This window comes from Mastigoproctus giganteus, chromosome 1, assembly GCF_048544385.1.
Source record: "Mastigoproctus giganteus isolate SK-2022 chromosome 1, ASM4854438v1, whole genome shotgun sequence".
NCBI lineage: Eukaryota > Metazoa > Arthropoda > Arachnida > Uropygi > Thelyphonidae > Mastigoproctus > Mastigoproctus giganteus.
Genome location: NC_143575.1, coordinates 264,229,704 through 264,301,792, shown reverse-complemented (window position 1 = coordinate 264,301,792; position 72,089 = coordinate 264,229,704). Strand labels below are relative to the sequence as shown.

The 72,089-nt window shown below is 39.1% G+C and overlaps 2 protein-coding genes and 1 pseudogene across 3 annotated transcripts in view; 1 reads left to right on the top strand and 2 right to left on the bottom strand.

The window, feature by feature from the left end:
- Positions 1-15,441, bottom strand: part of LOC150091885 (acetylcholinesterase pseudogene) — a 17,963-nt pseudogene extending 2,522 nt beyond the window's left edge. Inside the window, exons 1-2 of the transcript XR_016546755.1 lie at positions 15,381-15,441; positions 394-1,868 (exon numbers count right to left, since the gene is read on the bottom strand). The product of XR_016546755.1 is annotated as an acetylcholinesterase pseudogene (transcript). The remainder of the gene's footprint in view (positions 1-393; positions 1,869-15,380) is intronic.
- A 24,974-nt stretch (positions 15,442-40,415) lies between these two features.
- On the bottom strand, positions 40,416-48,868 carry LOC150091884 (acetylcholinesterase-like). Its single transcript, XM_090386073.1, has 4 exons — positions 48,754-48,868; positions 44,516-46,006; positions 41,293-41,468; positions 40,416-40,530 (listed from the first exon to the last, which is right to left on the bottom strand). The coding sequence occupies exons 2-4, from the start codon at positions 45,979-45,981 to the stop codon at positions 40,499-40,501; spliced, it is 1,674 nt and encodes a 557-aa protein (XP_090242199.1). The 5' UTR covers positions 45,982-46,006; positions 48,754-48,868; the 3' UTR covers positions 40,416-40,498.
- A 728-nt stretch (positions 48,869-49,596) lies between these two features.
- On the top strand, positions 49,597-61,848 carry LOC150091883 (uncharacterized). Its single transcript, XM_090386064.1, has 3 exons — positions 49,597-49,687; positions 60,489-60,906; positions 61,738-61,848. The coding sequence occupies exons 2-3, from the start codon at positions 60,499-60,501 to the stop codon at positions 61,744-61,746; spliced, it is 417 nt and encodes a 138-aa protein (XP_090242190.1). The 5' UTR covers positions 49,597-49,687; positions 60,489-60,498; the 3' UTR covers positions 61,747-61,848.
- Positions 61,849-72,089: the final 10,241 nt, after the last annotated feature.

Sequence of the window (72,089 nt, the reverse complement as noted above, 5' to 3'; positions counted from 1 at the left end):
AAAGAGCATAAATTTAAACTTAGATGGAAGAACTGTAAGAAGAAGGATGGATCGGAAGGAGTTTTCCTTTATCCAGCGTTGTTATTTTGGTATTAATCATTAGAACAAGTTTTCTCCACATGGAGTTGGTGGAAGGCTTGAGGAAGTTCAAACGGCTGTTGAAGAGGTAACTATGAAAAGATAGAACTATAGGTGGTGGGCACCAGCTGAAGCGCGGTTAGGGAGTTGAATAACAGTCACGGGACTGCCATCGGTGGCAGATTGCAATACCAAAAGGTTTGTGTGAAATGGATTCCCAAATTTTCGAAAGATCAACAGATTGGTTTGAGTTGTAAAGAGGAAGGATGCAACTTCTCTGACCTACTTATAAATTTTCATAAATCATTTACTTACCCTGTTTTCGCGAAGTTCGACCAATATTTCATTATACGACGGGAGAGATTAATTTCTGCTTCTTGGTATCCACCATCCAGTAAAGGGAATCCAAACACATATGGGATTTCTTGCTTCTCCGATTTTCCTTCGCATCCTATGTAACGATTGAAGTATGTTATATAAGAATATACGTATTTGTAAACATGGTTACCAGATGCTGCGTAATCTTCAGCAAATCGGTTGTTTTTACACACTGTGTATGCATCTCCCATGATGTCTCGAAGCAAATATTTATTCCTGGTACCATCATTTCGATCCAAGCAATTAGTGTAAAACATGATGATTGCGTTTTTCGATAGAGTTCTTTGGTAAGGATCTATTTTTCCAACGGTGTCTTCGAAGTCATCCTTACTCACTTGAAAGTCATCATCACACCGGAATACATCGGGGAAATAAAGGTATAGAAAATATGCCCCAGGATTCATATTTGTCCCTAAAAGTACATTAGTTTGCTTGTAATCTTGACTTTCACTATTATCAGGATTTTTCACAATTACATCTCCATCAATTATTAGAGTATATCCTGGACCGATTTTTGAATTAAATAACTGAGCTTTATTTACAAGTTCATTTGAACTTGTTTGACGCAGACATTGTGTCAAATCCTCAATTACATCGACCCAAGTGCAGCCAACAGATGCAGAAAGCTGTATTCCTTTTTGTACCGCAACATCATTTCTCAAGAGAGGCCACGACTGTGTTAGTCTCCAGCTTTCCATGATTGCTTGGTCGAATTGGTTTCGACTCACTGGAGATAGCAGATGAAAGTTAACACTGGCTGCTCCTGCACCTTCACCAAACAAAGTTATTTTCTTTCGATTTCCTCCGAAGAATTTAATATTTTTTCGGACCCACTTCATTGCCAGTAACTGATCGTAGAATCCAACATTTCCAGGAACATCTGGGTTGTCTAAATATAAAAACCCTAAAGGGGCTAAACGGTAATTAATACCAATTACTATTATCCCTGTTTCTGATGCCAAAATCTGACCATCGTACCTATCCCTTACTATGTATCCTCCTCCATGTATCCAGATCATTACAGCTACCTTTCTTGGTCGAGGTGTGGGTACCCATATGGTGAGTGTCAAGCAGTTCTCGCCAGTTGGGAGTTTTTCATTCGTTTGATTATCAGGTATCTGAACACAAGTTATTGGTGTTTTGGTAGCATAGAAAACATCGGTCCATGGTTTGACTGGCAGAGATTTAAGGAAACGATTTTCCCCAACTGGTGGCTGTGCGTACGGTATCCCCAAGAATGCGTCGACTAATTTGCCTGTGGGTGTAGTGATCGTAATGCCTCTTACGGGGCCACTCTTTGTTTGTACGGTTAAGTCATCTGGCTGTGGAGTAGTCGTTCGATTGAAAAGACACAATCCTAAGAGTTGACAAAGAATGGTTAGGTTCATGGTTAAATCTTCGAGGATTCAGACCTATAAAAAAACGGAAGACAATTCTATCATAATATTAAAAATGAGTAGTTGTAATTATCATGGACATACACTGTGCTGCAACTTTATTAGGTACACCCCTGCTGTGCACACAAATGGTTTGTCCCACAACGTTGCAATTCACATGACCACAGTTGTGGATATAAATGCAGCAGAACAACCTTTCTAGTATCATTTGAGCGTTCTAACTGTAGGCAAGAATGGGAAAAAGCAGTGATCAAACGGACTTCGAACGTGGCATGGTAATAGGTGCAAGACGGGCTGGACAAAGAATCTCTGAAACGGCAGTTCTCGTGAACTTTTCACGCACCACAGTTTCAAGGGTGTATCGAGAATTGTGCAACGAACAGGAAACATCCCCTCAACGGCACTCCTGTGGAAGAAAATCGCTTGTTGATGAGAGAGAGGTCAGAGGAGGATGGCTAGAATTGTGCAAGCAAACAGACGGGCCACAATGTCGCACATCACGTCAGAATACAATCTTGGTGCTCAGAACAAAATATCCCAACGGACCACTAGTCGCACTTTGTCGCGAATGGGCTACAACAGCCAACGACCTCATCGCATACCTTTGTTATCAATGAAGAACAAGAGAGCACGCCTCCTGTGGGCACAGCAACACCAGCACTCGACTATCGAGGATTGGAAAACAGTTGCTTGTTCTGACGAGTCGAAGTTCCTCGTGCATCATGTTGATGGAAGGCTGAGAATTTGGCGGAAACAACATGAATCCATGGACCCATCACATCTGACGAATACTGTTCAAGGTGGTGGGGTACAGTGTTTTGGTTTGGACAATGTTTTCTTGGCACACGTTTGGTCCATTCATACCCATAGTTTCACGTTTGGATGCCACATCGTACCTACACATCGTTGCTGATCAAGTGCATCCATTCATGTTGACAGTTTATCCTCAGATAAACTCTCAACATGAATGGATGCACTTGATCAGCAACGGTTCCAGGAACATGACAATGACTTTTGTTTGCTGCAGTGGCCCGCTCAGTTCTCCGCATATCAATCCTATTGAACATCTTTGGGATGAGCTGGAAAGGGCTGTTCGCTGCAGGCCTACACCTCCATCGAATCTTAAGGAACTGCGTGACACACTCATGTCTGCATGGTACTCCATTTCGGCACGACGTTTTCAGCAACTTGTTCAATCTATGCCTAGACGAATTCAGGCTGTTTTGGAGGCTAAAGGAGACTCAACACGCTACTAGGTAGGTGTACCTAATAAAGCGGCATCACAGTGTATGTTACAAACACTTTGTTGCAAGGATATTCTGTGTTGTTACTTAAGGTAAAACCCCATTACTTCATTGTAAAGTGTAAAGTGTGTTTAGGGTCAAACGGCACCACGGGTTCCCCCCATCTCCGCGTAGTTTACATTGTGGGTGAACCAGTTGACTGGAAAAGCCAGAGATTTAAAAGTGTATGGACTTTGTACATGTGTGATGCCTTGTACCGTTGTTCTTCTGGTCATTTAGCCGCCAGGCCTCTAGTGAGGCCCGACGTTGCCACACTTTCGCCCCGTGGAGGCAGACCAGGTACCCCCTAATATATAGTTCACTCTGGCAGATCCTGCCACCTAATTTCCTGGGATTTCAGTGGCTAGGACCTTAAAAAAAATGTGATCGCGTTGAGGAGGAAGCGCTTGGAGAAGGTCAAAAGAATGGTGGACGAAATTGATTTTGAATTGTGGAATTTAGATAGAAGTCTGGAGCTGATAGGGCTCCATACTCCTATCTTCAGTTTACAGGGATATTAAGGGATATTCATGTGTTGTTGTGGCGGATCCCAGGGTTTCCCCCATAAGCCGCTATTGTACTTCTTGTGTTGAAGCTTATGCCAAAACTGGCCAATTGTATATAGTGTGTTGGACTTGTAAGTGTTATGATGTGTTCTGTTGTTATGTTATCGTCCGGTGCCTGGCTCTTAGCAGGTAAGAAGCAGTAACACCTGGTCACTACGTCTCATCCCCCCCATCCCCGCCACGTGGAGGCGGCCAGGATCAATTATCTCCTGCTGGGCAAGCCCAGGGCATAACACCTGAGAGTGCCCGAAAAAGAGAATGAAGTGGAAAAAGAGGAATACAGAGGGAAAAGTTTGGGATCTGGGGAGGTGAATGGATAGAAGAGAGGAGAATCAACAGAGGGACTCTCCAATAGTTAGAAGTGAGAAGAAGTAAAGCAAGAATAAAGTAGGAAGAAGTGGAGAAGTGGACTAACTTCTCTAACCATGGAGACCTATCTCATGGAAAATCCCATCCTAGGAACTAGGATCAGCAAAACATCTTAATTTACAGTTTGCCTAACCCCTTGTAGGCAGAATGTCTTCAGTTGTTGAAGAAATAATTGATCTTCTAACAAAAAACACAGTGAAAGCAAATTCCACGAATTCTGAAAAGCTCCACAGAAAGACACTATGTACAATATCCTCTTCTTCAGGAACACAGCAGAATATACACTATGTACAGATTCGTCCAATGTAATGCCAGGGTAATGCCATAACCTGGCCCAATAAATAAAATGTTTCAGGGTTAACGCAAAAGTAATATACATGTCCAAATCCTAGATGAGATCACATCAGGCAGGGTTCAAAATTATGTTTTAAAAAGTTCTTGCCTAAATACAAGCTCTAAGAGAGCCCGAAAAGTCTAAGATAATCATCCAAGACAGTTAATAACAGAGTTACTAGGAAAAGTCTGTAATATGAAATGTCACAGTAGTATTCACTCACAAAGAAATATTAATTCCAAAAACTATGAAACGCTAAAGGCCAAATAGTATCTCGATGAGTAGAGCAAAATTCCTTATACAGTAAATACCTATTCTGCTGAAAACAGTTCCACATCAGGAACAAGTCTATTATAAAATCCAGGAAAGTATAGTGTAGCACTTAATGATACTAATCAGTTGCAAATATAGAATCCAATCAAAAATGAGAGATATTTCTTTCCTAATCCAATAAAGGATCCAAGAAATCGCAGGAACAGTAAAACTAGGACCTAATTTCGGTTCTTCTTTTAAATGCACGAGAAGCAAACACATTCAAAGCATTAAAAGCTGTCTGAGATTCAACCAGAATTTTATTGTTGCTGGAGTCCAAGTTAGGAACTACACTAAGTAGGTCACGTCGAAGATCGTTATAATAATGGCATTGATGAAGAATATGGTTAACAGTTTCTTCCTGGCCACACAAACAAGATGTTGTTGGTGAAAGTCCCAGTTTGTGAAGTTTAGTATTTATACTTCCGTGGCCAGTTAATATAAACATACCATATAAGCCCGGCGAAACCCACTTTAACTCCTCCTTTTTAATTTCCCTTGCTACAGGCAGAAAGTCCCTTGTGACTGCACCAATATCAGATGAAGACCACTCCTGCTGCCATTTTGCAATAAAAATTTGCCTTAATCTTGTCTTCTCAGTCTTAATGGGAGCACTTAGATCTAATTGGATGTTATCATAGGTCAATGGTATTTTCTTCAAAAGGTGATACTTAAGGTAGCGGTACTGAACTTCAAAATGGACAGGTAGTTTCCCAAGCAAAACCTGAAGAGCCATGGTGGAGGTAGTTCGACAAGCTCTTGACATGGTCAGGAGGGCAGCCCTCTGTGCTTGTAACAGTTGCTTTACTACAGCAACTTTATTGGCTCTAAAGCCCCATGCACCAGCTCCATAAGAAATTATCGACAAAAACACACAATTATAGTGAAGTCCTAAGGTTTGACCTCTAAGACCCCAGTCTTGTCTTGTTATCTGTTTAATTCGGCTCAGGAACAATTTAGCCTTTTCTTTCACATACTGAACATGTGGAAGGAAACTGAGAGCATCATCAATATAAATGCCTAGGTATTTGGTCTTCGATAAGTACTTAATGGTTAATTAATTAAGTACTTAATTAAGTACTTAATTGTTACCTATATTTAATAACTGGAGGTCTTCCATGGTCAAGCTTTCCCTTAAGCAACATCTGAGACGTTTTTGCAATAGACACCTGCAATCTTCAGTTTACAAGTGCAAAGTGCAAAGTGCAAAGTGTGTTAAGTGTCTAACGGCACCAGGGGTTCCCCCCATCTCCGCGTTGCTTTCATTGTGAGTGTACCAGTTCACTGGGAAGGCCAGAGATTTAAAAGTGTATGGATCATGTGAGTGTGTTGTGTTATGTACCGTTGTTCTTCTGGCCATTTAGCCGCTGGACCCCAGCTGAGGCCCAACGTTGCCCGCACTTCGCCCCGTGGAGGCAGACCAGGTAACCACTAGTTTAAATTTGCACTCTGGCAGGCCCTGCCACCTAGTTTCCTGGGATTTCAGTGGCTAGGACCTTAAAAAAAAAAAAAAAAAAAATTGCATGGGGATATTGCGCTAGAATTAGAAAAGCCAAAATGGTGGGCGAACAGCGTAATTTAGACACGGTTATTTTTGGCGTGTGGGGCATTCGCTTGCATACAGATAGAGTTGGGTAGGGAGAATGAAGACTGGAGGGATAAAGACAGAAGAATGGGGTCAATAGGGGAGACGACCCCAGGTAGAATCAGTGGGGCATGCCCATACCCCACCAGAGGGAAGAGTGGGGTCGGCAAGGAGGGGAGGAGACGGGAAAGCCGTCACCTCCTCCCGCCGGGGTAAGGGAGAAGAAAGGGCCGAACAAGGGAGCCGGCTCAGATCACTAACATGGCGTGTATGTAGCAAAGCTGTGGCTTCGTCAGGTCCATGACAGTGTACAGTCCATTAGTTGGTCAGTGTTGGGATAGGATCTCATCCACTGCTGTTCCAATAATCAGGGTGTTAGTGTGGGATGGTGTCACTAAGTGGATATAGGTCTCATCCAGTAAAGTCCTAGTCATTGTTGTCCGTTTCAGTTGTCAGAGTTCCAGTCTCGAGTTTAGGGAAGTTGTGGTAATGCTCGTAGTCTGCTGAACAGTTCGTGCGCAAATTTCGAGAGGGCTCTATAGTACTCCTCCTCCGACAGTACAAGGTGTTCCCGATCCTTCGGGTTGAAACATATTTTTGTTATAAAGTGACATCTTATATCATCAAAGAGGGGGCATTCATGCATCAGATGTGTCCATGTTTGATTTTCACCGCAGTGGCATAGTGGTGATTCTTTTATTCCGAAGGTCGAAAGTTTGGCATTAAAGGAACCATGTCCCGTTAGAAGGAAGGTGGTGTAGAGCCCCGGTGAGAACCAGGCCGGCTGGTGGGGGTAGACTTGGGTAACGTCCGGGTTATGGCGCCTTTAGTTGATTCTGCCCATCGGGACTGCCAGGTTTGCCGGAGATGGTTGATAAGACGTTTTTTCTCTATGTTGCTGTTGTTGGCTGGATCGGTAGTGCAGCCGATGCAGGATACACTTTTACCTCTGGACAGTTGAAAGAGCATGCCGCAGCGGACAATTTCCAGGTCCAGGGGGAGTGATCCTGCCAGGGCCTGCAGCGCATGAGAGCTGACAGTGCAGCATGCTCTTGTGTTCCTTCTATTTTGATTTGTGGTGGCCTTCTCGTGTCGAGAGAACCCTTGAGGAGTATTGAGGATGTCTTGGTTGGTGATATTGTTAGGTGGTTCTGTTTCGCCCACGTTTGCAGGGAGTCAATTGCCCGGTTTGCAGTGGCTTCCAGTTGTGCCCGGCTGTCCTCCTCCAGCATCAGGACGAGGTCGTCTGCAAATGCTTGTGCATCTGCCCCATTGAGATTCTGATTGAGGAAGCCGTCCATCACCAGATTCCAAAGGAGTGGCCCTAGGATTGAACCTTGTGGGCACCCCCGGAAGATAGGCCGAGTAAGTTGAGAGTAGGGAGCACATACTGAGATCCTTCTATCAGATAGGTAGGTTTTGATACAGTGGTAGAGGTTATTGGAGATATTTGCCTCCCGGAGTCTGCCGAGGACACTTGGCCACCAGAGTGAGTCAAATGCCCCGGCAAAATCGACAGAGATCATTAGGAAGTATTTGCGGTTACAGTTGTTAGCTGCGGTTATTATGCGTTCCAAGGCGTCTACAGTGGAGCAGCCTCTACGAAAGCCAAATTGTTTGGGGGATCGTAGCCCTGCTTCTAGGTAGTGGGTTTCTATTCTGTTGTGGAGTAAGTGTTCAAATAGTTTGCTCAGTACCGGTAATAGTGCTATAGGTCTGTACGACTCCGGAAGTTCCCGTGATTTTGTCGGGTTCTTCAAGATCAGTCGGATCCGTGCAGATCTCCAGTCATGAGGAAAGTAGCCTGCAGAGAGACAGTGATTGAACAGATTTAGGATAGTTGTTGGGATGTATTCTACGGCCTTTTTTACGATCTCTGGTTCCAGATTTTCTTGTTTCGTATTTTGGCGGTCGCCAAGTAGAGGTCTGCTAGTGTGAATGGGTCTTCGCGTTCTACTGGGTTGTAGTTTGCATTTTCTTCGCAGAGACGGAGCTGCTCCAGGGAGTGAGCTGTCGGGAGTTGCCGAAAGGTGGTATTGAAGATATTGTCTATTGATTGGTGCCATGATTTTGTATAGAAGCCAGCAGGTGTTTTAGTTGAGGGAACTACCTCTCCTTTGGGTAACTTGTTCATTGCGACTTTATATACAATCCCCCAAGGGTACTCGTTCCCGGTAGTTGAAACTAGCATTTCCCAGGATCGTTTCTTCCGTGTTCTGATCAAGGCGGTGTATTCATTCCTGACCTCACGGTATTGCTGCCTGAGGACCTGCACCTCTGCTGCCGGCCAGGATCTTCTTGCTCGTTGAAAATTTTTTCTGCGTGTATTTACCTCATGTCGGAGTCTCTGAAGCTCCGGGCACCACCAGGGGACCGCGCATGGGGATGGTTTCTTCCTTCTGATGGTTGCGTTTGCAGCCTCTATAATTATGTTTACAATGGCGCGTTGGTGTTGGTCCGGGATAAGAGTTGCATAGTCAAAAGTTTGGACAGAGCCAGTCAGTGCTTCTTGAAATTGTTCCCAGTTGGCCTTGTCCACGGCGAATCTGTTGATGGTTATTCTAGGTGTGGGTTGTTTGTTAAGGGCACGGTGCATCTGGAATGTAATAACTCTGTGGTCAGAGGTTGTCCAATCCTCTCTGACCTTCCATGAAGATATATGTCCAGCAATGGAGCGGGTAGCAAAGCTTACATCTATTGTTGCTTCCCATAATGTGCTTGAGAACGTGGGCGGATTGTTCGGCTGGTTTAGTATTGCCAGGCTATTGTTGGTGAGGAATTCTTCGAGGCGCTGGCCGTTAGTAGTACCACGTCGGTCAGGGGTTGCACTGTGCCACGCCGGCGACCTGCAGTTAACATCTGCACAGACTATTACTTTGGCGTTGGGGAGCTCATGGAGAACGTTTTGCAGGTAATGTATTGCAGGGAGGATGTCTTCGCCAGGTCGACAGTATAATGATATTGCATAGAATTCTCCTAATGGGGAGATGATTTGAGCACAGGCAGCCCATTTATTGCAGAGATGAGTTATCTTTGTTACCGTGAGGTCAGGATTGCGAACTATCAAGGCTGCCCAGGGGGTATTTCCGTCATGCTGAACTATTTTATACGTGAGGGGATAGCCTTTCACCTCTTTCTTGTGCGTGTAAGGCTCCTGGAGAAAGAGGACATCAAGATTGTCTTCATCGGCCTTCTTCTTTAGTTGCGCGGCAACAGCTTTAGCCCGTTGTGCATTATGTTGAGCAAATTTCATTGTGTTTACATTATTGTATTTATGAAGAGTTCCCATAATCGGTTCTTGATTGTTGAGCACTTTTGGCTTTTATGTATACGGGGCAGTTTCTGTCTCTAATGGAGTGATCTGCTGGTAGTTTTAAGGCTTTGCAGTTTGCGCACACTGATCGGGCGGTTTTATTAGGGCAGGAGTTGTAGTTGTGGCCTATGTCTGCACAGTGCCCACAAGTTGGGGAGGTTTGTGGTTGCACACACGTATGTGTGGTATGACCGAATCGGCAACACCGGAAGCATTTGGGCACAGCCACGTGCTCTCTAAAGCGGTGGCTGCCCCAATTGATATAAATCCGTGTCTGTTGGCTGATTATCTTCCAGGCTCTTGGGGCTAACTCAATCACCCAGTTTGTGGCGTTACCGTTTCTGGGCTTTGTCTGGTATTTAGGTGTGATTAGCACCGATGGGTCAATATCTGGAATGTCGTGCTGCAGGTTTCTTCTGTAGATTTCGTCCTGTAGTTGGGTTGGAGAGAGGTCACTTCCAGTGTCGTAAACTACAATACTCGGTCCCTTTCTCTTGGGGATCTCTGCATGGAGACCCAGGGAGGGCACTTTCTGGTTTTCAATGATTTTATTCGCCTCTTCCTGTGTCTCAGTTTCAATAATAACTCCGACGTTGCGAGTCTTCCTCATCGATTTTATTCTGGTGGTTTTAAAATCTTCACCAAGGTTAGTAATTACCGAGTTTTTCACCTCTTCGCTTGTATGGTGAGTCTCTGGTGTGGCTGGCCTTAAGATGACCAGATGTGGGCGTTGTAGTAGGGGCCCCTTCTTCCTGCTGGGGGCAGCAGGAATCGGCTGTTGCTCTATTGTTGTGGTCCTCAGCGCTTGGGCGTATGTGGGGACGCGCTGTGGCATTTTGTTCGCCCCACAATCAATATAAGCCTGGAGCTTTGCTGTTGCTCTTTCACTCTCTAGGAAAGTTTCTATCAGGAGTGTATCCAGCTTATTCCACAAGTTGACGATTTGGGCTCTAAGCCCTGTGGTCACCCTATTGGTTTGCTCCTTGAACAGTGTTTCCAGAGCAGCCTTGAGGAACATTGATTTTTCATGTACGGTGCCCTCTGGCAGGGTGGGATCCAGAGGCAGATCCGGTTGTTTCTCCTCGCTGGCGTCTTTTTGACTTTGCTGGTTGTCGTGTATTTCTTTTGGCTCCTTAGGCTCAGTGTGTGAGCGTGTCTCCCGCTGCAAATTTGGCACTATTCCCTTCCTATTCTTTCTCTTGCTTGTCTGGGGGGGCCCAGAGCGGGGGTCCACCGCTTCATCCTTGTGTTCGATGATAATGGGATCATCGTTTGGGATTTGCTGCATGGTGTCCTGGTTATTATCAGGTTTTCCCTCCATGTCGGGTAAAATCCGGATTATTGAGCCGATTCGGTTTAACGGGGTTTTGTGGGTTTCCGTGAGAGGGCTCGTGAAAAGGTGCAGATTGTCGCCGGTAGCAGGTCTGTAGGTGGAATAGCGGCTGAACAGTCCGTCAGCGAGGTTTTGTGCTGGGCCCCACTGTCCACAGGTGGGGGGGAGAACAAACAAATGTTAGAATGCACCTAGAGCAATGGAATTAGTCCCCTATAGCGTTTTTGGGGCTGCTGAAGATGATGGTGATGCCAAAAACACAATAGAATTCACTGGAGAAGAGTTTGTTCCTCACCATGAAAAGTTTATGGTGGGGGGAAGTTCACTAAAAACATATTTCTCAGCTGTTTAAGACAGTTAAAAGCACAAATTGTTGTAGCTCTCTTTCAGCCCGATAAAAACACTGTTGGGGCACCCTCCCCAGTCAAGTGCACACTACCAACGTGGCCTCCGCTTTATAATCGGTGCCTCTCTATGGCACTGCTGCCAGCCACATGGTGACCATTGTAGTCTGGCAAACAAAGGACACAGATAAAAACGCTGGTAATTTGCTAAATTCCCAAAAGTTTGCAAAATTGTCTCACCTCGGTAATCCTCAGATGAATGTCTTTCGACGGGAACACTTTTTTTGGCAAACTAAACACTTAAAACTCATATTTTAACACAAAAATCAGGAGCTCGTAAAAACGTGTATACTAGTCACTAGTCTGCCATCTTCAGTTTACAGTGGGGACATGCCCATGTCCCACCAGAAGGAAAAGAAGGGGTGGCGAGAAGGGGAGGGGACAGCAGGATTGACTCCTGTGCCCCACCAGGGAAGGGTAAAAAGTAGGCCAGGAAAGGGAACTGGCCTGAACGCCAACATGGCATAGATGTGGGGTGGCTTCAGTCCGGGCGCCAGGGCTGCCCTATTCGGGATTCCCAGGAGTGCAGTTAAGGTATATCTGTCCAGGTTTTTCAGTCTAGGTCTGTCTGACATTTGTGCAGCCCTGGACGGACCTGGATCCCAAGAGTAACTACTTCATAAAAGACCAAGCAGGACCGTCCGCTGGTCGATGTTCAATAGGATAGGGTTGAGTCACAGTCAGGGTGCACTCCCGAAGGTCCGATTGTAGTCAAAGTAGGTCGTGCGATGTGATTGGTAACAGTTCTCAAATGGAATCGATGTCCTATCAGTGGAACAGTATTTGGGAGAGTGGAGTTCAGTTACAGCTGGAACGCAGTCCAGTTTTATCTTGGTTCGTCATTTTTTTTGATTGCTCTTGTATTTATCCTAATTATTCTAGGTTTGCCGGCAAATATAGAGTCAGGAGTCTTGCAAAGAGACACTGAGCAAAGTTGGTGATGGTATTGTAAGTTCTCTCGTCTTCCAGTAGGTAATTCTCCTGATTTTCGGGGTTGAACTAGATTCGTGTGATGAGGTGTCTACGCAGATCTTCGTACAGCTCCGACTCGTGTAGCAGGTGATCCCAGGTCTCGAGGGAACCACACGCACAGGCTGGGTTATCTGTCAGTCCCAGGAGGTTTAGCTTGTGGCGGATAGCTCTATGTCCTGTGAGAAGGTAGGTGACGTGGAGACCAGGGCAGAGCCATGTCGGGTATTTGGGTACACCTGTTGCAAGTTCGGAAAGAAACTTCGCGTGACGTCTTCTTGGTCAGACATCATCCAGCGTTGTTGCCATATTAATGTTAAGTACGTTTGCAGCCTGTACTTCTCAACTTTACACTTATTAGCCGGGTCCGTGGTGTGGTCCTGGAAGGTTGTGACTTTGCCACGTCTGAGTTTCTGAAGCATGCCGGTGCAAGTCACCTCAAGATCAAGAAGGAGAGCGCCCGTGATCACTTGTAGTGCATGGGTAGAGACTGTCTTGCACGCTCGGGTGAGGGTCAATAGGATTGGCCTATGTATAATATCCAGTCGTCTGCGGTTTACCACTGTTGAGGCTTTGTGGAACCAGACACCGGAGGCGTATGTGATTGCTGGGATAATGGCTGCTTTATAAAGGATTGCAAGGCAGCCCCTTTTTAGGCCCCAGTCGCGACGTGTGACTCCAACAAGCATGGCAGCGTATTTTTTCATCTTAGCCTGTATATATTTTAGGTGTGGGGTGGAAGATAAATTACGGTCCAGGATAACTCCCAGGTACTTTAGTTCTGTGAATAGCTTAATTGTCCTATTGTTGATTCTTATTTGCGGCGGTCTAGTTGGGATTAGATAGCCCTTAATAAGATGGATTTGGTCTTGGTGGCCAATATGGTGAGTCGATGCCTTTCCGTCCATTCTCGCAGTGTGGTTACTGCTGCATTCGCGAGAGTTTCTAGTTGGGCTTTTGAATCTGCAGTAATGGCTAGGGACAGGTCGTCTGCATACGCCAATGCCTGCACGCCTCCTAAGTCGAGGGAGAGGAACTGGTCCAATACATAGTTCCACAGGACAGGTCCTAAGACAGAGCCCTGCGGGCATCCCCGGTGTAATTGTCGGTCAACCTTGCAATAAGGGGCCTGTACCAGGACCCATCGGTATGTAAAATAGCTTCTTACGCAATCATAGAGGTTTGTCGGCAGTTGGGCAGCCCTGAGCCTTGCGAGGACGTCGAACGCCCCCCGCAAAGTCAATAGAGATGAGGAGAAAGTATTTTTGTCTACTTTATTGTAGTGGGGTTTTAAGTAGTGGGGTTTTCGGAGCATCAGCGTCTAAGGCCATATTGCTCCGTGTATATTGTCAGCGTGTTCCGAGGTCGCTTTTCTGTTTGCTGAACAAAAACTCGAATATTAGGGTGAAAAAACCATGGTGCTCTCGCCTGAGACCGATTAACTCGGCCACGTTGTGAAAAAGTCCATAAAAAATTCCCCCTTTATCTACGAAACTCGAACTCAGGATTTTTCCACCCGGTGTGGAGAGGATAGCGATTCTACCCAGGAGGGGATATGTTAACTTATTGGAGGCCAGTTCAGCTGAAGAATTATAGGATCAAGTAAACAAACGTATTCTGATTATAAATTGCTTTAAATTAATATTCTTTTATTTAGAAAGGAAAGTAAATACATTGTAATTTATTTCAGTCCGAGATGCAAAATGAAATAACGTCTAGAATCCGTTTTCCTGCTAAAACGGGACTCATCAGAGAACAGAACTGTACTCCATTTGTCAACGCTCCAAGTCATATGTTCATGGCACCAATTTTGACGAGCTCTAAGGTTAATGAGATGAAAGTATGTATATTTATAGATAGGTTGGCTCCTAGAACGACCGTTCAAATCCTCCTCTTGCCCTTGTTAAAGAAACAGACCCTGAAAAGTAGGTCACACATCTCGTAGTGTGATGTTCGTGTAGATTATGCATGTTGTGTTGTTATGTAATGCTGTACTGACTTCTTGACTATGCAGAAACAGCATTGACGTGAAAAGCTGCTTCTAAATATTCGTCCACACCACGGAAGGTGGGCCAGTTCCAATAGATGGGACGCCTATGGTCTCAGACTGAAAACTAAACCGTGGTTCAACACTGTATACGAGACTACAAATATGACGAAGAATGTAATTCAAGAAAGACTTCAATTGTCCTCGAACTCATAAAAATCTTAAATGAACGATATATTGTGTTTCCAAAAGACTCTTATAGGACTGGGGGCATTCCTTAAGAATGACAATGAGGACCAATTCATAGTGTAAATGACGATGTCATTTTTCTATATATGTATATTGTTTTGTAATCATTGGATTACAAAACAATGTACATACATAGATTACTATGATTTTGTAATTTTTCTATGAATGCATGATTTCTGTATGTATGTAATTTTCCTCTATGTTTATATATCTTATGTTTAGTATTATTAAGAAAATAATTTTGACCTCGCGGATCCTCTGAAACGATCTCAGCGACCCAAGAAGTCCGCGGACCACACTTGTATCACCCTAGCTAGCATCTCAATTCTTTTTCATTTTATATCATTCCAGGTCTATATTAACTATATACTATAATTATTTATTTATCTTTCACTCCTTATGACTATGTAATTTAGATTCTTGTTTTTCCATTACATATAAATTCAGATTTATATATAAATCTGAATTTATATATAATGGAAAAACAATAGATACAAATATAGATTTGTATCTATTGTGTGAAGAAACAGAGACACAATTTTGCTGTTATTTCTTTCAATTCTGGCGGTTGACGCCTGATGAAGACACCAAGTTTTGGAATTGTACAGCAACGTACTTTCGGGATTAAATTTATATGTTGTATAAGTATTATGTAATATGATTACTCTTCCCCTTTTTATCTCATTTTCTTCCATTTTTTCATCTCCATGCCCTCTCTGTCTATCTCTTCCTCTCACTATTATTCAATCATAGCGTAATCGTAAACTCATGTATCAAAATAAAAACAAATATGTATATAAATATTAAATATGACTGTACGTACCTGAAATCAAAATCTCCTGAAGGCTACAATTCACGATATGGTTGTCGAAGTTGTAAAGAAGGATGCTGTAATGGAAATGGTTTTCTTTGATCATGGCAGTGTAGATTATGTAAGTGTACAGGAGATAAATTACGCAATCACTATTAAACCACCAATCCTCCTCCCGCTAATGTACAGGTGAAATAAAAATTTACAGAGTCGAATAAAAATATCTGAAGCTTCCCCCACCATTTAATTAAATGGTTTGATCCATCCTCATTAAATCGAACAGTCCAAATGCCGAATGTAAAATTAATAGGTCTCTATGCAGTTTTTGGTAAATCCTGCTAACGCAGTTGCTTCCATCTGTGGGACTGACGTCCCCCTCGCTTTGTTCAATGATTCATGAGATAATAAATCATAAATCATAAGTTGTAAATATACGTAATGTCTCTAATCATAGCGATCTTTAATGGATGGACTGTTTTCATCTTTAAAAAGATATACATTTATATTAATATTGAAATATCTAAATTATAACGAATTTTAAAAATAAAAAATAAGAAAGGAGAGATAGTGTGAGTAGGGGATAAAAGAGGGAGACAACGGGGGCCGGTAGAAAAGGTGGCTGCCAGGTTGAAAGGGGTGACAGAAGGAGAAACTTCTGGAGTAGAAAGTCCATCTTGCCCCAGGTGGGAGGAGTTAAAGTGATGGTAGGCTAGCTACCAGGCACCTGTGGGAGAGTAAAGATATCAGGAAAGGGATCCCTATAGTCGTGAAAGAAGTGGTTGTAGGTGGAAGCATCCACCTTATGGATTTGAAAAGGGAATAGATAGGGAAGTGGGATCCAGGAGGATATCTCTCCAGAGGGTGAGAGAAATAAAGGTCATGGGTAAATTCCACGAGTTGCCACGTGGACGTCGATATCCCACACCCTCGAGAAGGGGTGTCAGCATCAGCAGCATTCTGACACATGGAAAAAACTAACATCCTGGTCCTAGGAATGCATGAACTAGCAAGGGAGAAGATCTTCAAGCCTAGGGGGTATTCTGCAGCTTCTGCCTGCAGCGCCCCAGACGTTCCATATACGATAATAAGGCAGGGGTCAAGCCGGTAAAACGCCCAAAGCTGCTAAACAATTCATTCAGGATGACAGGCTTGTGGCCCCTGGTGGTCTAACCCCAGACGGCCAGTGGGTAATTCCACTGACAATAGACCGCAAACTCACCAGCCAAGTGGAAGTTGTCTGTGTCCTGAAATAGAGTTATTATCGTGCTTTATTTATACAGGATTCGTCCATCTCTGAGTTCCCTTGTGATCACATCAAATCATTGCTGCCAGGGTATCCTGGCAGACATCCCACACTGGGACAGCTTCAGCATCCCACACCCAATGGTGTTAGCACTCTAGTTTAGGCAAAATGGGCCTTTGTTTAGACATAGTTCTGGTGTTGATGTGCCCTGTTGTATCCAACACCAAGCAGTGGTGTCAGCAATTAGTGCCATGAGTGGTTCATCCTGGAGATCGACTCCAGGATCTAATCCCACACTGTGACAGTGTCAACATGCTACACTGTTAGGCGTTAACAGTTAATGTTAGAAGAAATGGTCCAGGTGAAATAAAATTTACAGAGTGGAGTAAAAATATCTCAAGTTATTCAGACAGGAGCGCTCAAGTTGGGTGGACAGTGGAAATAGTATGCGGTGTTAATTGTAATGCGGCTCCAGGGGTTTCCTCCAACCCCGCGTCAGGCAATGTGCTGAATACAAAACTCTGTAAAGGCCAAATTTATGTAGGACAGTGAGTGTTGGTATAGTGTTCGTGTTGGGTTGTTTTGGTTGTGTTGCTCATCCGGTCTCTTACTTTAGGGGCGCACAGAAACCTCTAGTTTTCCGTCCAGCGCCACGAGGAGGCGGGCCAGGCAGTAGGGAGTGAAAAGCACTAGCGTGGTGAACCATGTGGTAGCCAAAGCTACAGACAAGGAGAACCTAGTAAAAAGAAAAAAAATGAATGGTTGAAAGTGATAGTGGGAAGATAGAAAGCGGGTGGGGGTTGAAGTGGTAGAGAGAAAGAGGGGGATAGTAGTAAAGGCGCCCGCCTAGTTGAAAGGGGGGGCAGAAGAGGATCCCCTGGGGTAGAATTTCCATCCCGTTCCAAGTATGGGGAGTTGACAATTGTACACCAGACGAAGGGGGGAGGGGATGGGAGGAGTGAAAGAACAACCAACCCAGGTGGTAGCAATGAAGGATCATGGGGAAAGAGTCCCTATCTTGGAGTGCCTGTGTTGGTGCTCTATCAGGCCGTCCCACACCGCGTCGGCTAACTAGCAAAGGCATGGTGTCTACTTGGATAGGCAGGGAGGGCCACTATGGCCCCTGCCTATCCAAGTAACTTATTCATAGTTGAGCAAGTAGTATATAGTTGCAATTGTGTTAGAATTTCTAACACAATCTATGTATTCTTGCAGCAAATTTCATTCATTCCTTCACTCACTTCCATTTACCATAACACTCATTCACTCTCTTGCCCCCTTGCTGGGTCACTCTCTCTTACGAAAACTAAAATTCATTCCCTTGTACCACAATTCCAATTTCACTCTATCATTCAGTGCCCAGCTCATTCACTCAGCTTTCACATTCTTTCCTTTTTTTTTTTTTTTTTTTTGGTGGCTTTGAATGGTGGCTGTGTTGGTAGATTTGTGGAATGGTGGATTTGGTAGGCTTTGAATGGTTAGCCCATTGCCACCCGTGGCAGAAACCTTTGGACAGTGGGAACGGTTGTCAGGTTGACAGTGGGACAGGTTTGTAAGTGTAAAATCACAGGGGAAATCTTGTCTGAAAATGTTTAAGGGAAATCTTGTCTGAAAATGTTTAAGGGAAATCTTGTCTGACCAATTTGATTGGACACTATGAGGTGATCACTAAGGAACTAGATGCAAAAATAATTTTGATATCATATACATGGATTTCAGGAATGCTTTTGATACTGTTGCACATGGAAGACTACTCTACAAATTGGAGCAATATGGCATTAAGGGCAAGTTGCTAGAATGGTTTAAAGGGTGGTTGAGTGGGAGAAGACAGAGAGTGGTAATCAATGAATACTGCTCTACGTGGACTAATATTATTAGTGGTGTCCCTCAGAGTTCGGTGTCGGGCCCATGATTGTTTTGTATATTTATCGATGAGATTGATGAAGGTATATCGAGCTTAATGTTAAAATTTTCAAATGATACAAAAGTTTGCACGGTTGTTAATAACAGCCTGTACCTAGGTAGGAAACTTGTTCGAATAGGTGCAGAGAAGAGCTTTATTTCTGCAAATTGCAAATTCTGAAAACTAGGAACCTGTGAGATCTGATTGAGATGTTCAAGGCTTTGAATGGATTGAGTAAGTTCAATGATGATGGAATTCTTTATCTTGCGCATTCTATACAAGAGGGGCATAAATTGAAATTGAGAAAGAATGGTTGCAGGATAGATGTGCGGAAATTTTACTTCAGCCAGCGGGTAGTTGATGGTCCGAACAAAGTTCCAACGAGTTGATCGTGGATTTAATTTCGGTCGATCAGGATGGATTTTAAACATACAGTCATCCCTCGATTTGTGCACCTTTGTGCAATGAAATTTTTGAGATGGTAGGAGTGGCCAACTTAATTTGTGATTCGATCTACTTTTTTCCTTCAAAATGTGGCGCGATCTACCATCTGAAAAATTTCGTTGCACAAAGGTGCACAAATCGAGGGATGACTGTATATTTAAAATTCGTCGTGATCGATCGAAATTAAATCCACGATCGACTCGTTGGCCACCCCTGGTTTAGATGATTCCTTGAGATGGCGGCCGTTGAATGACTTGAAGAATGGGATTTGTTGCCACAGAATCTTATAGACACCCTTATATAGAGAATGGTTCACTGCTGTCAGTGCTGTTTAATTGTTGGAGGATGCTTTGTTCGATGCATAACTGAAACATCCAATCGGAAATAGACCTTATACGACAGCCTGAGACCGGCTGGCAATTGTCCTAATGGGTAGCACAATTGGCAGAATCGCCTTAGAAAAGACCTGAGTGGGAGTCCCAGCGATGATGGGAGGAATTTTTATGGGCGTTTTTTACAACGTGGCTGAGATAGTTGGTCTCAGGAGAGGGTAGTTTGGTTTCTCGAGCTTTTCGTCCAACAAACAGAAAATCAACCTCAGAACAGAAGCAATTTATAGACAAAATACACGGGGCATTATGGGCCTTAATTGATGATGCTCCTAAAACCTACAACAAGAACGGATAGCAATACCCACAATTTAAATAGTGGTCTAAAATTTCTTCAATTACTTACTGATGGAAAATTAAAACTAGATAGATCATTATTGCAAGGTTGGAGTTTTCCATACACCCATTGCAGTTATGTTTACTCTAGCGAAGTACGATGGGATAAACAGGAAACCAGAAATCGTGCTTCTCGCTGGAATGAATCTGTTTCTCAGCTAGAGATGGGTTTCCGTCTATTCATAGATTCACATCCGCTTTGTTTCAGCTGTATCGTGGAACAGCTCTTTTAGATACGTAAATTAGCATTGAATCTATGCTGTCAAAAACAGGAAGTCATAATGGCAAGGTGAAGTATAATGATTTCCTGTTTATATGGATGGAATTTCCATTGTTAAATGAATCATCATGGCAGTGCTTGCCAAAATGGAGCATTTCATGTCACCCAGATAAAGACGCGGTGATTTAGGTGGTTCTGGTGGTTACGTGCTGGTACCAGATACCACAAGACACATTTAGCAATCTTGTAGCGTCCATGCCTCTCCGGGTATGAGCTGTTTTGGCTGCACGTCGAGGGCCAACATCATATTAGGTAGGTGGTCATAATGTTTTGGCTCATCGGTGTATAATGGTGTTCTTTAGTGCTCGTTGAAAAATATAGGTGAAAGTTTAAGGGAAATCCTCCTCTCCCCGTCTGAGATTGGCTAACTACAACCTCGATTGAAGAGACCTTTAGAAATTCTTCAAGACATTGGCGGAATTGAACCCAGACCTCGACAAATGTATGCGCAGAAGACACGGTGCGATTACAGTACAACCAATCTAATGTCACAACACGTCTTACGGTCCTCGTGGGTAACACAGTTGAGCACCATCCTTCTCACCACATGTGGAAAAGACCTTAGTTCAAATCCTATCAGAAACGTGAATAATGTTATGGGTCTTTTTCACAATGGCTGAGTTAGACGGTCTCAAGAGAAGGTAGCATGATTTTCTTCCAGAAACCGCGGTTTTTCATCCAGAAAAATATTAGTATTAGTAATGGCCACCTGGTGCAAAGAAAAGCCAAAAAAATTTTTAATAATATTAGTAAATAATAATCGAAAAGGAAATGGTCAACCTATACGCTTCCCTCCTCCCATATGTAACTATCCAGCTAACCTTTAAATTTCCCCAAACTGTCAGCCTCTACCACCCATGTAGGTAACTTATTCTAGTAATTTAGAATTCACTGGCTAAAATAAAACTTCCTTCAATCCAGTCTAAATATTATTTAGACTACATTGAGTGCTTTTAGGATGTTGCTGTGATGACAGCAGTTGCCACGTTGCCAACAGGATATTCCCCATAATACACTCTTTGTATCATTTCCTTAACACGTAAACTCTCTTCATTAGAGACCCAATCATTTTGTTTGCTTTAGTCACCTGATCATCTGTGCAGCTACACCACTTTCAAAAAGTGTCACGTGTACAGTATACGATTTACAAACCTAACTCGGTTCCAGCATGGTGTTTTCTCTGCCATAATTGATGTTTTTGATGTTGAGGTACCTCTAAGGTAAGTATTGGCGAAGGCCCACTTTGAAAGTGTCAATTAGCAGCTTAATATCCTAAAAAAGAAAGTCGGATCTTTGTTTAGCGAATTTCTAGATAACGAACTGATTTCGAGAGACCCGAGTACGCATTGTTCGTAATTTTAGCCTATAGGCAATAGAGCTGAAGGTGTAGAAAGCGGAATTAAGATTAAAGGATTAAGAATTAATTCCTTCAGCTTTTAAGAGCTAAAGGATTAATTCTGAAGAGTAGGAAAAAACATCCACAATTTAGTGTTGCCCGTGAAACCTATTCAGCCGCCTCTACCATACCAAGAAGTCGCACCGGTCAAATGCTATCTGTGTCCACGGCCATTAGCATAGATTAAGGCATATTCCCAACGCGGATATTCGCTCTGGTCAACCTGTTTTCTCCTGTAAGACCTTATTAGAGAATTAGGAGAAAAAATGAAAATTCATCTGTTGTTTCGAAGAAATGAGTCAACCACACTTTCACTAAATTTCACCTGTCTCTGTTTACATGGTGGTCCCTAAATCACCTTTATTTTAGCAGCTGAGCAAGCACCCTTACAGTGTCTAAGATGAACTCCTTGAGGATTTGGAGGGCTACGAGCTCAAAGAGATATTCAACACTCTACGAGCTATTCTAGGGCTACGAGGCCAAAGACATATTCAACATTGGGAGGAGTTCCAAGAGAGGTTTGATCAGTTGAGAAATTGTTCTTGACGAATTTTTAGGAGTTGATAATAATGTCATAGTAGCTGAATATCTGAGTGATTCCAACATTTTGGAGAATGTTCAAAGGACAATATCAATGATGAGTTGGTTGAAAATTAAGGCAATATTGAACCTTTCAAACAAGAAATATTGGTAGCATTTGAAACTTTGGGTCGAGGCCCTCAGTGAGAAGAAAATGTGCCAGAAAATATATTTCAGTGTATGAAGAAATGCGAATATTTTTATGAACGGCGTACAGTAGAATCCAGTCCACCGTAGTACAATGAAAACCCAATAGTGCAGAATAATAATGTCAAAAGGACAGCCTGTAGAAGAGATCTTTGCTTAAAAAGGTACGTTGAAGTAAGGACCTCCGCCCAAGAGAATGTACACGGTACATGTTCGTTACTGGATGAATCTTAAGCAAACTTTACTTAAAAATCTTTTGGGGAATTTACCAATGTTGAATTTATAAAATTAACCAAAGACTTATTGTATTTACAAATACGTGTTATTTTGGTTTTGTTTTGGGATTCTGAAATTCCTGCGAAATTATTTAAAATATGGCTTCTTGTATGGTATATGATGACCATGGACAGTTGGAACGTCCATCGATTACTCCGTTCAATGGTGAATTGAAGATTAGTACAATTGCAGTTCCAGTGTGAGGATTCAGACTCACAACCCCAACGAACAAGTCAGTTGATGTGTTCCTTGGAGATCCTTACTAACAGCCACCAATCGCGAAAACCGACGTCATCCCTCACCAGCAGAACCATGGGATGACGTATTTCACGTTACCCAGAAACCACCCACTTGTATCCAAAAAATCACATATGAAACATTTCCTGTTAGCGAAGACTGAAATACAGCATCTGGGTCCTTATGCCACAACCAAGGGATGCAGCACTGTTGCTATGTATATACGAAGTGGATGGATGAATTCATGTGATGGCCAGCTGCTTGCTTCAAAAGAAGATAATAATAATAATAATAAAATTCTTTATTAACATAAATTTTTTATACACTAGTGATTCCTTACACAGAAAGCCAGAGGAATATTACAATTAGTTGTTTATACAAGTGATTTTGATTTATAAAAAAAAAAAAAAAAAAAATCATAATAATAATAAAAAATAATAATAATAACTAAATCATAATTAATAGATCGAAGCAAAGATAATAGTCAAAATGTAAAAATGAATGAAGTAATAATTACAGCGAAAAAGGAATACAAGTTGAGCAGAAACAAATTACATAAGTTAACTAAGATCGGCACTTACACAAATGTCCTTTACAAACAGCAAGATAGGACAAGATGCCATCTCGGTATGCCTTGTCTATCGTCCACAGGTCGATGTCGATGTTGAGCGAGTTGAGAGTGTCCAGAGTCACATTAGGGAAGTGTCTCTTGAAATTCTGTAACCGCTGGAGCCTTGAGCATAAGGAGGGAGTACTACGGAGATGTCTGCCTGGCAAACGCCAACCAACCGTGTTCCAGATGTTGATGTGATCCTGCTTAGCTGAGCAAAGATGAAGGAATGACTTTATTTTTAGCACATGGGCTCTGTGGACTATGGGCGTATATTGCATGTTGCAGCAGAGAGTAGATTTAGATGTTGTGTAGTTCTGGTGCGACCACAAGTTGGCCCACTTCAGCACCCAGAATTCGAGGCCCCATAGTTTCCTGAGGCTGGTGGGTGGTGCCGCCGACCAAACTTCCACGGCATAGGATAGCACACTACAGAAGTAAGTTGCAAGGTACTTCTTGATTATTTTCTTATTGTGCGTTTTGCACAGATCAATTTTCATTCCCCAGAATGCTCTTAGGGCTTTGGAATACTGTGCTTGGATTTGTTTTTTATAGGTGAGGTTGGCATCCAGGATTACTCCTAGGAATTTGACACTGTCTGTGGGAGTCAGGACATTTCCTGCCAATTCCGGAAGTAGAGAAGATGCAGTATCAGTAGAAGTCATCCGACTTGGCGTAAAGATGAGATAGTTTGACTTCTCTGGATTGACTGACAGGCCAAAAAATTTGGCATACTTACAGAATGTATTTAGGTAGCTGTTTAATGATTCAGAGGCGGTTTGTCTTTCTTGTGAAGGACCAACATTGCGTCTGCATGGCAAGTAGCAAACAATATCATCAGCATACGATAGGAACGCTGGAATTTGATCCATTAGTGGAACGAATATTGCTGCAAATAACAAGGCTGAGAGACAACCACCTTGTGGGATCCCTACTTCGACGCTTTTAGTGACTTTAACGCCATCGCCTTTGAAGTGAAGCATTCTCCTAGATAGCAAACTATTGAGGATCTCGAGCATATTTCCGGATATCCCGTAGAATCTCTCAAGTAAGGCAAGAAGGGGTGTTATTTGGACTGAGTCGAAAGCAAATTTCATGTCGAGAAAAATGGTGTGAAGATCTTCGTTGTCATTCCAGGCCTGAAGTATTTTCTGTGATAATGACTGTAGGCAGGTTACCGTAGATCTATTAGGCATGGCATAATGGGTGTGTTCTGGCCTATGCGCAAAGATTGCGAGTGCTACATCATTATAGATGCACTTCTCGAGGCATTTCAGGAAGGGAGAGGCAATTGATATTGGTCTGAAGATGTTATTATAGTAACCTTAGAGTACAGTGAAAGGACAGAATTCATGGGACACCTGGTTCCTGGGCAACGTGACTGTGTCATTCCTCTCACTAGTGCACGAATTCGATGTCCGGAGAGCGACAGTGGCACAAATCACCACCAACGTCAACGAGATAGGTGCCAAAAACGCCTTCACCAAGACCAGACGATCCTTAGCCGCAATAGGTTATGGGACCCACCAGAGTCCCATTGCTAACACCACTACACAGGACTCTACGCCTCAACTGGGCCAAAGAACATCTGCACTGCACCTTGGATGATTAGAGACGGGACTCCAATGGACCGATGAGTCCCGTTTCCAGTTATTTCGAGTTGACGGAGGGTGCGTATCTGGAGAAAACCGCACGAAGCTGTGCACCCGTCATGTCAACAAGGAACTGTTCAGACAGGTGGACGGTGAGTAAAGGTTTGGGATGGTGTTCAAGTGGCACACGTTGGGACCTCTGGTACGTCTAGATGCATCTCTGAACGGTCCAGGTTACGTGTCTATCCTTGCAAATCATCTGCATCCTTCATGGTGATCGTGCACCCACAGGGCGATGGACTCTTCCAACACAACAATGTGCCTCCCAACAGAGCCGTGGTGACTATAGCATGGTTCGAAGAGCTTTCCGCACATGATACCACCATTGAATGGCCTCCCCGTTCGCCTGACGTGAACTCTGTGAAGCATCTTTGGGATGCTGTGGAAAGATCCGTTCGAGCTTTGAATCCTCCACCCAGGAATGCGACGGAGTTATGGACAGCGGTGCAGCAAGCATAGATGGAAATACCTGTGGAACGCTAATTCCAAAATGTTTTTTTATATCTTTATGGACAAGAATGCCAACTCCACCTCCCTAAACAACTTCTCATGAGTGAATGGAGGTGTATAATACTCATTCAGTTTGTCAGCTACCTGAGCAGGATCAAGTCGAACCATCGATATTAAGTGGACCAATCTGGTTCATCCCCTTCCTACTATAGTTTACATAAGGAAAGAAATCCTTGCTGTTTTTCTTAGCATCCTTTGCCAAAGATTTCTCGTAATCTGCTTCCCATTGATCCAGTTCAACCACCTCAGAACCCAATATTCAATTGCCAAGTATTTATACATAATACTTGATGGGGCTGTGGACCATAACTCGGAGCGTTTAAAGCAATGGGCGTGAGACACCTTTCAATGTATTTGCATATTATGTATTTTGACAACCAACAGGCTCCTGTCGAATCGCCCAGAAGGCTGCATATGTTCGCTAGAATTTGTTGTAAGATAAGTGCAAAGAGCAAGGTAGATAACACCAACCTTGTGGTACTCCTCTTCTTACCGTTGTCATAGAACGGTAGCGACTATGTGATTTTGTGTACGGACCGTTCTGCAACCGCAGTATGCTTGGAGTCAGCAAAAATAAAAACAAGAAAAAAAGAGGGAGCAAAAATAAAAACAAGAAAAATAAACTGGCACTACCTGGTGGGCCATAAATAATTTTTTTACATGACGTCACCCCCAGGGTAAAAGGTCATTTCATTCATACCCTATTCCAATACTACTCCTGTCAAAAAGGCAGGTGGACGGTCGATAATGGTTTGGGCATGTTCAACTGATACACGTTGGGACCTCTAGTACATCTAAATGCATCTATGAACAGTCCAGGTTACATGTCCATCCTTGTAGACCATCTGCATCCCTTCATGGCCATCGTGCACCCACAGGGAAATGGACTCTTCCAGCAGGAAAATGCACCTCCCCACAGAGCTATGGTGACTAGAAAATGGTTCAAAGAGCATTCTGCAGATTTTACCATCATAGAATGGCCTCCCTGTTCCCCGACTTCTTTCTCAACAGTTGAGAAAGAAGGCGGAGCCTTTGAAAGCTTCAGATTTTAGCGCTTTTAATTCTGTATATTTTATTGTATTTTCTTCCTTTTGTTTTATATACCTTTTGTAAATAGTAATTTATTGTAAATTAGTAATATCGGTTTATTAAACTATTAATTTTGTTTTTGTTTTATTATTTCAAAGCAAGGTTGGTGTAAACTACTAAAAATTTATATTACAATATGCCCAACCCCAGAGGCCTATTTGAAAGAGTAAAAGAAGTAAGAGGCTGATCAGAAAAGTTGAAGCCATCCTCAAGAAAAACAACATCCGCAGCAAGCACGAGATCTGTGAGAGGATCGAAGAATACCTTGACACCCTCAAGGAGAAACTCCTGGCATTCAACAAGAGACTGCGTCGTTACAGGGAGAGTGCCCAGAGGAAAACAGAAAACAGGATATTAATTTTGATGAAAATCAAACAACGTTCTACAGGAAAATCGGAGAAGAGGAGAAGGAAGGCAACGGACCCCCAATCAAAAGGCACTTGAAGAATTTTGGGGAAACCGATGGAGAAACGAAGTTAGTCATAACGGCTGTGTCTACTGTATTGTCCAAGAACGGAAGAAAACCAAGAACATACAATAGACGAGCGAATGGGAGATTCAGAAGGAAGAAGTACAACAGTCCATCAGGAACTCTCACAACGGGCGAACCCCAGGGACAAATAACATCCACAACTACTGGTACAATAAGTTCAGCTGCACACCAGTCTTATAGCAGAGCAGTTCAATCGGAGTCTGTGACCCAAGTCATCATCTGTGCGAAGGCTAATGACAAAGACGCCACAAACCCGGAGGCGCCTCCGTAGCCAGGTGGGAAGGAGCAGCAGTGCGTAGCACATGCTTCTTGATTAGACCGGGGTTCGAGCCCGTCACCACCAAATACAGAGTAGGCGGAAAGGTCAGGGAATGACCACCGCATATCCCGGAGCAATATGGCCTTAGTTGCTAATGCTCCTAAAAACCAAATAACAATAACAAATAACAACCACAAACCCGGTGAAATACAGACCAAACACCTGTCTCCCAACAATGTACTACATCCTGACTAGCTGCATAGCCAAGACGATATCAGAACACTTGGAGAGCCAGAACATCACAAATCACATTATGGCCCAGTTGCCGCTTCGCCATTAAGCCCCCCAAAAAAACAAAAGAACATCTTGGCCGAGCAGCAGAAGGCATGTAAGTAGATGAGCAAAGGATGGAAGGAGCAATTAACCATTGACGTGGCCGTTATGGACCAGGCCTACAAGATACAACAGAACCTGTACTAAGCATACATTGACTTCTTCAAGGCCTTTGACTCCGTTCTCTATAGAGAGAGACACACAGAAGGCCTAAGTCAACCCAACATTGACACCTCCTAGAAGCAACCACGGTGAAGTGGAGGCCCACCATCAAGGTCATGAATATCATGACCAGACCAATCCCCATCAGAAGAGGAATCTTCTGATGGGGAACGACCTGGGAGATTTACTGAACCCGCTATGGTTCTGTCTAACACTCAATTCACTGTCCACCATGCTCATCAACAGGAAGTACGATATGCCCTTAAAGAAGCGAAGAAGAACCTGCATACCCTTTCTCAACTGATGTGCACGAATGACATTAAATTCTATTCAGAAAGCAACAATTATCTCCAACAGCTACTTCAGATCACAGAAGAGTTTAGCACTGACATCAGGATGCAGTGTGGTCTAGGCAAATGCGAGAACCGTGGATTGCATCATGGAAATCCAGTCAGATGAAACTACCAGCTGAAGACCAGTGAAGAGATTGAAGCCATGACCTACAATTATTTGGGGTTGATGCAAGCTCAGTGAGAAATCAATGAGATCAAGGTCTGCCTGACTGTTAAATACAATCGGAGCCTGAGCAGCCTGCTAACAGCAAATCTGAATGGCAGGAACATAGTCAGAGCCATAACAACTACGCAGTTTCAATACTAACGTACTTCTTCGGGATTATAGATTGTACCAGATTGGAGGAGAATATGAGAACGACCAGAATAATGATGACCAGATGCTACGAACACCACCCGCAGTAGACCATCGAGAGACTGATCATAGACCAGAAAGTAGAACGGAGGGAAGGGGTTTGACAACAGACAAGACGATCCCGCACTACAAACCGGACATAACCCTCACCAATAAGAAGGAAATGGCTACCTATCTGATCGACATAGCGTTGCCCAATACCAGAAACCTCCAGAAAACCTACGAGGAAAAAATCAGAAAGTACTCAGACCTAAGATAGGAAGGCCTTGATCAAAGAAATGTGGCATATGAAACAAGTAATGATCATCATGATCACTGTGTCAACCACTGGCATGGTACCAAAGAACTTCCATAAGAGCTTAGCTCCAATGGACTGCCCAAAGAACTCCAGATAGCCGCGATCCTGAACGCCTCTGAGATGTTCAGAGAGTTCTTTCCACCAACAATAATAGCAATAATAATAGTAACCGGACACAATCAACCATTCCATGCACTCGCTAACAGCTCCCTTCACGAGATGAAAAAAAAAATAAATAAATAATAATAATAACAATAATAAATGCCATAAGGATGAAAACGTCATATTATAAAAATAATTTAAAAAATGAGTGTATTCAGATGTCACTAGATGGCGCCAGATCTCCTACACCTATTTAATTATCACTGTTTATATTTTGTAATACTATTATTATTATTTTTTTCAACTCCGCGTAATAATACTGTAATATTTTTTCCAGTATAAATTATTAAAACGAAAATATATTAATATATTTTCATAATATAATTGCATTTTAATAATAACATAATTTATAATTACATAATTACGTGTCATAACTTATAATCATTGCCAGCAACAACGCATTTAAATTATGCACTATTTCATATAAATTTTATTTAAAATTTAAATTAAAGCTATTATAGCATTTGTTATAGCATTTGTTATAGCATTTATTATAGCATTTTTTATAGCATTTGTTATAGCATTTTTTAAATGTGTTATAAGTTATTAAATAGTTTATTCAATATTATTTGCTTAACAATGTAAGAAAATATCATAAAAAAATCTATTCTGCTATAATTGCTGTATATAACGCTAGAGGTCGCTAGCTTAATGCTTTTTCGATTTAGAGTTATTTATTTATGGTTATTTAAAATACTCAATGGAGTATTTTATGCTCTGAAAAATCAATTAAAATACTATTATTTATATATTTTTATTTAGGAAATAATTGGCGTTAAGCACAAACACCACAGGTTTATTTTACACGTATATTTAGACGTAATTTATTGTATTTAGCAGGATTGGAGTTTGTTTATCAGTGTGACGTTTAAGACAGTGTGGAAGGAAAGCACTTAAAGAATAAAGAAAGCATCATTACTGAAATACTTCATCAGTGGTAGTAGGCCTGGCTGGAGGGCATTTCAGGAATATAGTAAACAAGGTGCTGAAGTAGGTTAAAATTAAAACCTTCAGAACTATATTCAATCCCTATATTACACCACTACTTGAGGACTCAACATTTGGTACATTTTGAGGAAAGGCGTCGGTATGTACCAGTTCAAAGGGTGATCTACAAGTAAAAGATGAAAGAGTTCCATTGTGTGGGGAAAAACAGAATGTGAGTTACTGAAGAAGAGTGAGTTTAAAGAATAATACCATGATTGGGTCAGGTTTAAACTGGGTTCAGTTCTGGGAGACTCCCGCTATGTGGTGAAGAGTTTTGCTGTTCACTACAGAGACTTTTAGCAGCGTGTTGGGGGGAGAGAGAAGTCTCGGTGTTAGGAGAGAAAGTATCGAAAAGAATAAAGAAAAATGTTACTGTCTTATCCAATTACTCCTTAAGCAGTAACGTTATCAAGGAAAGGTGAGCTTATCTGTCATCGGGAGTGTTCCTGGGCTATAAGTTGATCCGGAATGTGAGCATCAAGCCAGTCAGATAGTGTTCCTGGCTTCTACTGCTGCTGTGGTAATTTCGTTCAGTATTAACAGAGAACTGTGCTCGAAATAAGACAGTACTGGAAGAGCTATATGGCAGACTTCAACTAAGAGGAGAGGCTTTATCACACTCTGCGGAAGGGATTCTCACAAAGAAACCCCACTGTGAAAGATAAGGAACGTGAGTCCTCTGAACTGTGTTGTATTAGAGAGGGTGCTTAGATAAAATTGTAGATTCTTTTAGAGTTAGGTTGAGGTTAAAGTATTGAGTTGATTTATTGGTTGATGTTGTAAATAAAATTGATATTGCTAAATTAAGAGAGATATAGGGAATTGTTAGTATTAAGTCAGCTTGGGGATTTCTGTTGTGAAGAGAATTGGTATTGGTGATTAAGAGAAATATGAAGAAGTGATTAAGATTGAATTAGTTTAGCGTTTGCAACTGTAGAAAGATGATACTGTTAATTGAGAGAAATTTTATCGAAATAATAGCATGTATTAACAGATTAAATGAGAGAAATGAATAGATTAAATGTAAATGAATACCAGTCATGTATATATAACAAGTCAATGTCTCAAAAATTGCTTCTCTTAATGTTTTGTAGTAATTTTTCTTTCTATCATGTTTTTGATAAAACGATTTAATAATTATGAAATTTATTAATAAGGAATATCTAATGATTTCTGAAAGTGTCATTGTTTCTTCATGTTTGGAGTTTCTGTATTTATAGGAGAAATTTATCACAAATACAGTCAAACATGCATTTTAAGAAGATGGAACTTGCTGTGAAGAATTTCAGTGATTTCACAGCACAGTTAGATAATGCTGATGGGGAAAGTTAGAGTTTCCGGGAGAAACAAACATACTACCCTCGCCTGAGACCGACTAACTCTGCCGCGTTGTGAAAAAGGCCCATAAAAATTCCATTCCTCACGTCATCGACAGGACTCGAAGTCAGGTCTCTTTCCACCAGGTGTGGGGACTGCATGTGATAAGGGTTCTTACAGACAATTCTCGTGGGTAGCACAAGTGGTAGAATCCCTGTCTTCCCACACCAGGGGGGAAATGATTTGAGTTCGAGTCCCGTCGATGACGTGAGGAAATGTTATGGGCCTTTTTCTGAGTTAGTCGGTCTCAGGCGAGGACAGAATGGTTTTTTCTCCCGGAAACTCGGGTTTTTAATCCAACAAACTGAAACTCAACCATATAACAAATATAGTTTGCTGACTGTATACGTATATAATGTTCTTAGTTCGCTGATATTTCAGTTCTTTTCACATTTCAAACTGATCCTGTAGAAAAGAGATTTGGATGCCATCCTCAATTATTTGGAGAAAATTATTATATATTACTGCGTTCTCCACGATACGATAGTCCCGGCCTGTACTGAAACTCTTCCATGAACGGTTTGGATGCTTGTTTCACCAAGCCTCGATAATCTTATTAATGTATTCATTGATGATTGCTTGCGTAGAAACACTTCTGCGAGCATATCTTTTAAAGTCGATTCCGATGATTTGTGCATCTTCCACAGCAGGGAAAACATCTGGAAAATATTCAAGCGCAAATTTTGACCCTTCATTAGATTTGTGCCTATCAGAATATTCGTATGTTTGAAATCTTTCATTTCTAGCATCACTGAAGGAGGGGCAGGAAGTAAACTTCCGACTACAATTACTCCAAAAGCATTGCGATATGTTCTTTGAAATAACAGTTCCATTTGGAAAGTTCTTCCATCGGATGCTTCTAACAAAGTCGTCGAAATGTTTGAATGATTGTACCACCAAACCTCCAACAACCCTGGCGAGTTCAATTCCTCTTGAAATGCCTATTGTGTTATTTAAAATTGTACAAGAGTCACTTAATGTACCATTCTCCATGATTACTTGACTGAATTAATGCCGACTCAATGGAGAAAGCCAAAAACAACTGACACTTATAGATTCAGACCTTTCTCCGAAGTCTGTAATTTTATCTGGGTTACGTCCGAATACCTCAATGTATAACTAACCCACTTTATGGCTATCAGTTGGTCATACAACCCCATATTTTCAGGAGCTTAATTTATAGTTACTATTAAAACATCTTCTGAAGCAAGCAGCTGTCCATCGCATTAATTCGTGGATCCAAACAAGACACCCCCCCCCCTCCATGTATCAATAGCAACAATGCTGCATCCATTGGTGGTGGCATAGATACCCAGATGCTGAGTTTCAAACAATCTTCACTAACAGGAAAGGTTTCCTTTGTAAGTTTCTGGATACAAATCGATGGTTTCTGTGTAACATCAAATTCTGATTTGATGTTACACAGAAAACCAGGATAACACGTATTTGTAAAAATTATACGACTTTGGTTAACCTTATAAATTCGACATTTATAAATTCCCCTAATGATTTGTAAGTAAACTTTGCTTTAAACTAAATCCGATAATGAAAATGTACTATGTACATCCTCTTGGGCGGAATGACCTCCTTTTCTCAACGTACCTGTACCTGTATGCGCAAACATGACACCCTTCTACAGGCTGTTCTTATAACATTATCATTCTCCTCCATTGGGTTTTCATTTTAGGATATTAAGCTGCTAATTGAAACCTTAAAATTGGCTTTCGCCAATACATACTTTAGAGGTATCCCAACATCCATTATGGCAGAAAACACACGACGTTGGAACTGAGTTGCATTTGTAAATCATGTATAGGTCATACTTTTGCTGTATTGCAAGTGGTGTAGCTGCACAGACGATCAGATGACTAAAGCTAACAAAATGATTGGAAATGTTACGAAGGGTGTAATAGAGGGAAAATCATATTGGTAAGGTGCCAAATGTTGCCACTACAGCGACATTGTAAAATAGCCCAATAGTACTGAAGTACAGTTTTAACAGTTTAGACCGACAACTCAAGGTGTGGCCTGACCAATACCTTATGCAATGGAATAATCGCCTTCTTATCCTTGCTGTAAAAATCCCTGCATATCATTGACAAAATCCTGCAAGCTGTCCTGTCAGCCTGTCTGCAGTGTCAGAGAACTTCATATCTGACTGCACAATTACCCCCAAATCTTTTTAATTTTGCACTGCCCTAAGTGTAGTACCACACAGTTGGTACATTTCTCTGGGAATGAAAACTTCAACTGCCATTTCTCAGCCCATCAGCCCAACTTTTCTAGATCTTGTTGTGGTGGCTTCACCTGATTACTGCCATTAGCCACTTTGCCAACCTTTGTGTCATCTTCAAACTTAGATATTAAACCTGATAGCCTTCCACAAACAGCAGTGTCCATTGATAACCAATCTCTGTCTTCCCCCACCCAACCATCCATTTATCCATAGCAGCAACTTGAGAAAACTGGGTGAATATATCCGATTGCGAAAAAGAAAGAAAAGTAGAGTAAATACCATATATTTCCGAGTATCAATGTCCGTGTATTCCATGTAATATTCACTGAACTCGGGAAACATTCAAAAGAGTTAAAGAAGACATTTGAAGTAGCAGCAAAGAAACTGAGGAATTTGATTAAGATTTGATTATATGAGGTGAAATTCGAACTAGACTAAATGAGAACTAGACTAGATGAGAAATAGAAGTTTTTAAAGACAATTATATATGTAACATACGATAATGGATCCCGAAGAATTAGAGGAATATCTTAATCAGTTATGCAGAGTTACTAAGGAGCCCGTGACCACCAAATACGGAGGATGCGGAAAGGTCAGGAAATGACCACCGCATATCCCCCTGGAGCAATATGGCCTTAGTTGCTAATGCTCCTAAAAACCAAATAACAAATAAAAAACAAGTTAATAAGGATTCCGCACTAAAGTTGAATGTGGCAAAAACAAAAGTAATGATGAAGAAGTATGCCACAGAAAGGGATATAATCATTGAAGTAGCAGCAATTGAAAAAGTGGATTCATATACTTATCTTGGACAAGTCATCAGCTGTAATAATGATAAATGACTGGAAGTCAAGAGAAGCATAAATTTAGGATGGATAGAACTGAGGAAATATACTGAGGAGTAATATCCCAATTTGTCTGAAACGTAATATTTAAATTGTTTTCACTTTCATGACTTATGGAAATGAAACTTGGGCACTCACCAAAAGTATCGAAGAGAAGCTCAGAAGTACACAGCGAAGAATGGGAAGCATTCAAAGAACTTATCTTGGAAGCTACTTGGCTTTACATACCAACTAAGAAATATTGTTCAAGGTTTAGGCCTAAATGGATGTTAGATGAACTAATGAGACATATGGCAGAGAAGAAAAATGCATGGGATACATATAAATTAACACGTGACACAAAAGTCTATGATAGATATAAGGTGGTCTGTAACCAAGTTACAAAGGAAGTTAGGCAGGCGAAGGCAGATTACGAGAAATCTTTCGCAAAGGATGCAAAGAGTTCTTTACTTACGTAAACTGTAAAAGGAAGGGGATGAATCAGATTGGTCCACTTGATATTGATGATTCAACTGTTGATGATCCAGCTCAGATAGCTAACAAACTAAATGAGTATTTTGCATCTACATTCACACATGAGGAGTTATTCAGCGAGGAGAATGCAAGGGTGAATTAAACTCTGGCAGTGAGCTAGATGATTCTGTAATAACTGAGAGCAAATTGGAGAAGAAATTGTTGAAGTTAAAATTTAAGAAAGGCACTTGGGATGGATGGGATCTATTCAGTTATATTAAAGGCGGCAGCAAATGAAGTGAGCAAACCCTTACCCATAATTATGAGAGCTTCTTTGGACTCAGGGGAGGTACCCATGGACTGGAGATATGCAAATGTGGCCCCAATTCACGAAGAAGGATCAAAGGATGACACAAGTAATTACAGACCGACCACAAGTAAAAACAGAAGTTTAACTTCTGTTCCAGGGAAATTAATGGAGGCGCTGGTTAAAGAAGCATTGCAGGATCATCTAGACAAGACATCAGTAATAGCTCGAACACAGCATGCGTTTGTTAAAGGGAAGTCTTATGTGACCAATTTGATTGGATACTATGATGCAGTCACAAAGGAACTGGATGCAAAGAATAATTTTGATATCACATATTTGGATGTTAGAAAGGCTTTTGATAATGTTGCATATGGAAGACTGCTGCACAAATTTTAGCAGTGTGGCATTGGAGGCAAATTGCTGCTATGGATAAAGGGATGGTTGAGGGGGAGAAGACAGAGAGTGGTAATCAATTGACACCGCTCATCGTGGACTAATGTTATTGGTGGAGTCCCTCAGGGTTCAGTGTTGGGTCCATTGTTATTTTCTGTATTTATTAATGATATTGATGATGGTATATCAGGGATAATGTCCAAGTTTGCAGATGATACGAAGGTCGGCTGGCTTGTTAATGACACTAATGACAGTACGCTGTTGCAACAGGAAAATTGAGCAGATGGGCTGAGAGGTGGAAACTGAAGTTTAACATTAACAGATGTAAAATACTGCATATGGGAAGCATTAACCCCAGAGTAACGTATCAACTGTGTAGTACTACACTCACAGTGGTAGGGAATGAAAAGGACATGGGGGTAATCGTGCAGGCAGATATGAAGTTTTCTGAGCAGTGCAGACTGTCTGCAAGAGTAGCTCATGGTGTCTTGTCAACGATATTCAGGAATTTTACCAGCAGGGATAAGGAGGTGATTATTCCCTTGTATAAGGCAATGGTCAGATCACAATTTGAGTACTGTGTACAGGTCTAGAGGCCTCATTTTAGGATGGATGTAGAGCTGCTGGAACGAGTACAGAGAAGGGCAACAAGATTAGTGAATGGAACAAAGGGTTGCTCTTACAAATAAATGGTTAAGTTTTTCAAATTACAATGTCTGGAGACTAGGCACCTGCGAGGTAATATGATTGAGGTGTATAAAACCTTGAATGGTTTTTGCATGCTCAGCGTTGATGGGGTTTTTCATCTTGCTCAGATTGTACACCTCTGGGGACATAAATTCAAATTGAGGAAAGACAGTTGTAGGATAAATGTGCGGAAGTTTGCCTTTAACCAGCGGGTGGTTGATTGCCGGAACAAACTTCCATCTGTCGTTTTAGAATTTGATAGCTTAAATAGATTGAAGGCAGAACTTGAAAAACATTTGGAGCGAGTGGATGGGTGAAATGAGAAGGTTTTTTTTTTTTTTTTTTATGGCTGATGCTATATAAGCCTGCTTTCTTGCATCATGAACCTTTACTAATGCTAATGATAATATTCCTGGTTGTTTGCTCGATTTCTGGAATGAAAAACTCAATAATTAACCCAGCTTGTTTTCTTTTAAGAAACCAGTCACCATTGCAGTTATCAGCAATCTAGAAAAAAACTTTTGGGAGAAAATGTAGTTGCTTCTCAAGAGTTGGAAACAAGTTGGTACGCCGTTCCATATGAAAGCGAATAATTTCTGTCATTATTGCTGAGGCAGAAAATCACCATCTTTCAATCTTGTCAGGACAGTGACATGCAAAAATATATACAGAAGAACATGCCGAGTAGGAAACCAAAGTACACCTGTATTTAGTTACGTAGGTTTAATTTGAATTCGTTGACAATTGGGATAATCACACCAGGCTTTATAAAGATGATTTTTGCATCTGATTGGTTATTTTCTAAGTGGGAATTCCTTCAAAACCCTGAGAGACATTAACAAAATAATATCGTGACATTGGTCTTTGTATGCGTGTGTGTCAAGTGCCAAGGCAAGTTGATCAACCACCATTATTAGGTAATATTTGAACCTCAGAGAGAATACAATGTTAAAATTTAATTTTAAATTTCAAATTCTTATTCTATTTTCTATTACTATTCTCTTTGCCATTCTTTCAGGATGAAAATCTCAACTTTCGCTGAAAAAAATCATGAAATTCTTGCTTCAGGTTGACTTAAACAATTCATATTCTTGTTAAGAGTAAGTTACCAGGAAGAAAGAGTCAAGTTTAGAAGGCTTTGTCAAAGATTTCGAAATGCTTTTGATGATGAAATGTAGCTGTACATGTTCACGCCTCAGAGAACGTAGAAAGAAGCTTGCCGTTCTATAAATAGCAAAGCTATAGAGAGCTGTCATTATCACTCAGGCAGAAAATTACTGTCTATAAAACTTGTTCAAATAGTGACATGCAAGGATATATACAGAAGAAGAGGCCAGAGAAAGAAAGAAAGAAAGCGAAATACACGTATTTACTAGGAATGCATTGATAATTGGCATAGCCATATTTGAAAACACGTTCATACACCAATTATTCTAACAACAGATCTAAATCTATCCTAGAAAATCTTTATTTTCTAGGTTATTAAGACACATTAAAGAGAATGTCTCATTAATATTTTATCCTAATCTAATAAGAATTCTTTTTGATTTATTTACTTTTTTGTTTGTTCCTTAACTTTTGAGCGTCAGTGTAATAAAAGAATCAATAAATGAAAATTCTATTTATAATCTCTCCTGTATTATTCGGATTATAATGTGGGAATTTTTAAATTAAAATATAAATGTGAGTAAAAATTATGAAATTTTAATTTATAGATGTGATCAAAAATTTTAAAAGTTTAAGTTAAAATACACGCGATAAAATACTTTGAAAAGTTTAAATAAAAATATAAATGTGAGTAAAAAATTATAACAGTTTAAATATAAATATTTGGGTGTGATCAAAATTTTTTTTTAAAGTTTCAGTTGACATAAAGGCAATAAAATATCCTTAAAATTTTAAATTAAAATATAAACTGATAAAATACTTTTAAATGTTGAAATTAAAATATCAGTGTCAATACTAGGTGGTAGATGACTCTCATCGACCGGTTCAATACCGCCACTTTGCTTATTGAAGGCTAGAAGTGGTGGAACCCATGTTTAGTCTCCAGAGCTAAGTTCCGGTCAACCCTTTCCCATCTCTTCCATCATGCAGTATGATTGATGACCTTTGAGGTTATGATGAACATCGTGGCGAGATCCAATGTTCCTTACATTTCGAGGGTACAGCTCTAAAACGGTGTTCGCAGGTCGGTCGCTAGTTAGTACACCGGACCGAACCTATTGGTAACTCTCTAGAAGGCTTCCGGATCAGCTAGTGTATAATCTTGCTGCCTCTACTGTGCTAGATAGTGACTGGAGGGAGTCGGAGTAGTGTGTATGCGGGGGGCATTGTCGAGGCCACGTTATGTCAAGGATCTGAGTATATTCTTACCATGTGTACACCATATCCAAAACTTTCATTACTTCATACAGCATGTCCCTCCCACTTTTTCTTACTATTGAATACACCATGAATTGTCAAACTAACAGAGTAAGCTTATCTGCGAAAAGATCTAAACCTCCCAAGGACTTCCTAATTCATTTCACAAATATACGTGGTCTCAATTCTAATCTCAACGATGTCCATTTCCACTTGCAGTCTGCCAAACCCCATGTGCTTTTTCTGACAGAATCACAGTTATTGGTTGATTCAATTACTGCTCATCTCAGATGCCCAAATTATTCGCTGTATGATTCCTTTCGCCTCAAAGGTGGTACTTGTGCATATGTCCGTTCTGATATTCCCTGTCAGAGACTTGGTAATTTGGAATCTCCTGTTTTCGATCTTCTCTGGCTTAAAATCTCTCTACCTCATTGTGTCAAATTCATCTGTTGTCTCTGCGGTCTCCCAACTCCATTAATCACTTGGAGCTCTTCGACTTCCTCTCTTTGCAACTTGACTTTCTCCAGTCCAACTTTCCTAACAGTGAGGTAATTTTCCTTGGTGATTTTAATGTTCACAACTCCAGCTGGCTTCCGTTTTCTAGTCACACCGACCCAGCAGGTCGAGATGCTGAGGCCTTTGCAATTACTAATGACCTTGCACAGATTGTTCATTTACCTACAAGAATACCGGACAATCCTAACCATGCAGTCAACACGCTTGATATTTTTCTTACAAACAACCCTTCTAAGTACACGGTCCCAATGAGTGGTCCTTTAGTGTGGCACCTCAGATCACAACTTGGTGATTGTCTCTTCTTCAATGGAGCCGTTATTTCATGGCTATTCCCAACTTCGTGTTGTTTGGCATTATAAAAATGCAAAATGGGATGACCTGTGAGATTTCTTTTCTTCTTTTCCTTGGTCAGACTACTGTTTCAAAACTTCTGATGTCAACGTTTGCTCAGATCGTGTCAGTGAAATTATTCTTGCAGGAATGGAATCCTTCATCCCACACTCCATTATAAAATCTCGTCCTTTATCTAAACCTTGGTTTTCCAATAAATGTGCTAAGGCCGTTCAGGAAAAGAATGTTGCATATCGTAATTGGCTTGTTTCTAACTCTTCAGCTTCATTTTCTGCCTACACCAAAGTTCGCAACAATTGTAAAGCAGTTATTAATCAGTCCAAACTAGAGTTTGAACAGGCTAAGAGTAGAAAACTTGCTTCTTGCCATAATGGTAGCCAAGCATTCTGGTCTCTTGAGAAAGGGAGAGCATTCCGCTCTCTCTTTCAAAGCAGTTGGAACACTTGCCACAACCAGCCAACATCCATTTACTGTCCAACTTCAAACTCACAGAACCAACTTTTCATCTTCCTCATTTATTCATTCCACTGCTGTTTTCTGGAACAACCTTCCTTCATACGTATTTCCTGAAAATTGCAGTCTATGAAAGTTCAAGTCCAATGTCAACAAATATCTCCTTTCGTCTTCTCAATCTCCAACCCAAGCATGGTACTAAGTACTATAGGTTCTAATACCTCTCGAGTTTGGGTTTTTCATAAAAAAAATAATAAAAAATTATAAAAGTTAAAATATATAGGTGTAATCAAAAAAAATTTTAAAGTTTAAGTTAGAATACAGAAGAGAAAAAATGCGCTTAAATTTTTAAATTAAAATTTTAAACTAATTATCAAAAATTAATGAAAAAAATAAAAATTCAAAATTTGAAATAGATTCCAGTGCAGTAATTGGATATCTAAATAAACTGGTGACCAATAAACTGAATGTGGAATTATGTATTATAATGAAAGAATCAAAAAGAGTCAAAGAATTAAAACATTTTATTAATTCTGTTATCCAAGTTTAAAGTGATACATTACAGATTTTATACTCGAGCCATAAACTCAGATGTTGCAACAGAGTTGTTGAATCTGGTAAATCCTGACACTAAAAGAAATGGTAGAAGCTAAAAAAGTTTTCGAAATCGGATGACATTTTCTGAAAAATAAATAGACAAATCGAAAATTAAAAACAAAAACATTAAAAACGAAAATAGCTTAAAATATAAAGGTTAAAAATTTTACTTTATGGTTTAATTAAATTAATAATTAAATATAAAAAAATAAAGTTATATTTTTCAGTTTAATTTGATATAATATGAACTGAAAAATTTTACTTTATTAAATTTTAAATTTAATCGTAAAATTCTCTTAATTCATTAAATAATTCAAATGAATATTTTATTTTATATTTATATTTAATTATACAGAATTAAATATAAAGTAAAATATAAATTTGAATTATTTAATGTTATTTAATGAATTAAGAGAATTTTCAGAATAAATTTGAAATTTAAAATAAAAATTAAATACAATAACATTTTCCAGTTTATTTAATATAATATACACTGATAAATGTTACTTAGTTTATTAATCTTAAACTTTAATTTAAAATATATATTTTTAATTACAGCTTTTATTTTTAAAAATTTTAATTATAAAAATATTTCAAATTTTATGTTTAATATATTTAATAGATATTTTATATTTTACTTTATATTTATATTTAATTTTGTTTAATTAAATATAAAATAATAATTACTTTCTTAAATATAATAAAGATAAATTTAATTAACTAATTTTATATTTAATTAATTATTAAATTATATTAAACATTAATTTAAGTTAAATAAATTTAATTTTTCTGGTATAATTTGGTAATAGAGAGTTAACTTCGCATAATGCACAATTTAAAAGTTACCTGTTGAGTTCATGAGGATGGGCAAAAGTGACAGCAAGGCTTGGCACAATGTGATGTGTGGGCCTTGGCCAATGGTGGTTGAGTTTATCTCCAACTCTAAATATTCCAGACCGTTTACAGTGTGGACAGGCCAAGAAATTTCTTCCTCCTTATTATCCAAGGACAAGTTGGGATTCCTAATTTTATTAAAACATCCACCAATTAGAAATTGCTTCATAGTCTAGCATTTCAAGGAATAACGAAAACATCATTAAGGAAATATTTCCATTAGTGGGAGTACACTTGGGAGTAGGGCACTTAAGGAATATGGTAAAACAGTATGGTCAGGTGAGGACTGTCCTCTGAACTGTTTTGTATTAGAAAGGATCCTTAGATAAAGTTGTAGGCTGTTTTAGAGAAAGGTTGAAATTGAAGAAATTACCAGAAATATAAGGAAATGTTTAATATTGAGTTGGTTTATTGGTTGAAGTTGAAAAGAGAATTTATATTGCTCAATTAAAAGCAATTCCCTCAGCTTGTGGAAATTCTAATATTTAATAAATACGGGTAGCTTTTGGATCTTAGTGCTTGAGGGGAGCTGTTGTACTAAAATAAGAACAATTGCCACCGACCAGAAATAAAAAAAAGAAATAAGTAAACAAAGAGAAAACATCCCTCCCACTGTGCCTAATACAAGGAACCAATAAAACTTTTTGAGGCGTTCAAAACATTGCATTTATATCTGCAAAAAAGTATAAAAGCTTTAGATATTAATGATCATACATAATAATGAGCACACATTCTTCCAGATGACAGCACGCCAACTTTTGGACATTAACGTATAAATTCGTATATTAGAATTATATGTTGGTCTCGAGAAATATCTTCAATTTCTTGTAGGAGGTGCTCCAGTTTGCGTACCAGTAGGGCTCTTCTAATATTACATTCAAAGATGCCTTTTTGTTGCAAATGGGTGAGAGGATGTAAAGTGGAGGATTCTTTCTGTACTAGTAGACTTTCTGTAGACAGTTCTTCACTGAAATTCGGTTTCGAGTTCTTGTTCACAAAACATCTATATACGGAAGTTGATTATTTTCATAAATTTCAAGGTTGGAGGAAATTTTGTTGCGGTAATCGTTCAGGTCAGTGTGGAATTCGATGAACGCGTCCTTAGTGAGCGTCACCCTCAAGTTATAGACCCAAGCCAAAACTCTGGATAAAATATGCTGACGACATATTCTCCTACTCTGGAACCACAGTATCATCCTCTCACCCATTTGCAACAAAAATAGGTGTCCTCAAATCTTATGTTAGGAGCCCTAAAGGTATACGATCAGGAGCACCTTCCATAAGAATTGAATAAAATCAGAGCCATCGCAAAACTTAATACTTTCCCATCAAGAATCACGAAGACCATAAATAGGTACAATTGCAGATTTCAACCTGTTGAAGTTTGCAGTCAAATCCGTCTTCAGTTCATTGGCAAAGGAAGTTGCATGGAGAAGAAATCTGTTGTGATGTACGTCAAGTTGAGACCTGCGAATGTGAAAAGTACGCTGTTGTGGTATGCAAGCGGCGGGAGTGTGCAGAGAAAGATGTTGAAGGATGTCTGGTGCCAGAATTCGTTTTTGAATTGCGTATATCAAGATCTGAACTTCATTGTTGACAAAGGCACAGTTCAGTTTGTTAATAAAGATGTTGAGGAGGCGAGGAGCGAGAGAAAAACCTTGTGGGACACCACATAGAGTGAACGACTATTATACCCGAGAAGAAGCTTGAAAGAAACTGGTTGCTGTAAGATTTAGGACGCATAAACAACTTAGGCCATATGGCGCCATATATAATATGGTTGCAACTTGCATGTACTCGTTGTCGATTTGCTGTTTTTCTGGACAAAAAACCGGAATTTCCAGGAGAAAAAAACCACGCTACCCTCCCCAGAGACCAACTAATTCAGCCACGTTGTGAAACACACACATGACAATTCCTCTCCTCACTAATGGGATTCGAACTCAGGACTTGTCCACTCAATGTGGGGAAGGCGGTGATTATACCAACCGTACTACCCACCAGGGATTGAAAGACAACTTCTTTATTTAGTATTTTCCAGCGTCAGCTGTTAACAACAAACAAGGAGTCCATTTCAACCCGTCGTACTACAAGTTCCAAGAAGAAACAACTACAGCTACAATGTCTTCTGATAAATAACCTGCCTATTCCTTTCTGATTTGTCTTAATTCCTTGGTAACTTTTGATCTGCCTGAGTTCAAAGGCTTCTTTATAATCCGTAAAAAACAGCATCCTTATTTCAATATTTTCTTGGAATTTGGTCTGTACTCTAGTTTAACCTCCTTGGTGGAGGCTTCACCTCCACCTAACTTTCACATCAAATCCTTCCCCTCCCTATTGGGTACTGTCCATCTTAGCCTGAAGCACTTTTAATCTGGAAAATCCCTTTATCCTGTGGTTGAAGCCAACTCTATCGGAGGATAATCTATAATTCTTAATCCCGATTGATCATACCCTGTCTTGTACTATAAAAATAGTCGCCCCCCCTAGTTCAGTTATTCCAATCTACTTAAAGCTTCTCCTCTCTCTCTGAATTCAGGTAAGCTTCCATAATTTTGCTTATTTGATAATCCTTCTTTAGATTTTACTTCCATTACTTTAGTTTTCAGTTGATCTCCTTTCTATAAACCAGCACTCGTAGGTAGCACAGTTGGTAGAATCGCCATCCTCCCCACACCGGGTGGAAAAGACCTGAATTCCAACCCCGTCGATGACGCGAGAAATTTTTATGTTCTTGTTCCCAAAATGGTTGAGGTAGTTGGTCTCAGGCGAGAATACCATGTTTTTTTTTTTTTTTTTTTTTAATGTCAAGAAAAAAATCTTGAAGAAAATCTTGAATTTCAACCACTCTATGGTATAATATTATATCGTAACATCTCAGTTTGCATTCTTCCCCATAATTATCTATAAAAATTTGTTTAAAACAGAATTTTAATTAATTAATTAATTAATTAATATACCTATATATTAATGGACTACAATGTTCATTGTAGTCCATTAATATATAGGAAATTGAAATTGATTCAATTTCAATATAAGTTTTGTAATTGATTTTTTTCAGATCATTAATATTATTTCTTAAAATAATACATCTTATCAATTTACATTTATTACTTAATTAAGAGCAAAAGTTCTATTGGCTACTTCCGACATATTAAAAATCATTCATAATTACCCAGTTTTGGCAAAGTTTGCCCAATATCTCATCAAGCGTTCACTAAAAGAAATCTCTTCTTCTTGATAGCCAAAATCTGGATTCATAGTCATGCCAAAGACGAAAGGAATGTCATCACTATGGAGCACGCCTGTCCACTTTGGAAAACGACTTATTGAGGGCCTGTGCGCAAACACGTATTTGTAAACTTCGTCTCCCGATTCTGCATAAGTTTCAGCAATTTGGTTGGTGTTGCATGTAAAGAAATAATCTCCAAAAAGTTGGACTACAGCGTCTCTGTTTTTGTATCCATTGTTCGGATCAGCACGATCGCTATACCCCGTTATGATTGCTAGCGACGCTACACTACTGTGATATGGGTTTATTGCACGAATGCAATGTTCAAACTGAGATCTTGTGATCTGTAGATCTTCTATTGGCTTAAATATTTCTGGAAAATAAAGAAAGGCTGCTCCAGCTCCTTCATCACTTGTGGTACCTAACAAAATGTTGGTATGTTTGAAACTATTCTTTCTTATAGATGCTGCAGGGCTTTCTACCAAGAATTGTCCATCAACCACTGGAATGAATCCGAACTTCATGATTTCTTGAAATTGGAACCCTTGTGCAACGAGTTCCACTGGATCCTTATCGCGCAAACAGTTGACAACTTTACGGATATGGATCGAACCATGGGGACATCCAACTCTTGCAGCTAGCCCAAGTCCTCTGCTGAACAGTACCTTCGAATCTTCAAGAGCCCAAGAATCTAGAGCTGTTCCACTTTGCAATATTCCTTGGCTAAATAGGTCCTGACTCAACGGAGAAAGTAGATGGAAGTTAACGCTCGCTGAACCAGCACCATTCCCAAAGAGAGTAATGTTATCAGGGTTACCTCCGAAGGAAGCAATATTGGCTTTGACCCAATTAATTGCCATTAATTGATCATGAAGTCCCATGTTTCCTGGAGCTTCGAGATGGCCTAAGTATAAGAATCCTAATGATCCCAAACGATAATTAATGGTCACCAATATTACACCTTCTTCTGAAGCAAGATATTGACCATCGTACGGCCTGGATGACCCGGATATGAATCCTCCTCCGTGTATCCATAGCAACACTGCTGCATTTTTTGGTTTAGGGAAAGGCACCCAAATGTTGAGTTTCAAACAGTCTTCACTGATAGGAACTTCAGTGGTCACATTAATCTGTTGATGAATACAGGCAAATGGCTGACTTGTGGCATTGAATGTGTCCTCCCAAGGGTCCACTGGTAAAGGAAGGCGAAATCTTTGTTCACCGATGGGTGGCTTAGCGTATGGAATCCCAAGAAAAACATCTACTGTTTTATTAGCTGATGTGGTTATCCTTAATCCTTTTACGGGACCCGTTGGTGTGATTATCTTCAAGTCATCCGCTGCAGAAGAACTGGAGTTGAGACATCCTTTCACACCGGCCACAAACAGGACATAAAGAATAAGCCACATAGCCGATGGAGAGTCCGTAAGCCACCTGAAACAAAATGTAATGAATTCAGCATGATTGAAGTATGTTTTTAACACATAATAAATTATAAATAATCAGATCTATACTATCTTATGGCTCTTGGAACCAGAAGTGCTTATGGCACTTCTTGATTTTTTATAAAAAGTGAACGTTGCTTTGCCATGAATGTATTATCCTTGTAATCCATTATCCACTAATATTAATTGTTCATGCATCACCGATCAATACGAATGTATTTTTTCTTATAAATACAAATAGTTTGGAATTTTGAGAAGCCAGTAGGGGTCAAAGACATGAATTTTAACCCGGAAAAGTATCTCAACAGAAATAGAAACTTGAATAATATCAGGAGCTAATTAGTCTTGAAAAAAGTGGATTTCGCAGAAAATATTTCTTAAATTTTCTCCTCTGCCAAGGAGATACCTTTCTCCTATTAGTTATATGATTGCTATTAAACATAACTGGGGTCTGTAGCTCTCAGGAGTTCGCAGTACATGTTTTTACTAAAGCAATTAATACTCACAGCACTCTTGGCCCTCGCTTGTGGCACATGGTTGGCATCATTGCTGCCTCACAGTTCGAAATAGCCCGGATTAGTCATCCAGCACAGTCTCGTGATCATGCACTTCTTGCCATCCTATTTTCAAAACAATCAATGTTCTAAAATATCTCCAACAACCAACTCATCGTAGGCTGAAGTCGAGAAATACAGAGGGTGGACAAAATATCGGAAACATCTGTGATAAGAGTTACAGGTATGCACTACTATTGGACCACAGTTCTTTTAAAACAGCGTGCATTCCACGTGGAATAGATTCATGCATATAAATTTTCAGCTGTCTTAAGAGTAACATTAGACCACTCTTCATGGAAGAACGTTTCAAGCTCCTTCAGTCAGTGATGAAGGTGATGGAAATCTGCTTCTCATTCACCTCATCAAACATGCCCACAATTGCTCAATAACGTTTAAGTCGATTGTGCAGGCTGGGAGATGCTTAGACATGCTTCTGAAACCAAGATTGGACACATTTTGCTGCGTATATTGAAGCATTATAATCGTGAAACGTGGCATCGTTTGTGAGTAACATTGTTTACACCATGGATGAACCAGATCACTCAGAATATCAAGATAATCGGTGGCAATATTCGCCAGTTCATGGTAATTTTAGGATCTAAAGAATACCAAGATATTGCTGCCGAAACCATTGTTATACTCCTCCATGTTTGACCGTTGACAATAGAAACATTTAAACTTCATTAGAGCATGGCCGAGTTACCTAAATCTTCATCTGCGAAAGAAAAAAACCAACCATAGAATACACACAATAGGCCTGATATCCTAAAGCTTCATGACCATAGTTGTCTCTGTTCTAACGAACCCAGTCTGCTTTATATTTTCTCAAATTATAGATGGATTTAGATTTATTATATTTAAAAAATATATACAAAAATTTTGGTAAAGGTTTACTAAAAATAATTAGTGCTTCAATTTTATTAAATATCTTATTGATTTTATAAATTATTAATAAAATTAATCTCATGCCAAGAAGGTTCTTATTCCACATAATTATAAATTGTAAAAAATGGGTTAATCCTAATATCCATGAGGCCAAAATATATATATATATATATACCCATTCCTTCCAATAATGTGTCTAGATTTATTGAAACTATCCATTTCCATAACACTAGGCAGAAGTTTATTGCAAGAATCAGTTACCCTTTGGCTTCAGCAAATTTCCATACATCCATTCTGCAATCATCCATTTTCAATTTGAATTTATGTTCCCTTTGTGTGTGTCATATGAAAACGAGTGACTATGGCACCAGCATTAGTTTATTTAACTTCTTTAAGGCCTTATACACATCAATTAGGTCACCACGCAGATGCTTGGTTTTCAGACTGCAATTTACAGAACCCCAGTCTTTTCCTGGTATGAACATTCTTTTGAACCCCCAACTAATGTTGTCGCTCTTCTCTGCACGCTTCTTAATATGAGGTTTCTAAACACGTGTGCAATATTCCAGAAGTGGCTTAGGTATTGATTTATATCCTGGGACAATCATGTTTTAGTCTTTGCTGGTAAAATTCCCATATACCAATGATTAAACCCCATGAGCAGTTTTTAACTGCTTGTTTGCATTGCTCAGAAAATTTCATGATGGCTGTAAGTCTTTTTTATTCTTTATTTTTGGTCACCAACTCAGCCACAGTTACCCTCTAGATTTACAAATTATCACTTTGAGACCCTTATCAGTCCATAAAATTACTCTCACCTCTTCATTCGCTACGAGTTTTTGATGGAAAGAAAGTTCTTGGCCAGTTTGACATTGTGGCCAACTTAATCGGTATCATGTGAGGCTAGTAGAAATATTCAATTTCTGGCAATATCTGCCAGAAATTGAATATTTTATTAATCTTAAAATCATTAAAACAGTCACGAAATGTACAGAATTTACTCATACAACATACTAACGCCTTGAGTTCTTAGATCCATTGGCACTTAAGAAAATAACATAATCAATTTGTTTTCTCTATGATTCCTTTCCAAATCTTTGATTCCAATTTGTTATCGAGGTGAACAAGAATTCATCCATAGTGACCACAGGCATTTAAGCATAGTAGTTAGCAAATTCATAGTACTTTCATTCTTACTTTTCACACAATCGTTCTAAACACAAATAGATGCAACTCAATATAATAAAATCTTCATAAATCATATATACGAAAACGATGAAATCAATCTACTTACCGGTAATGTTCCTGCAGCTTTGCTATTTTCTCAGCAGGTAAAGTAATGAAGGTAATACATCGTTGGGGTATTATTCATCTGTCAAGTGACGCGATAGAAATTCTCATTTGAAATGACATCCATGCTATGACATACTCTGGCGTAATGCTAATTATTTGAAGGATGTGTCTTCCGACGATGACAAGCTACATTTTGACAAGATCGCAAGGTACTGGTAATAAATGCGATTGACATCACGATCGTTTTCCTTTTATATGCATAGCATTTGATAAGGTTGGACTCTAGCGAAGTCCTTGTTGTACATGCAGTACAAAACCTGTACGATACGTTCAGGCAGAAATTCATCTACCCTACGAGATAGATAGATCTCTGCCCAAGTGGCCAAACAAGACACACCTACAGAAATGAAGTACACGTCTGTTTCTTGAATAATCACTTATAATTGCACTAGAAAGCTGCAGTATCTTAAAATTTCAAATTCTCTCATTAATCGCATAAAATGCCATCCTACAAAGTCATGAGACCAGTGTCCCATGACTTTGTAAGGTACTGTATATAAATGAGTGTTATTTGATATCCGCTTGTTTGCCTGTGCTTATTGTTTTTTTAATTTTATACAGAGAGGAACTGTAAAGCTTCAGTTGTTATCGGAAACAAACAGGAGCGAGCAGCACCCAAAAAAGGAAATTTCTTGCGTGTAAGGTTCAATTGAGCGATCAGCAAGCCTACCCATAATAGATACAATAAGAATTAAGGTCATCTGACACGCGCGAAGCCGATCATGCTGGAAAAGGGCAGCACATTCTTCTTGCTTATAACTGAAATGAATATTGAAGCTTCAAAACGTTTTCAGATGTCAATCTGAGAACTTAAAAGGCAGAGGGAGAAAAAGAGGGTTGGTCGACGAGACAAAGAGACTTCTTTGAACATCTAGGTAAGTTCCTTTGTAAAAAAATATTCAATTTAGCTTACAATAGCTAAATGTAACGTATTTCACTACACAATGCCCGTTTTTTCCCCCCGAAAAGCGACCTCTGACATCTAGCATGAGGTATGAAACTAAAAACGCAGTGCACTCCGATGCTAAAATTGTCTATGTGTGTCATGTGAATATGCTGCCTTTATCAGTTGATGCATTCGGGAAGCAATAACCATAGACGAAGATGTGACCTTTACAAATAACAACGGAAGGCCAAGTTTAAAGCAAGGCTATAATTTTTCAGACAACTCCGAATAATAAAAGCTAAGTCAGCAAAAAATTTTAACTGCTACACTCTGTTGATTCCTAGGCATTTCAAAACAGATCAATTCTGACATAACAAAAGTAAGTTCCGCTTTTTGAACAACAGTTGGTCTTAAAATAATGGGAGGAGTATAATTAACTGCGAAATGTTTTTACGTGGATTTATATTATAAGGAAATACTTCGCTTACTAATTTCGCCATCAACCAACTTTTAAATAAATCCACAACCGATATGTAAAGGAGCAACCACGTAGGAACGAAACCTCCATTTAATATAACTTGGCAACCATCGGAATGAAATCGCCATTTAATATAACCCTAGCAACCCCGTAGGAATAAAATCTACATTTAATGTAACCTAGCAACCGTGCAGGAATGATATCTACATTTAATGTAAATTAGCAACCCAATAGGAATAAAATCTACATTTAATGTAACCTAGCAACTATGCAGGAATGAAATCTACATTTAATGTAACCTAGCAACCATGCAGGAATGAAATCTACATTTAATGTAACCTAGCAACCCTATAAGAATAAAATCTACATTTAATGTAACCTAGCAACCGTGCAGGAATGAAATCTACATTTAATGTAACCTAGCAACCCTATAAGAATAAAATCTACATTTAATGTAACCTAGCAACCGTGCAGGAATGAAATCTACATTTAATGTAACCTAGCAACCGTGCAGGAATGAAATCTACATTTAATGTAACCTAGCAACCATGCAGGAATGAAATCTGCATTTAATATAACTTAGCAACCATGTAGGAATGTAAATAGAAGCTACGATGTAGAATATTAATAATTATCATGAATTTAAACACTGTTCATTTAATTAGATGTAATATTTAATTAAATAAATAAATAAATTTAAATAAATGTAATATCTTGATAATTAATCATATTTTAAATCGATAGATAATTAATATTTAAATGATAAAATTATTCAATTTATATTAAATCTATTATTAAACTGAAGTTAATAAATTTAAAATGATGACGTATTTCATTATGCGGTTAGCGTAATTTGTTTATTTATCCATAGCCTCGTCCCAAGATAGTACAGCATTAGACAGGTTTTACACTGAGTTATATAATTCGATCGATACGACTAAAATTATTATAATTATTTATATAATTGCGCCCATGTGTACAAAATTGAATGCATTTGTTAAAAAATTAACCCACCTACTCCACATAGCTTGAAAATAGAAATTTAAGAAAAATTGTATTTATTAAATTTATTTTTACAATCAGAACTTTAACAGTACCCAACTTGAATAACAGTCTTCAGTCTTAACAAAACAAAGACTGTTTTGTTAAGACTTAATACTATAGGATATTATATTTAAGATAAAATATTAAGAAAATAAAATACTGTATTTATTCGCCGTAATCTACACACATCTGATTGAGTTGATGATCAAAAGATATCATTCAAGTCATAATGAAATATTTCCCGTAGTTGGTAGATTTTGTCTTCATTTTCTCTGGGATGGAAAATCCCACAGAAAAATCTTTTCAGAACAGCTTAAAAAATAAGAGGCGATGAAAGGAAGTGTGGAGGCTCGCCAAGAAAAAGAGAAACAGCCGAAGGCAAACATGTGCAGGAAGGGAAAAAAAAAAGGTCACGGGTCTGATTTGCCTTCTCACACGACCACTCGGAGCGTTGATCAATAACGTAGTAAACCTCAACAGACAGGAGGATATCGGTCAGTAGGTTAACGACACCGAATGTTGTCGGCGGTAGAAGTGATTGAAGAGATCGCTATAAATAAGAACGCGGGTGGGTTTCAATTTTTGTAACACCAAACCACCGATCACAGTGATAAGGAAAGCAAAACTTGGGATGCATCGTCTTGAAGTATCAGCATCTTAAGGTAGGTGTGTTTCTGTATAGTTAAAAGTTAAGTGCGGCAGAATATCCACTAGAAAATACAAGGTTCTTGTGGCTTAAGTGACGGTGGTATATAATACTAAGAATCTCTCGTTTAAGAGATTCTTAGTATTCTCTCTTGACTAAATAATTTAACCTAAAACAAAAATTATCTGATACTGGACTGAATGCTTTGGATTAAATGGATAATAAAAAATATCAGTTATACGGATGGAAATATCGTATTTGGTTTGAAACTGTGGAGTTCATTGACAAACATGATTAATTCTACACTTCTCGAAGCTGAGTTACGTACTGTTTCTCCATAAATCATCCTGAGAAACCGATTGTGTTCAATTTTAAGGAATTTGAATATCTTCTACTGATTTTTTTATTTAAAATTTATGTTTTAACTGCCGTCCAAAGTCACTATTTTCAGCAAGAAATGTGACCAATATTATCTAAATGGACCAAATTCATTTGATCTCAGATAGGACTATTTTTAGCAATGTTTGATGAAAACATGGAACGGTTCCACCTATGATGAAAACACAGAAGCCTTTGAAGGGGGGGGGATACATTGGGGCCGTGATCTCCCTACCTTTTCATGTGTTCCATAAATCATCGATTGGTGATTTCTCCAAACACTGTAGATAGGTGACAAGGAAGGCCTCTGGTAGTTGGCCTTCCTTGACACCTGTCTACACTGTTCAGAGAAAGTCATATCCGCTATTATCATAAATTCCAACTCCATTTCTTTCCCTTCTGTTTTTAATTGAATCGACCAAGTGAATAAATCATTTTTGGTTTGCTGTTCCTCAAATGTAAAACCTTTCGTTTTGCTGCATTAAAACATGGCTGCCACTTTTCTCACCATCCTTGAAGTCTATATAAGTTGTCCTGAAGGCCTTGACAACACGTGCATTTGGCATCACGCCATGCATCTCTTCTTCGATGCTATTTAAGAAAATCAAAAACGGATCATCGGGAAATCCCGCTTCTAACATTAGCTCAATCTGAAGACTACTCATTAATCACAATGCTTTCCCTTCTGCCCTGTAGCCATTCTGCGATCCAGATTAGAATCTTTCTCGTGATGATAATATTTTCTAGCTTGTACAGTAACCTATCATGTGAAACTGAGTCAAATGCTTTGGTAAAATCGAAGATGTGTCCATTCCTCTATTATAATTGCTCTATTATGTGTCCATTCCTCTATTATGATCATATATGCGGGTTTTCTCAAGGAAAGCAAACAATTATTTAGATTTGCACTATTTCCAATAATATGGGTAAGCGATAAAGGTTCTTGCAGTCCTGACAAAGTGGACTCATCGAATGGGTGTATAAACACTGCTAGCGATGTGAAAAGTGTTAATATTCTCTAAGGCTAGTTTCATTGCCTATAATTCTGCAGTATGATTGTTATATTCAAGCGTTAGTGATATGGAGACTGTAAAAGAAGAAAAGAATGAACGCGGCATCATTGGCAAAAAGTCTGTTTTCAACCCTTCTGTACACTGCCCTACCATTACAATCCGAACACCTCTCCATGAATGGGGAAACAGGCCCTATGCATGCAATACGTCGCAGAACCTGCTATAAATATGCATACTGGGCTTCAAACAGACAATTGCAAAAGTGGGCATGCAAGATGACACGTTCAACAGAATTACCCCAACAGTTCAACAGAATTGATCACCTCAACAAATGCTAGACGCGGATTAACATGGTGTAAGGAGAGCGAATCCTGGACTGTAGAGCAGTGGCAAACAGTCCAATGAACAGACGAGTCGAGGTTCGCACTCTACCAGTCGGATGACCGTTTCTGGGTGTGGCAAACGCCAGGGGAACAGTTCCTTCCTGATTGATCTTCCCAATAATGAAGTTTGGTGGAGGCAGTGTCATGGTATGGGGTTGCTTTTCACGGTTTGACTTGGGCCCATTAATCGTTATCGACAAAACCATGAATGCTGTGCAATACCAGGACAATCTGGACAATTATGCACTTCCAACATTATGACAATACTTCGGGGAAGGCCCATACCTGTATCAGCAAGACAACGCGCCATGCCATACTGCTCGGGTCGTATCAGAGTAGTTTGAGGACACGGGTGTGTAAAAGTTGGATTGGTCAGCCCAGAGATCTGATCTGAACCTTCTGAGCATCTTTTGAACGTATTGGATCGTTTGGTACGTGCACGTCGAGATCACCAAAAAGAACAAGGCCGAACTGGTGACTGCGTTAAAGGCCGAGTGGAGGAACATATTACTTGACATTTATAAAAACCTGGTTGTGAGTATGCCGCAAAGATTGAAGGCCGTCATAAAAGCAAAAGATTTCAGCGCAAAATATTAAGGACGAGGTACATTGGTCTCTTGAAGTACGAGGGATGATAATTTAATTCGCGGACTGATGCAAGGTTTTATGTTTACTGTGCGAACTTTCCATAACTGCAGGGACAGGCGCTCTCCCTGATCGCTACTGAGCAAACTCTATATATACATGTCAGTACATGTCGAGCTAGTGTTGACTGAAGAATTTTCTTTTAGCCGCGTGTCACTAACAATCGTTTTGAAACCACTTCTCTGCCTTTCGAAAAATGGCTTGCAAGAAGCATTTAATGCGTGGGTACAACCGTGGCGAAAATGTGTAACGTTCAAGGGAGAGTATTTCGAGAAGGAGCAATCCTCAGAAAATTTAGATGATGACAATTAACATAAGATCTTGCACCAGTCCGCGAATTAAATGATACCCTTCGTATCTTGTCAAAATGTAAGTTCCGGGTGTGCAGGAAATCTTTTAGTGTAATACCGGTGTATCTATTTTTAGTTGGTTTGCAGAATATCCATTCTGCAGTACCCATGTCTCTAACTTATTTATAGAATTTTGTAGTTGTCTTCCAATGATTTGAATATTTTGTGAATGGCAATTATAGTAAGAGCATTGGCATACATATGTAGTTCTGCAGTACTGTGGACGATCTTTGTTATGGTGTTTACTCTAAATGAAAAAAGAGTACCTCTGAGCATGGATCCCTGAGGAACACATTTCTGTGTGTAAAACCACAGAAGTACAGTTTGATAATGGACATGAAATGTTCCGTGTTGAAGAAATTTTGGATGAATTCCGGTTCTAGGGATAAAGTTCTCTCAATATACCGTACCTCTAGATAGTGTCAAAAAGCCCTTTCAATATCGAGTCTTACCATTACAAGATGTTAGTCTCAGCTTTCACCAATGAGATCAAAAGTAGATCTATTTTGTCGGAATCCAGATTGATTGGTGTTTGTCAATGTTTTAGTTTCAAGAACCCAGGAAAGCCGCTTGTGGTCATTCTTTCAAGAATTTTACTTAGAAATACAGTGGGAGTAATTGGTCCTTTCCTGATTTAGGAAAGGCTAAAATAATGGGATGATTCCAGGATGTCAGAAAGAGGAAATATCTACCTGTCCTTCAAGAAAAATCCTTTTATAAAACTTTAACAGTAGATTTAAGGCTGCGCTGTTTAGTTGTTTGAGCATTACATAAAAATGGTGAATAGTATGACAATTTATCGTGTACCTTTAATATGTATTAAAGAATTATCACATGTTGGAGTGGTAGACATTTCAGAGAAAGTCTCTGCAAGGACGTTAGCCATTTCTTGAGTAGAAGGTATTTCCCGTCCATTCTTGGTTATTTTATTTTATTATTTATTTATTTTATTTATTATTTTTTTGCGACCTCTAGTATCCTTTCCGATATCGGAGACGAACCTGCATCCATGGGTCTTTTTTGGATCTTCTTCTAATTTGTCGTGATTTTTCTTTAAGCCACCTTATATAGAATAAGGTTGGTGATGGTTGTAAACTGTTTCTAGAAGGTATTTTGTAGTCAACTAAAACCGCAACGCCTCCACGTGCAAATATTGAAGAATTTCTATCTTTTCTGTAAGTTGTAAAAATTTTAATTGATGGAGTTACTCGTTGAGTTAGGTTAGTCTCGTGAAAACAAATGGCTACAGGATTATATCGAGATATTAAATGGCAGATATCATCGGTATTGCTGCGTAAACCTCTGCAATTCCATTGTAAAATGTGCTGTATTATTTGAAGAGAGAAGGTGAAGCTGTCTTATTGTGAAATATTTGCTTTTGGAGGTCATATTTCGTTTTATCCTTTTTAGGAAAAAATTGGATCCGGATTCAGCACACTCTTCTACATCACTAGTTTGAACAGGTGAGCACCTTGTCTCCATGTCATCTTCTACATGAAGATCAAGTACTGTTTGATCTTGTATAGTTATATCTTCAGTGTCCACGTTGTTTGAGTTTGTGTTAATTCAATGGTATGTTGCCTTTGTGATCTCTTTGGTATTTTATCATCTGGCGTGAGTTTAGGTGGAATTGTGATAAGGGTATTATTAATTTCGTCAACTAAATCTGGTTTCAAAGTATGTTGATCTATCGATGGTACAGATCGTGCCCATTCTGCAACGGTTGTATCGTGAGGGATTGGTACACCCGTTTGAATTGCAATAGTTTAGTAATTTTGTGTAGTGGAAGCATAGGTACATTTTGGCATAGTTAACCTGACTTGCTTTCTTGCTTCTTGATATGACTTTATTTTCGATCTTATATTTTGCTATCAGTTTTCTTGAGATCACATGATTTCCAATATGCTGGACGATCGCTCTTGCAATTTGGACGTGCCCTAGACTTTGCAGTGATTCTGTTTGTAAATGGGTTTTGACCAACTATTCGGAAATATAACTTTGCCTCTGTCTGTTTGAGAATGACCAAGTTTTTGGTATTTGAAAGACTGTAAGGGATTCGGTATGTATGGAAGAAAGCTTGCTCACCTGGTGTGGTGACAATGTATTATTAGAAATGATGGTAGTTCTGGTTTGTTCAGGTCTGTTTATTTTATTTTATTTATTTATTATTTTTTTTTTTTTCAGTGTTTTGGGAAAAGAATGTTTTTATTGTAATTTACGAGTTTCACCCTGGAAGTTTGTTCTCTGTAGTGATGGATAAGTATCACAATCCATTGTGACCTCTTTTGGCCCGGGAGCGGAATTTTCTTTTCTCAGGTTTACGGCCTACCACTGACCAAGCGTTTGAGAAAATTAGTTAGGTTAGTAGTTTTAATAATAAATATATACAAGAAAAGAAAGTTGTAATTTCCTTTTTGGATTCCTACTTATTGATTGACGATGTCACTGCGCGGTAGCATGGTGACATCGTCACCGTCCTTCCCACGCCGGGTGTAAAAGTCCCTGGTTCGAATTCCGTCGATGACACGAGGAACTTTTATGGGCTTTTTTCACTCCGTGGCTGAGTTAGTCGGTCTCAGGAGTAGATAGCAAGGTTTTTCTCTCCAGAGAGCACATGCAATTCACGAACATAATACACTTCGGTAGTCGAAGTAACATTCCGGGTTACCCTAAGGGTCCCATCTGGTTCATTTCCTTCTTTTAACGATATACATAAAACTCTCCTTGTTCCCGGAACTGTTGAAGTCTTCAGTACTTTTCATCGCTTTATAATTTTCCAACCATCTTTTCCTTTTCTGTTAAAGTGTAAGCTCTGTGTTCATCCATCTCGGCATCCTTCTCCTGTTGTATTTTCTTAATGGTATATTTTTCATTCATGGCTTCTGTGATTGTTGCATTAAAGATATTCCAGAATTATAATGTATTCACCCTCCCGATGCTCAGTTGTCAAAGGGCATGTAGCGTTTTAAGCTATCATAGTTTCCTTTTCTGAAATAAAATCCTATGCATTACCTTTAACAACTGCTACCTCTTTCTTCATCTCAGGATTGCGTGATGTTACCTGGTTCGTGGGGCAGTGATCATATCTAGAATATTCTTACCTTTAGTATTTTCTCTAACGTGGTGATACAAATAATAGCACTAGCCAAAAAAAAAATCCTACCACCAGAGCAAAAGCTTGTGGGTGTAGGGTTGGTTTATTATATATTTTTTCTCTCTCTATATTATATTATTTATTATTAATATTCTTACTATACCCTACTTTGCATCTGCCTTGTGTGTATTTCACAGAAGAATTCCGGTTCTGAGGGAGTTCCTATATTAGTGCACTCCTCCTTTGGATTTTGCTGTGAGTTCAGAAATGACCAAACACTATTTGCATTAAGTTAAATACAATTAGTTTATTATACATATTTACAAATAAAAAAATCTAGCAAATCATTACACATTATTCACTTGATATAAGTACATAGCATGGATTACGTTCCTGGTCATTAGGCTCTCCTATCCATCATCTTCTTCTTACTATTGGGCCACTAACACTCTCCGACGATCAGTTTAACTTAACTCTTTCTTAAATACAATTGACATTTTATTTATTATTCATACTTATCTAGGACAATCCTACATTCTACATTCATTAAAGTTAGGCAGATGAAACGTAACTATGAACTACCCTCTTATTAATCAATCCTTATGACATTTCTGCACTTATCTATGGAATAAGTATTGAATTAACTATATGCATCCCAAAAGAATTCCCTTTAACTATTATCTATCTTTAGCTACAGTCTTTTGTACTACCTAATGGTACATATGCCGTTCAGCACTTACTGAATTCCTCAGCTAATACTAGGATTGATCTTTGACTTTCTGGTCTGCATCGGGGTCCACCATCAGTCTGAGATCGCTTTTCTTCAGCTTCGGAACTGCTAACATCTGCCAGGGATACTATTCGCTTCGCCGATCATTCCTGGTGTCATATCTTTCTTCGCTGTGCCTGATCATTCAGTAGGAGTCGCTTCCCATTACTTTATTTCTTTCTGTAGGCTACAGGACGGTCCAGTGTTCTTCCATAAGCATTATCTCGCTGTCCTCCTTCTAAAAATCTCTCTCGGTGGACGCTTTCGGACTTCTATGTCCCATCTCGAGAAAGTGCCCTTTACTGTAACTTATCTATACTTTACTAAAGCTATCAGAACTTAGTCAACTCACAATAACTGGTTCTACTGGTGGATCACTTCCGGGGACTGTTTCCCGAACCTACCTCTCCGAAAAAAAACTTTCATCACCCCTTCTAAAATATACCTCTCCGAAAACTTTCATTACTCCTCCAAAAAAACTTTCATTACTCCTCCAAAAAAACTTTTATCACCCCTCTTTTCGCGCGCTCTTCCCTTTTTATTTCCCAAAATTTCGTAACGCTCCTCCTTTCCTCAACCAATCATTTCTATCTGACCATCATCATCTCCATTCTCATTTGCCTCGACCCACGACAGGAAGGTCGAGCTCCTTCCGGTGTAGAAAGGAGACTTCCGATTTCCAGAAATTTCTCGAACTTTCTAGTAAGATGACCGGAAATTCCGTCAGCTCAGAATCTTTCCAGAACCATCCAGAAAACATCTGCGTCCATTTACTTGATTCGTCTCGCCTTATTATAAAATGACCACGCCCGCTCTGTTAACGGTAAACCAGGACCGCTCCCCGCTGGTACCCCTATTGTAACCTCTGGAGCACTCCGTCCCTTGCCATTCTATCAATTGACCGCCCACTGTTCTGTCTCGCTATCTTCGCTTGCTCTTTTCGGGTAGTGGGCGCTGATCCTATGTCTTTTTCTAATGTTTATTTTCACAGTATTTTTTCTCTTACATTAACTATAGCCTCCACTTAATTTAATTCCATTAAGGTGAGACCTACTATCTTAAATATTTGTGACTTTAAGTGTTTTCTTGTAAGGTTTACAATATCACTCTATCTAGCGTTCTTCCTTTAATTATATTGATATTTAATTTAACTTGTAAGACTTTGTATCTTACAAGCTGAAGATTCTAAAGTAAATTGATCCACTGATTCCAAATGTTTCTATCACATTAGTAACTTAATCAATGATCAATTTTAATTATCATACAATATATCTTCTTCTTCAAGAAGAGTGTTTCCATTTACAATGGGTTTCCTCAGCCTACAAGTTATTTTTGGTAGGAATTTTTTCCTGCCATACAGTGCAGTTCACGATGTCTTGGTCGGTTAAGCCTTGGACTGTCATGTACTACCATACTCCATTTCAGTTGTGTTGGATACGCCAACACAACTGAAATTGATGAAACTGGATTAAGCATATAAAAAATTGTATTCCATGTATCAAAATTGCAGGGGTGGAGTACTTATAATATTTTTCGAAATGGGAAAATTTTCCCTAATATATTGAGAATCATTGGTATATATCATGATTCCTCATCCTGTTACTGCTGTATGAGATATATTTTCTTGGCAGAAACTGTAACTGCTGACTTGGGTACGAAAGTCTGAACAGTAGGTTTACCAAAACACCGTCTGGACCAATTGTGCTGATTTTTCCTTCCAAAGACACCTCATTGACAAGTATGGAGAAAGGTTCTATGAAGCTGTACGCTTATCAAACATCGAAAAGAGTTCTGCTCTTTGATCCTCTCTAAAAACACCCAAATGATAATTATAAAAGGACATGAGAAATTTTAAGGTTATGAGAAATTCTAAAGGTCATTTTCAAAAGTCAGGGTAAAAAAAAATCTGTTCTTATAAGAATTATATTTTCATATGTATAATTCGGACTTCATATATATCTATTTCTTCAGAGACTGTTTTTATTTACAGCAATGGTAGTATGTTTTTAAGGAATATCTTGGTGACCTTTCTCGTGGTATGGTGTCAATCCACGTGTATCCTAAGTGCAGCTAGAATCAAACGTCAGTTCAACAATCCTATAGACAGATTCATCCAATATGTGTGGGAACCAAGTGGTTTGGTAAGGTGGTACGCTGCCAGGGACTTGCTGGTGAACATTCTTCTAAGTTGGAGGAATGTGGTTCCATCAATGATCATGTTGCCCTTCTACGCAGCAAACGGCCAGCTTAGACGCAAAGAAAGAATGGACAGGCATTCAAGTATCATGGAGAAGAAAGACAGGTCAAGGCGGGAAGTAGCAAATATCTTCGGCAACTCAAGGATATCAAAGCCGAAAAATATCGCCTTTTGGAGGAAGTTAAATGAAATGCATCGATATAAAATTCAGGTTTGTGTTTTCTATATTATATTTACTCGTTTTCTATATTATGTTTACTGATCTATAGATTGATATTTTTAAGTTTTAAAAATATCAATCTATACATATATCAATTTTATCAAAAATATTATAAATTTTGTCAATTTTATCAAAAATATTATAAATTTTATCAAAAATATTATAAATTTTGTCAAATTTATCAAAAATATTATAAATTTTATCAATTTTATCAAAAATATCAATTTTAAGTTTTAGAAATATCCGTGAATAATAACTAAAATATCTCCAGGTGTCGCTGTGTCCTGTCGTCTGTTTACTAGTATTTGGCCTAACTTCTAAATTAGACCACATTTTCTTAATTCCTTAATATTTCTTAATAAGAATAAAAATATTCTTAATATTTATTAATAAGAATAAAAAATTTCTTAATATTCATTAATAAGAATAAAATATTCTTAATATTTTTATATCAAATTTTATTGCTATAAAAATATATTTAAAATAAAAATGTATTACAAAATAAGATACTGTTATTTTGCAAATTTTTGCTCTTTTGAATAACAGTTTTGTTGTTATGAAGATTATGATATTATAATAGATTTTTACTAATTTATTTGTAACAAGTATAATTGATAATAATTTGTTTTTAATAATTAATATATATATATATATAACGATCTTATAAAAAACATTCGATTCTCTTAATGGCACTAGATGGCGACACAAGTTAATTGATATCACAAATTGAAGAATAAATTTTTGATTTTTATTCAGATTTTATACAAGTATTTTAGTTATTATTGTGTACCATAATATTGTTTATTTTTTTTCTTATTTCAGAATCATTAAATGAAGAAACTAAATTGCTCGTTTCATCTTTACACCATCGCTTAATTCTTTCTGCTAAGACGTCGTTTTTCGAGGCAAGAAATTAAAAGCAGAAATCACTCGACCAATAATTAATTTCAATTAATACATTTTTTAACGAGAGATGGCAGCAGTTGTGCATTTTAAAATTGTGTTAAATTATCCAATTATTTATAAATGATAAATCAGATTAATTCCAACTGTTCCAGTCCACCGATGTCCAGAAAATAATCATTTTTTCGTTAAATAAATATTTATATACAAAAACTTGTACTATTTTTCTGGTTTTTAATCTCAATTCTCAAAACTTTTCTTCAGATAACGTAGTACGCGTTCTAAGGTCAATGTCCCTTTCTATCTTACCTTTCCCGCTACCCTGTCCTCTTTACAGATGGCGCTACATGTAAGATTGTCATTTCCGCAGCTGAGAGAAGGGGAGAAAGAATATCTTTCTTAAAAACCATTCAATTATTACTAAGAATTTCATCTCAGGTGTTACAATCATATTTTCCGGGTCTTTAATTAAACTGGAACGGTGACCAACCCACATTCACTTGATATATAACATTAAGAGGGAAGAGGAAGAAGCACTTGTTCCTCCTCTCCCCTCTCTCAATTCACGTGTACGTTTTCATTAATTTCCTTCTCCCAGAACTAGTTCACTCCATGAACCTCAAATGATTCTGGATGAGTAGTTCTGACCTAATTTACTTGCACAGAACCGGACCTGTTTTTCAAGTTCAAAGGTCATTGACACGCAGAGTGAATTGCCTCAAGCAGTAACATTTTCATAACCTATTATGAGAAGTGCACTGTTTATTTATTTTATAACAGAGGAAATGCAATTTGCTCTGGATACTTTTTAAGAAATGGACTCAAAAGTTGTAGTATTACTGGGACTAAAATTCCTTAGTTAATATTACCGTTATTTTATTTTATATAAAGACATATATATTAAAATAAATCACAGAAATATAAACAGCAATTACATTCATATTTATCACACAAAATTAAAATTTACTCTCAATTTCGAGAGCATTATCCAGTCTTAAAATGGCTTCCATAATTGTTTTATCCAATGATGGGTTTATATCGAAAAGTATCTCCCTCTTTTGTTCACTTCTTGAGCTCCGTTTTAAAGGAACAGGACTGAAGGAAATTGCCAGGAGAAAAAGAAGTGGAATACCCAAAATTACCAAACCAATCGGGAATACAGCTGCTAGTAAAATCACAACACCAATTATAACAGCTATCGAAACTCCAGCAACTGTTGCTGGGTCTCCTTGTTGTAACTTATCAAAGAACTCGTGCAATCCTGGAGGAACCTGGTGTTTGTAGTACGGAAGAGAGACAGGTGGGTAAATTGCTTCACCCAGAGACACTGATATTTGGAGAATTATCATGAGCACAATAAACATGGCGAATGGCTAACGAGAAGTGCAACTGGCTTCTCTTCCTAGATTTTAAAAATTAAATTCGTTATTCATTTTAAAATACTAAAAAATATTTTACTATTTAATTAATATAACTCAACACATAATCATTAAGTAAAATTATTAATTATTAAGGAAATAATCGAATTTAAACAACAAATATAAAATTCTGATTATCTGCTATTCTTTAATTTCGTTGTTGGACTCCAAGAAACTTGTAAAATTAATTCATGATCCAGCAGAATATTTAGAAATTATTTAAGAAATCTAAAAGCAATATACTTAGTTTTAAAATGTAGAAAATTTCTTTATATTTTAGAAAATGGTAAATTATCACGATACCAATTAATTAAATGGAATTACCAACCTTGAGCAATATCAGGAGACTCAATGGTGTTGCAAATAAAATTCCTCACGATGTCTACTTCATATATAAACCCTAGGAATGCCCCAGCAACCACTATAGGTGACATTATGCTTTACGATTCTCATAAAGACATTTGTATGTTTGTGAGCAATCTTACTCATTCCTTCTCTTCCTTGTTAAATAGGCGGTCCGGAAGTCCAATTCATACTTTAAAAATCCCATAAAGCATAGGTCAGGCGTTTATTATTTGCCCGCGAAGATCACAAGACAATATGTGACCTTTAATCTCCGCTAACAATCTGTGACATCAGCCGTACACAATGTATTTTGGTCTCTCTGAAGCCTAGAAGTACGAGTGGGTGGTTCAAAAAAAAGATTTGTATTCGCCCAGAAGTAGTTGTGGTAGTAAGATGAACTTTTTTGTTTGTTTGATATTTTAAATCTGTATAGAACCACACAAATTTTGGTTTCGATCTGACAATTCATTTTGTTTTCTTTGAAGCGCTGAATGAAGTGTCACAATGGATAAAGTGGAATATAGCTCAATTATTTGGTTCCTCTTTCTGCAAGGGAAAACACCTAAAACGATCCATGAAGAATTGGTCGCTGTTTATGGAGAAGACTGCCCAGGTTAGTGTTGTTGCATATTGGTATAATCAATTGAAATGTGGAAGAACCTCAGGGCATGGTGAAGAAATCCCAGCAAATTCTGTAACAGAAGAGAGCGTTGCAAAAATTGAGTCATTAATCCTGGATGATCGTTAGGGCTAGAGAACTATCTGCTGAGTCCCATCATCTACCAACAGTTTCATATGAGTAAAGTGCCGGCTAGATGGGTTCCCTCACTTCTGATGCCTTACTTGAAAAAGGAAAGGCACAATCTGCAATGAAATGTTGTCGATATACCAGGAAAAATTGAAATATTGCCGCATGCTACCCCCAAACTTGCACCCTCAGATTTCTTCCTCTTTCCTGCCCAAATGGAAAACACTTTGCTGCTGATGACGAGGTGATTTCTGCTGTCGAGTCGTGGTTTGAAGGACAGTCAGAGGACTTCTACGAAACTGGCCTGCGAAAGTGTATCGAGAGGTGGCAGAAATCTGTCATTTGGTCTGGTGACTATATTGAAAGAGTGCAATGTATGGTGTTTTTTTCATCCTTCTATCACAACTACTTCTGGGTGAATACAAATCTATTTTTTTTTTAATCCCTCCTTCGCAAATGTTTGATTTTGAAATAATTTTGTTATGTATAGATGCTCTATTATTTTGGTACATTAGTTTATGTATAATATTAACTGCTAATATATACAGAGTACCGATACAGTACATTAAAAGGGGGCGTTTCATTTTTATGTATCAATAGAACATTAATATTCATAAAGGATGTTCTATTTGCGTCATACAGATTGGTAGAAAAGATCTATAGGGAATTAAGTAAACATTAGCAAAACCTGGCGTTTCTGATTTGCCACTCAACCAATCATCACGAAAAATATTTGCTGAGTACCTCTTGACTTCCTTTATAAATGTAACATTGCGTGTCCAAAAAGAGGGAAGAGAAAATGCCCGATACTAAGAGAGTGTAATGCAATAAATAATAGGGTTTGTTATAAATGAAAACCATGCTTCGATTATGTACTTTAAAAAGAGATCAAGAGGTGGCGCTACCATTCGAATTCTTTTTTTATTGATTTATAAACATACATTGAAAGAATTTAAGTCTACGAAGTGTTTGTCATTTCTCTAATTCGAAGCATTGCCCTCTGAAGTTTTTCCAATGCCTCATTCACTGCTTCCTCTAGCTGTGTCGGGTCGAGTTCTCTCTTTCTTTTTCCAGTCGTAGGACCACCAGGAAATCCAACGTTCGTTGAGATCACAGGTATGTTGGTAAGTCCCCAGACGGTACTGAAGGTTGAAGGAAGAAGTGCAAATAAGGGGGTCAGGAGAGAGCCCAGTCCAATGACTATCAAGACAGGGATGGCTGCTAAAAGAATGATGGAGAACGCATCCAGTCCTATGAGGTTTTTGAAGTTGCTTAGCTTTCCACCACCGGGACCAATCCTATGTACATCGTCCAAGAAGTTGCTACTTTCGTAACAATATGTTTTTACCATCATTAGAAATACTAAAAGGATCAGCAAAGATGTCCTCTGGCTTGACATCGGTCGTATCCTGGAAAAAAGAACGGACATTCAGATGTTTGGAGAAAGTTGAATTCTTGCTTGCTAAATGAATGACGAATATAGTGATCAGTAATAATTACAAATACACAATAAGATGGATGTTTGGTCTACAATACATTTCAAATCAAAACAAAGTTAGGAAAATTTGTTTCAACTCCTTTGGTAGATAATTACAGTCAAGGGCCAAAAAATTAGAAACCTTTTGCAGTTCTCGTCAAAAATAATTAAAAGTGGTATTTTTGAAGTTGCTTAGCTTTCCACCACCGGGACCAATCCTATGCACATCGTCCAAGAAGTTGCTACTTTCGCAAACGTCAGTGTCACATGGTATGATCCCTTCCATGATATTGTACGCATTCCTGGAGCTTCTCAGTCGATCATGGAGAAGCCAGATGATTCTTCCCAATTTGGGAAACCTGTTATTGCTGGAGCAGGCTCAATTGAGAAAACAAAGAAAATCGCTCATGTGTCGAAAGCAACCATCTCAAAAGTATACAATCAGTGTAAGACGAAAGGAGAATGGTATGGGACGGACTATGTCCACTTATACCTTCAGAAGAGCGTTGCCTCCAATGAATATCTTTCCGTCATATCGGACCAACTTTACTCTGCAATGCTTCCTTTTTTTCCTGGATTGCAATGGATTCTTACAAGACCACAACGCAACTATCCACCGAATAAAAATTGTATCTGAATGGCTCGAGGAACATTTCGAAGATTTTCAACGTCCATTCTGGCCGCCTAATTCTTTAAAATGTCTGGGATTCGTTGGAAAGGGCAGTTTGGCTTTACAATTCTCTAACACCTATAGTACAGCAACTGAGAAATGTGATGGAAAATGGTAAAATCAGAAGCTAGATTTCCTCAAAAACCTAGTGCAAACCATGGCACGACTATAAAGGCTGTAATTTGGACAAAGGTTGGCCCTACTAGATATCGAATAAAAGTTTCTAATTTTTTGGCCAGTGAGTGCATTTACAGTAATACATTGTTTAATTGCTCAATCAAAATTAATTAAATTTATTCCCAGAGGACATGGAGGCACGCTTATCCGAGTGGTCAGTTGCACTGGAGAGTTTTTTGTGTTCAAATCCACGTGATGACTCCAGGACTTTATATACTATATAATATAAACCAAATATAAACAGAAGATGCATTCATTTATCAACGCCAGACGGCGCTTCTGAAGCTGCATGGGTGTTACTGTACCATGCGAAAGTGATATTGGTCTGCACTGGAGGGAGGTCGATATAACCACGATTAACAATAACTGAAATCTAAACTCGAATTTAGCTTGAATACATCTTGAATTTTTAACAAGTCTTCATATGCTGGTAGCCAGTATCAACTAAGACATTGTGGAACAGATCTTTCCCTTGCTCTACTGAGAAAGAAAGCAAAAGATCTATATGAGATCTGTCTGTGCTGATTTCCACAAAGGTAAGACACATACCTGAACTTATGAACATGACAGTTACTCCTGAATGATGGGTATTCGAGTCAAAATATTCAACTTGATCCACGTTCCTGGAGTGTAAATATTGAAAACCGATTTTCTGACCTCCAGAGAAGGATCTTCAAAGAATTTCGGTCAAAACGCTTCTACTCATCAGTGCTGGATTAGAAATCCTGGAATCATATTGGTTTCTTAGAAAAGACACTTTCAGTGGCATAGTAGTAAACCTCGATTAAATGGACTTCGGAAATAGCATACAGAATCCATTGAAGGATTTCCATCTAACCTTATCCCATATAGTCCGTTAAATTTAGCTTTTTTCAGCGACCCCTCAAGCAAGAATATTTTTGGAAGGAAAGCGTTTGGCGCTCCAAAAAGTAAAAACGTATACTTGTAATAAAAAAATTAGAAATTGGACATTCTTATAAGATTTTAAGATGCTCAATCTATTTTATTGTCACTCACCTGCGAGCAGTTTCCATGGTGGAAACAAACTTCCAGCCGTAATCCACTTTGCACCCTCCTTTTCCACAGGTCGTGTTGGAACATACACGCGCACAAAAACACCACCCGCTACTGGCAATCTAAACTCGCTAATGATTTACTTCCTGAAAGGGAGGGCTTATGTATCGATCGATGATGCGAAGAAACACGGTCGTGACTTCTCCCACCTTTGATTCCGATAAGTCATTTAAGGGTCGATGGAGTAGGGAGGTCAGATGAACGCTCATACGAGTCGGGTGTCACTGAAAATTTTATCAAGGTCGGATTCCACTTACTGAGAGCTGTATTCATTTGATTGTATTTTGGGGTTAGTGATGTGTGTTTCTTTCTCTCTCTCTTTTCTCCCAGAATTCTTTATTTAATGGACGCTTAGAATTATTTGTAGAAACCTCAGATAACCAATATTTGTTTAAAATATTACTGTCAAAACGATAAAAACAGTTCTAGATTGTCATCTGTCAATTAACGTTTCGTTATCCATCTATAGAGTAGTTTAATCTTGTGAGATTTGGTTAATATGTCTTTCAGTTGATATTTCATTGATCTGACCTCATCCTCTTATTAGAGGATGGGGTGTTATAGAGCCTGATAACATCCTCTTATGGAATCTGATAACGATATTAATAATGTTAGTTTCTATGGTAGCTTGTCGATTGAATCCCTCCATCGATCTAGCTTCGAGTGTAAATGAAATACTTGGTCAGAAGATTAAAAATTGTCAGTATAAAGACATCATTAAAATCATTTCGTACCACATCGAATAATATCAGATGGAGATCCAGACTTGGACATTTTCCGCAGATGGAAATCCTGACTTGAAAGCAATATTGCAACCTAATTACAATGAGTAGACAATATAATGGAAACACTTGGTATGAAAGTAATAGTTTTTGTAATGGCTGTATGATCTAAAACTACATCCTCAAAAATACCTGCAGAACGTAACATGAGTCTCAGCCATACAGTTTCAAGCAAAACAATTCTGCGAGACTTCATCAAGAAGAAATTTATAGCAAAGCTGCCATTGCCAGACAAGGAGTTACTGATGGTAATGCTAGAAAGAGGATGCAATGGTGTAAGGAACACAAAAACTGGACACTTGATTATTGGAAACATATTTTCAGATGAATCATCATTCACACTTTTGCCACCATAAGGAGCAGTTACGTTTGGCGAATGCCAAAGAAAGCATATCATCCTGCCTTGTGCGAACCGTCAAACATGGAGGAGGATCCATAATGGCAGGATCCATAATGACCTAAAAAATAACATCTTTGTATTCTTTAGATCCTGCCATCACCCTGAACGAGCGAATTACTGCCACCGATTTCTTGGTGGAGCAATGTTCCTCACAAACGATGCCATTTTTCAAGTTAATAATGCTTCAATACATACAGCGTCCAGTCTTGGTTCCAGGAGCATGAAATTGAGGCTAAGCGTCTCCCATGGCCTGCGCAATTACTACACTGGTAAACAAAATTAACAGAACGCATGGAAAACGTGGTTTAACACGTGCAGCTTGCGATAAAGAGGGACAAAATTTGGTATGGTGGGTACCACAGAATAATGATGAATTGAGGAGACAGCGAGAAACTTCGGACGGGTATAAGGGACATTTATAGGGATTGTATAAGAATTACCAGAAAGATCACATAACAGAAGTCGATACAAGATGCTCAAAAATATGGTCACATGACATCAGTACGGCATATGATCCCCTCCAACGACTAAACAGGCCTCACAACGTTGAATCATGCTCGATAGGAGGGTGTCTATAAGATTTAAAGGCAACAAATCCCAGCGCAGACCTTAGCTCATCAAGTAATCGAGGAGTTGGCGATCAGCATGTAATGCCAATCCCCAAGGCGTCCCTCACATGTTCAATCGGATTTAAGTCTGATGATCCTGCTGGCCACGGCAGTAGTTGGACATCTTCAGTTTCAAGATATTCCTCCACCACTTGAGCCCGATTGCAGTGGCGTTGTCAGACATGAATAGAAAATCTGTGCCAACCGCACCCATAAAAAGTCGCACATAGGGTTCGAGGATCTGTTCTCGACACCTGCGCGCAATTATTGCACCCCCTATAAAACACATGAAGAGAGGTGTTCTGTTGATCATTATTAGAACACTGCCTCCATCGTAAGCGTCCCTTTGATCAAGGGGAAATGGCAATGCATTCCTCGTTGTCTGCCGATTAAATAAAGTCTAGAATCTGTTTGTAGGCTAAAACTGGACTCATCAGTGAACAAAATTGTACCCCATAATGTCAGGTCTTCAAGTCGCATGATCATGGCACCAGTTTCAATAAGCTCTGCGGTGGATACAAACCACTGGCTTCCTTGCTTAGAGTTCACTTGAATTGAGTCTTCTTAACACAGTCCAGTTGGAAATGTTTTCACCTGTGGTCGTAGCAACCCCAAGGCACAGTTGATGACAGAACATCGTATGGTACCGTCTTGCTGTTAGGGCCAGTTAGCGACCTGTTCTAGTTGACGTAGCCCTCTCCAGTTCTTCTTGAAATGGTTCCTGTCTCCTGAGACAGCATCCATAGTGCGCAGAAGAGGACACTGCTTGACACATTAAATCAATGTGCCACCTCCATCTGCGACTGTCCCATTTCAAGTCTTTCAACGGCCCGACGTTTAGATGTCAAGTCCTCTAAACGTCGATGACTTTCAATTCTGAGTATTGGATAGTGGCAACCCCAAAAAAAAAGGTATGATTTTTTGTTCTGTTAATTTTGTCTAGCAGTGTAGACTTGAACTTTTTTGAGATACCATGAACATATATGGAGAGGAGAGCGAGATGCAGATCTACTCCAACTCCATCACTGAAGGAGTTTGAGACGTAAACTGGTTTAATGTTCCTCTGAAGACAGTTCAAAAATTAATGAATCTACTCCACGTAGAACACTAGTTGCTTTAAAAGCAAATCGTAGCCCAACATCGTATTAGTTCGTGCCTTTAGCTCTTATGAGAGGTGTTTCCATTATTTTGCCCACCAACTGTAGACTCTCAGTGTAGGTGGATGTTTATTTTGTTTTTTCCTTCCTTCACATTAACGATTTACTCATTCTTATACCAGCGAGTATCAGTTTCATTTGTCGATGTGTAGATTTTTCAGCCAGCACTGAATTTTTGTGTTACATAAAGTAAATAAAATTGTGTTGTGTTAACTTGGCTCACCTATCACTATGATTCCATATTCACTCTTCTGCTGCAGTAGTAGTAGTAGTAGCAGTAGTAGTAGTGGCATGTGATGCAAGAAAGCAAGTGTATGAGCTTATGCAGCATCAGCCAAAAAAAAAAAAAAAAAAAAAAAAATCACACCATTCCCTCCAAATACCTCTCCAGTTCCTCCTTAAATTTATTCAACCTATCAACTTCCACAACGACAGATGGAAGTTTGTTCCAGCAATTAACCACCCGCTGGCTAAAGGCAAATTTCCGCACATCTATTCTACATCTGTCCTTTCTTAATTTGAACTTATGCCCCCTTAGGTTCGTAATCTGAACAAGTGGAAGGATCCCATCAGAATTCAGCGTGCTCAACCCATTCAAGGCCTTATACACCTCAATCAGATCACCGCGCAGGTGCCTAATCTCCAGCCACTGCAATTAGCATTAGCATTAGCATTAGTAGAGGCATTTGATGCAAGAAAGCAAGCTTATTCAGCATCAGCCAAAAAAAAAAAAAAAAAAAAAAAACACTTCCACTTCACCCCTCTGTTCGTTCAAAATACCTGTCCAGCTGAGCCTTAAACTTATTTAGGCTATCAACCTCCACCACAAGGGATGGCAGTCTGTTCCACCAACCAACCACCCGCTGGCTAAAGGAAAATTTCCGCACGTCTATCCTACATCTGTCTTTCCTCAATTTGAATTGATGCCCTCTCAGGTGATTATTCTGAGCTAGAGGAAGAATCCCATCGGCATTGAGCATGCTCAAACCATTCAATGCCTTATACACCTCTATCAGATCACCTCGCTGGTGCCTAGTCTCCAGACACTGTAATTTGCAAAACTTAAGCCTTTCTTCGTAAGAGCACCCCTTTGTTCCATTCACTAATCTTGTTGCCCTTCTCTGTACTCGTTCCAGCAGCTCTACATCCTTCTTGAAATGAGGCCTTCAGACCTGTATACAGTACTCTAGGTGTGGCCTGACCATCGCCTTATACAATGGAATAATCACCTCCTTATCCCTGCTGGAAAAATTCCTGTATATCATTGACAATACTCCATGAGCTACTCTTGCAGCCCGTCTGCACTGCTCAGAGAACGTCATATCTGCCTGCACAACCACCCCCAAGTCCCTTTCATTCTCTACCACTGTCAGTGTTGTACCACAGAGTTGATACGTTGCTCTGGGGTTGCTGTT

Coding starts and splice junctions, on each gene's coding strand:
- LOC150091884 (XM_090386073.1), bottom strand. CDS start 45,981: ATGTGGCTTATTCTTTATGTCCTGTTTGTGGCCGGTGTGAAAGGATGT. Junction 41,469..44,515: donor GCAAACTTTGCCAAAACTGG/GTAATTATGAAT, acceptor TAATAAAATTAG/GAATCCCAACTTGTCCTTGG. Junction 40,531..41,292: donor CATCCTCATGAACTCAACAG/GTAACTTTTAAA, acceptor TTTATTTTTCAG/AAAATGTCATCCGATTTCGA.
- LOC150091883 (XM_090386064.1), top strand. CDS start 60,499: ATGTTTTTAAGGAATATCTTGGTGACCTTTCTCGTGGTATGGTGTCAA.